At 39.2% G+C, this 69,919-nt stretch overlaps 2 protein-coding genes and 1 non-coding gene across 4 annotated transcripts in view; 2 read left to right on the top strand and 1 right to left on the bottom strand.

Moving 5' to 3' along the window:
• The first annotated feature begins 18,975 nt into the window (after nt 1-18,975).
• Nucleotides 18,976-22,773, top strand: IRS4 (insulin receptor substrate 4). 2 transcript variants are annotated; one of them, XM_049644167.1, is made up of 2 exons: nt 18,976-20,585; nt 20,622-22,773. In XM_049644167.1, the coding sequence occupies exons 1-2, from the start codon at nt 18,992-18,994 to the stop codon at nt 22,745-22,747; spliced, it is 3,720 nt and encodes a 1,239-aa protein (XP_049500124.1). In that variant the 5' UTR covers nt 18,976-18,991; the 3' UTR covers nt 22,748-22,773. The 2 variants fall into 2 exon arrangements, with proteins under 2 accessions (XP_049500124.1, XP_049500123.1); XM_049644166.1 differs by having other exon boundaries at nt 18,976-22,773.
• Nucleotides 22,774-44,408: 21,635 nt separating this feature from the next.
• On the top strand, nt 44,409-44,515 carry LOC125932413 (U6 spliceosomal RNA). The gene has a single exon (XR_007460586.1). It is a non-coding gene; the product is annotated as a U6 spliceosomal RNA (small nuclear RNA).
• Nucleotides 44,516-63,264: 18,749 nt separating this feature from the next.
• Nucleotides 63,265-69,919, bottom strand: part of COL4A5 (collagen type IV alpha 5 chain) — a 237,673-nt gene continuing 231,018 nt past the window's right edge. The window contains exons 48-51 of the mRNA XM_049644165.1: nt 67,923-68,100; nt 65,892-66,006; nt 65,335-65,507; nt 63,265-64,528 (exon numbers count right to left, since the gene is read on the bottom strand). Of these exons, the coding sequence (XP_049500122.1) occupies nt 64,447-64,528; nt 65,335-65,507; nt 65,892-66,006; nt 67,923-68,100 (548 nt within the window). The 3' untranslated portion in view covers nt 63,265-64,446. The remainder of the gene's footprint in view (nt 64,529-65,334; nt 65,508-65,891; nt 66,007-67,922; nt 68,101-69,919) is intronic.

The raw sequence follows: 69,919 nt of genomic DNA, 5'->3' as shown, positions 1-69,919 counted from the left end.
AGAGGATCTGAACCGGGCTCTGTGCTGACAAGCTGACAGCAGTGAGTCCGATGTGGGGCTCGAACCCACAAACCATGAGATCATGACCTGAGCTGAAGTTGGTTGCTCAAGCAACTGAGCCACCCAGGTGCCTCCTTTTGTAGTTTCTAATATACAGATTCTGTGCATATTTTATTAGATTTATAAATAGTATTTCATGGGGATTTTTTGTATCACATGCTTTCGAAACCTTGGTTTGTGGTTTCTTTGGCAATTCATTGCCCTCAAAAACTTACAGGCTTCTGGGGCGCCTGGGTGGCTCAGTGGGTTAAGCATCCAACTTTGGCTCAGGTCATGATCACATTTTTTTTTGTGGGTTCGAGTCCTGCATCAGGCTCTGTGCTGACAGCTCAGAGCCTAGAGCCTGCTCTAATTCTGTGTCTCCCTCTCTCTCTGCCCCTGCCCTGCTCACACTCTGTCTCTCTTTCAAAAATAAATAAACATTAAAAAAAAAACCTTACAGGCTTCTACACAAATAAACTCCCACATGTACAATCAACTAATATTTCACAAGGGACTCAAGAATACACAATGGGGAAAGGATAGTTTTTTCAATAAATGGTTTGGGGAAACCTGGATAAACACAAGCAAAAAAAATGAAATTGGATTCCCATCTTACATGACTCATAAAAATTGACTAGAAATGGATTACAGTTTTAAATATAAGACCTAAAAACATAAAACTCTTAGAGAAAACATAGGGAAAAAATGTTCTGTGACACTGATCTTCGATGTGACATGAAAAGCAGAAGTGGGGCGCCTGGGTGGCTCAGTCGGTTAAGCATCCGACTTCGGCTCAGGTCATGATCTCGCGGTTCGTGAGTTCAAGCCCCACGTTGGGCTCTGTGCTGACAGCTCAGAACCTGGGGCCTGTTTCGGATTCTGTGTCTCCCTCTCTCTCTCTGACCCTCCCCCGTTCATGCTCTGTCTCTCCCTGTCTCAAAAATAAATAAATGTTAAAAAAATTTAAAAAAAAAAGAAAAGCAGAAGCAACAAAAGCAAAAAAAAATTAATAAGTGTGACTACATCAAACTAAAAGCTTCTAAACAACAAAAAATGGTTAACAAAATGAAAAGGCAATTTACAGAATGGGAGAAAATATGGAGTTTTGCAAACCACGTATCTGCTAAGGGGTTAATAAACAAAGTACATAAGAAACTCCTAGAACTCAATAAGAAAAAACCAAATGATCTGATTTTTTAAATGGGCAGAAGAGTTGAGTAGCCAGTTTTTCCAAGAAAACATCCAAATGGACACCAGACACATGAAAAAAATCCTTGACACCACTAATCATCAGGTTAATGCAAATTAAAACCACAATGACAAGATTATACCCCTCTGAGGAGCAATATCAGAGGCTTAATACTGCATAGAGGCAAATAAAATAGACTTCACTAATATATTTCAACTGATCACTAAGCAAATAAGCAAGCAAGAAACAGAAATTGGTCCAGAAAGGGTGGGGGATGGGAGCCAGGGTAGTACTTCGAGCAGATACATTATACGATCTACAATGTTTAGTTTCTAGCAAAATGTTACAAGAAAAGTAAAGCCAGGAAGATGTGACCCCCCCATGCTAAATGAAGAAATGAAAACAGGCAAAATAAACTGGGAATAAAAGCAACCAATATCAGATTTGACAAATATTTCAGTGTAGACAATTTAGATATTTTTTAAACCAGAAGAAATTATGATCAAATCAGTGAGGATGACAATATCACATCAAATAGAGAATACTAATACAAATATAGAAATTATTTTATTATTTTTTGGTCAATTCAACTTATTTTTTTATTTAATTTAATTCAATTTAATTCAATTTAATTCAATTTTATTTTATTTTATTTTATTTTATTTTATTTCATTTCATTTTATTATTTTTTTCTTCTCCAGTTAGTTAACATACAGTGTAGTCTTGACTTTCAGGAGTAGAACCCAGCAATTCATCTCTTACATATGACACCCTATTTTAAAAAGAACTAATGGGAAATTCTGGAGTGAAATTGGACAAGTAAAAAGAAATGTTTAACGAGGGAGCTCAAAATTTTTTAAAAATTAAAAAAATAATAAAACCACAATTAACTATCACCTCACACCTGTTAGAATGGCTAGCATCAAAAAGACAAGAGGTGAGTGTTGGTGAGGTTATAGAGAAAAGGGAACCCTTGTGCACTGTTGGTGAGAATGTAAACTGGTGCAGATACCGTGGAAAATAGTCTGGAAGTTCCTCAAAAAATTAAAAATAGAACTACCATATGATCCCAGCAATCCCACTTCTGGGTATATACCCAAAGGAAACGAAGACAGGATATTGAAAAGATATCTACACTCCCATGTTCACTGAAGCACCAAAATAGCTAACATATGGAAACAACATAAGTATCCATCAGCAGATGAGTGGACACAGAAAATGTGATACACACACACACACACACACACACACACACACACACACACTGGAGTATTATTCAGCTATGAGAAAGAAGGAAATTCTGTCATTTGAGACAACATGGATGGACCTTGAGGGCACTGTGCTAAGTGAAATAAGTCAGGTAGAGAAAGACAAATATTGTATGATATCACTTATACGTGAAATATACAAAATCCAAAGTCATAGAGAGTTGGGGAGGGGGTGTTAGTTAAAGGATACAAACTTCCAGTTAGGAGATGAATAAGTTCTGGAATCTAATATACAGCATGATGAATATACTTAACAATATTATATTAGATACTTAAAAGTTGGTAGGAGAGATCTTAAGTGTTCTCACCATGAAAAAGAAATGGAATTATGTCAATGTAATGGAGGTTCTAGGTAACACCATGGTGGTAATCATACTGTAATATGTAAATGTATCAAATAAACACATCACACACCTTATGCGTACACAATGTTATATACCAACTATATTGCAATAAAGCTGGAAAACAAATAAGAATCAACAAAGAAAACTGACAGTCTTCTAGTCTCATTATTTCCGGTCAGTCCCACAAGGCATAGACTCATACAGAGAGCCTTTCTAGACTTAGTTTTTAATCCTGTCCTTGGTATTTTATTTATTGGCCTCTGTTTTTTTGGCTTGACCCTTTCTTTTTTTTTATTTTTTTTAATATTATTATTTATTTTTGAGACAGAGAGAGACAGAGCATGAGCAGGGGAGGGCAGAGAGAGAGGGAGACACAGAATCCAAAGCAGGCTTCAAGCTCTAAGCTGTCAGCACAGAGCCTGACTCAGGGCTCGAACTCACAGACCTGAGCCGAAGTCAGATGCTTAACCAACTGAGCCACTCAGGCGCCCCCAAATGTTATTTTTAATTATAGTACAGTTGACATATAATATTATATTAGTTTCAGGTGTGCAACATATTGTTTCAACAACTCTATTCATTATGAAATGCTCACCATGGTAAATGTAGCAGGATGGTATTTTAAAATGAACTTTCAAGAATGAAAAGACAGCTCCTGGAAGATGTTTTTGAAATGAAATGAAAAATGGAAAACCCAATAATGACAAAGAGTAAAAAAAATGGAAAATAGGGATGAGCACTGGGTGTTGTATGTAAATGATGAACCACGGGAATCTACCTCAAAAACCAAGACCACACTTTACACACTGTATGTGAGCCAATTTGACAATAAATTATATTAAAAATAAATAATAAATAAATAATAAAAATAAATAATAAATTAAAAATATATGGAAAGTGGGACAGCATAGAAAATGCAAGGATTTCCTGCATCCAGATGAATTAAAAACATATTTGGAAAATAGGTAGAAAATAGATGAGTGAGTTTTTTGTTTTTTTGTTTGTTTGTTTGTTTTTTAGCTCACAGAATTTATTCAGAAACTCATCACTGGGACTACATTATATCCAGCAGAAACCAACTGAAAAGAAAAAGGCAATGGGAGATATGATGCCAATAACACAGACTGCTAATAACATAGAGAATTCAACAACAAAAATAATTACTAATTCCAAGGAAAATATCAAGTTGTAGAGGTAATTGAAAGTATTCTAATGTACTAGCTGGCTCATCTGTTAATTGCTTTTACATCATCAAAACACTAAACACAGTATACTTATTTTTTTAACGTTTATTTTTGAGAGAGAGAGAGAGACAAAGAGTACAAGATAGGAAGAGGCAGAGAGAGAGGTAGATAGAGGATCCAAAGGGGTTCCAGACTGGAAGCAGAAAGCCCGATGTGGGGCTCAAACTCACCAACTATGAGATGGTGACCTGAGCCAAAGTCTGAAGTTTAACTGACTGAGCCACCCAGGAGCCACAACACAGTGTACTTCTAATGGGAAAATGAAGGAGTGGGCAAATCACATGTGTATGCTACGGGTACGACTGTGTATGTGAAGAAAAGCAAAATCCTCATATGCCACGGTGACAGGTTGACAGATGTCAAAAACTGAAAAATCAAGACATAGCAACAGAGACATTTAGTTCAGAAATAACAGGTAAGTATCAAATGATAAAGATATGGGGGTACCTGGGTAGCTCATGCAGTTAAGCCATCCGACTATTGGTTTCAGCTCAGGTCATGATCTCACAGTTGATGAGTTCAAGCCCCACATCCAGCTCTGCGCTGACAATGCAGAGCCTGCTTGGGATTCTCTCTTTCCCTCTCTCTCTGCCCCTCCCCTGCTCACTATCTCTGTCTCTCTCTCAAAAATAAGTAAACTTAAAAAAATTAAAAAAAACTTATTCTCTAAAACAAAAATTAAAGATATAAAGGTTAAATATGGCTGTCTCTGGCAAGGAGAAAATGGGGGATGAGATCGGCTGTGTTTACAAGCTTTGTGGGCATATTTAATTTTTTAAACCATGTGCAATGATAAGAAGAACGTACACACAACTCTGCCAGGATTCCCCACCTAATTCCAGATTAAACAGAAGTGCTAGAATTTGGCACACCATCTTTCTCATAGCTATCAATCACAGACTACTATGGAGAGCCTGATAGCCTTTTGGGCATTCTCATTAGTGTCTTCCAGGAGTCCCACTTAACTTTATTTATTTTTTTTTTCAACGTTTTTTTATTTTTATTTTTGGGACAGAGAGAGACAGAGCATGAACGGGGGAGGGGCAGAGAGAGAGGGAGACACAGAATCGGAAACAGGCTCCAGGCTCCGAGCCATCAGCCCAGAGCCTGACGCGGGGCTCGAACTCACGGACCGCGAGATCGTGACCTGGCTGAAGTCGGACGCTTAACCGACTGCGCCACCCAGGCGCCCCCCCACTTAACTTTAAATGGCAAGATAGAATCTTGGCAAAGTAAATGAGAAAGATGGATGAAAGCAGGCATAGTGATCTTCAGAGAGGAAATAAGGAGAACAGAAGAAGCATTGCAAGGGCATTCTGAATAATAAAAAAAAAAGCTGCAAACAATGTAACATTCTCTGTTCAGCTGAGAAATAACAGCGGCAGAAGGCACATCAGTTTGGTTTATGTAGCTATCAGAGATTGAATGACTGGTTCCAGGATAACACCACTATAATCCAAAAAACAAAAATGGTCATCATAAAGCTGTCAAGGATCTTCTTATGCGTACTGGTTTTGTGCAACAGAGCCTTCTAGTACTAGCCAGACATGAGGACGGCTACAGTTAATTCATATCATGTATGACAGCATTAGTCCTAAAGTGACTTAATACCACATTTGAAACTAAATAGAACAAAACTTCCTCAATGCTCTCAGGTGCTCCGTGCAGCTAACATCTGGCAACCTTGCCTCCAGAGTGGCACATGGTTAAAAAATAAAACATTTTTAAATTAAATGATGTGGTTAGTTACCTGGTAGGTAAAGGTGCTTAATAAATATTTGATAAAGATGAAATATAGGGGAAAGCAATGTAGTATTTGCCCCCAAATTAAGGCGACAGTGTTTGTTTTTTTTAAATAAATGTTAATATTTGGGTAATAACAGGAATAATAACAAGGGCATGTATTAGAATGATATAGTCTTGCTGAAAATGACAAAGATTGCAGATTATGTTGATATATAGATTCATTTGCTTGAAATAATGTTAACTTAAAGATAACATCAAACAGGGTGCCTGGGTGGCTCAGTCGGTTAAGCATCCGACTTTGGCTTAGGTCAAGATCCCAAGGTAACGTGGGTTCAAGCCCTGCATCAGGCTCTGTGCTGACAGCTCAGAGCCTGGAGCCTGCTTCAGATTCTGTGTCTCCATCTCTCTGCCCCTCCCCCACTCATACTGTGTCTCTGTCTCTCAAAAATATATAAACATTAAAAAAATTAACAAAAAAATAACATCAAACAGTTCAAACATTCTGCTTCACTAATTATAGTTATACAAAATCATATAAGCTTATACTAAAAATGGATAAAAAAATTAAGTCACATATAGTTTAATGTTAATGAGTTATATTTTATTTTTTAAAACTGTTTATTTATTTTTTTTGAGAGAAAGAGAGACAGAGGGAATCTCAAGCAGGCTCTGCACTGTCAGCACAAAGCCTGATGTGGGGCTCAATCTCATAAACTGTGAGATCACGACCTGAGAAATGGGTTCTATTTCCGTAAAAATGTTTAACTTCATCATAACTCCACTAAACCTGCCCATGCCAGCCACCTAGGAGTTATCTTTGAATCACTCCTGTCCTTCACACCCTAAATTCAATCCTTCTGCAGCTTCTGTAGGCTTTACTTCCAAAACATACTCCAACTTTGTCCTCATATCTCTAATTACACTACTGTCACTGTTGTCTAAGCCACCTTTATCTGGAGCACTAAGATATTCTCCTAGCCAGTCTTTCAGCTTCTACTTTGGGTCACCATCAATCCAAGTGACAGCTGGAGCATCCTCTTTAAAATGTAAATCAGATCATGACACTCTCCAGCTTAAACTTCTCCAATGGCTGCCCATTGCATCTAGAATAATCTCCACACTCCTTACCTTGACCTACAAACCCTTCCTTGATGTGGCTCCTGACCTCTGACCTCACTGTGCTCCAGTATACTGCCTTCTTTCTGTTCCTCCAACAGTCCCCGCTCATGCCTGCTTTTATGCCTTATACTTTCTGTTCCTCTACATGGCATTCTTCCTTTGACCTTTGCATGGCTAGTGCCTTCTTGGCATTTGCATCTCAGCAAAAATGTCCTCTCCTTTGAGACAGACCTTCTCAGACCACCCAACACACTTATATTCTCTATATCATGCAATTTCATTTTTAAAACCAGACGTTCCATTAGCTGATATTTTCTTCTGCCCTTATTTGGCTACTCCCTACTAGAGTGTAAACTCTATGAAAGACATTGTGTGTCTTATTCACTGTCATATCTGCAATACCTAAAACACTATCTGGAACATATCTGATTTGTGATAAAATTTTTAAATATGTGATTTAAAAAGGGAATAGAGGGACACCTGGCTAGCTAAATCAGAAGAGCATGTGACTTTCATCTCAGGGTCCTGAGTTCAAGCTCCAACCCCTCCCCCACTCCCACCGCTGGGTGTAGAGCTTAAATAAATAAATAAATAAATAAATAATTTTTTTAAAAGAGATGAAAACAAATTTGTGTTTAATAATTTAAGGAGATGTTCAAGTTCAACTGCTAAGATTTTTGTTCTGAGAGCACAATAAAGCTTTCTCTCTGTGTATGATTCAAAATGAGGAACAATCTGCATATACAGAACCTGGAAGGTATGTGTTTGTCCTTTCTCTCTGTTTCCAAAACATTAGAAAACCCTTGCCTGTAACCTCTCATTTTTTAAAAGGGTAAACAAAGATAAATAGGATTAAATGATCATCCTAAGTGGCAGAAATGGGGCTAGAACCCACCTCTCTGGAGCTCCAGTAGAGTGTTCTTTCCACACTTGTCCTATTACTAAAAATCAACATTTTGGTCATTATCAAATACTGGTTCTATAATGGCATACCAAACTTAAAAGGCAATACTAATTAGTAAGGAGAACTGATGAACTGAAGAAAGAAGTTTGACTTAAGACTATGTGGTTTGCTATGGGGGAGTATTTGAAATTGTAAAACAAATATAAACCACACATGTACAAGCCTCACGAAATACTAACACTCAGCCAAAGCGGAATCATGACATATAGAAGTTAGAGATGTATTGCAATACAATTGCTAAAAGTAATTGGTAACATTGCAAAATGTCACAGATGATGATTAAATTTTAACATATTAGACTTTCAATTCACAAAAAGATTGTATATAGCAAATCAGTTTCAACGTCAAATAATAGCAGTTTAAAGAAATATTTCTCAACTGTTGGGCCATGTTTTTGTTTCAGGCATAACAGAGTTCTAGTAAGTTGATAGATCTTTTTTTCTTTTATTATTTAAACTTAGGGTCACAATACCAAAAAGTCAACTTAACCTGATGCCTGAAAACTTTCAAAATTGACTTGCAGAATAATATCTTAAAAGATTTTCAGATCACATCATGCTTTCACATTTATATTTCAATCATTTTAATTGTGCAAACACCTTAAGACACCTTAAAACACCAAACACCTTAAGACAATCAGTGGTTAGAATTGCCACTACACTGTCTCCAGATCATCCACATTACAAGAGAGGCGGCTGTTAGCTTTATATTCTCCAGCACATTCTTTTGGTTATAAAACAGATGAGACAAAGGAGTCACAAGCTATCAGAATGTGACTTGTATGCATTTGCAAATCAAGCGAAAGTATTAGGTGACTGACACACAGGGAGGTCATGCAGGGAACATGAAAAACAATAGATTATCCCTTGTCCTCAAGAAATTTACAACCTGGTTGATGAGAAACAAGTTTACATTAAAAACCACACTGACATTGTACACACATACACACAGAAGGTAAAATCGTAGAAAACAAACTTTAAAAGTTGAGTCTTCCCTGTAAATCAGTTTGTACTATTAGGTACTGCAAATAGGGTTTCTCAGCTTACACAGCTCACTTTTTGGAGTGCACTTAGCTTTGATTCTCTAACACCTCAAAGATTCCACAGAAGTACTGAACCATGTGACAAAAAGTCTTCAGGTGAACCTGGAAGCAATCTTTAAAGAGATATTTTGGGGTAGGCAAAACACTTTATCTTATTTTGTTTTGTTTGGTTTGGTTTTAATTCTGAAAGCACCAATTTTATTTTCCAAGGGACCCCTCTTTTCAGATGCAAATGTAACTATTTCTTAAACACTCTATTCAAATGTTAACATTTTTCCTTTCTGACTGCTAATTAACAAAAGGAAAGAATGATTTATACTTATTTGGTTCTTGATTTTGAATCAAGGTGAAATATTGATGTTTCGCTTGTGGACCACATTTGTCTTCAAGGTATCTTTGATTGTAAAATATATATATACAGAAGAGCGTATAAAAATACAAATGTGCAGTTTAAATAATAACTGCACCCATGTAACCATCACTCAGGGTAAGAAATAAGATCCCAGGTGTTTTCAATGCATTTTCACAGAAGGAAGGGAGTTTACTATGAGTCTGAGTCTAAATTTTCTTGTTGTTCTTTGATCAGAAATGCACGTTTTCCCTCCTTAGTCTCAAATTTGGAAAAAGATCCTGAAATAAATAATCAGAAACATCTTCCTTCCCAACTCCTGAACTCAAATTAAATAATTTACATAATAGTTCATAATTCTCCCTGATGACGTATTTCAGGGGAAGAGGGAACATGTAATTAATTAAGAATGAAATATTTTAAACCTATGCTGCTTCTTTTATAATTATGATGTACTTTCCTGGATTGTTGCTATTTTTACTAAACTCCGTGTGAAAAAGTTTGGTGAGAAGGAATGATTGCTAAGCCTAAACACAATGTGGTCTCTAACAGGACTCTCAAGTGAGAGGCCCTAAATACTGAAGATTGCATTGAATGACTGATGTTTCATCTTTTTCAAAAAGTAATACATTGTCTTCTGGGTTTATCATCTTACGTAGTATTTTGCATTTAGGTAAAATCCTTCATTCAACAAGTCGTTCCTGAGTACAATGCAGTACTAGGCACCATGAAGGGATGAACAAAAGTAGAAAAACATAACCCTGCCTTCAGGGGAGGCCTACAAAACACTGCGGAAGATAAAGCATCCACTAATGAGGCAACTAGAAAGTACTTACAATCCATAAACAATTGTCTGACAGACCGTAAAGCACAGACTGAATGCAAAAACTCATGAAACTAAAAATGGTTACATTTCAAAAGTGGTTTGTAAGGCAGTTGTTTTGAACTTTGAACACATTTTACCCACAGGAGCATTATGAATAAATGTTGCCTGGATTTATAGGTTTGCCCAAAGAAACTCCTTTAATTCACAATACACGGAAATTCTGTCTGTATACCTATTTGCTATGGAAATATAGTACAAAGCAAATGTGTTGTAATATTAAACCATTAGATAAAAATAATTATGAAATACCCTTATAAAATATATCAGGGCATATTTTGAATGATAATGCTTCAGAAAAAGCATGTTTAATTAAAGCAGGTAGATGAAGACTTCTTGGAGATTCTGAAAGGGATCCCTATCAAGAGCACATGTGGTCCATGAGGTATGTCTATTTTAACTTCAAAACATCTATTTTTCATTTTCATTCACTCATTCAATATTTTTAAGGGGGTGCCTGGATGGCTCAGTTGCTTAAGTGGCCGACTCTTGATTTCAGCTCAGGTCATGATCTCACAGTTTTGTGAGTCCGAGCCCCACATTTGGACCCTGTGCTGACAGTGCGGAGCCTGGTTGAGATTCTCTGTCTCCCTCTTTCTTTGCCCCTCCCCCACATATGCTGTCTCTGTCTCTCTCAAAATAAATAAATGTAAAAAAAAATATTTATTGAGGATCTTTGTTATGTGTCAGGCACTGTTCTAGGCACAGGGAATACACAGAGAACACACAGCAACACACGGAGCTGACATTGTAGCGCGGGGGGTGGGATGGAGAAACACAATGGTGTCAAGAAGGGATAAGTACTTTTCCTTGGTAGAGATTTATGATTACCATGTCTCCATGTTTATGCCCAGTATGAACTTTATATGTATCGCCCTACATGATTGGGGTTGGAATTTCCCTTTGTTCCCCAATAGAACTAAAAAACAGAGGTGAAAATATAGAGTACATTTTCTGAGGTTTCTGAGAACAACTGTAAGATGTGAAAGGGATATGTGTGAGCAAAAATTACCTCAGCTACGATGAATGAGAGGGAAAAATGAGCATCATTCCTTTGAGGGGGAAGAGATGTTACATGGGGCAGAAGTCACCAAGACTTTCTCTCACTCATGGAGAGCTTAGGCACTGTTAAAAAGACAGGGCATAACAAGTGTTGGCGATGTTGTGGAGAACACAGAACCCTTGTGAACTGTTGGTGGGAAGGTACATTGGTGCAGCCACTCTGGGAACAGTATGAAGGTTCCTCAAAAAGTTAAAAATGGAACTACCATATGATTCAATAATTCCACTACTGGGTATTTACCCAAAGAAAACTAAAACATCAATTCAAAAAGACGTGTGTACCTCTATGTTTATTGCAGCATGATTTACAATAGCAAAGTTATGGAAGCAGCTTAAGTGTCCATCAATAGATGAATGGATTAATGAGATGTGTCACACTCACACACACACACACACACACACACACACACAGAGGAATATTATGTAGCGATAAAAAGGGATGAGATCTTGCCATTTGTGAGAATGTGAACAGACCTCAAGGGTATAATGCTAAGTAAAATAAGCCATCCAGAGAAAGACAAAAGCTGTATTATTTCATTTATATGTGGGATCTTAAAAACAAATGAGTCAACAGAAAAAAAAGCAGAATCAGACTTATAAATACAGAGAACAAACTGATGGTTGCTACAGGGTGGGGAAAGGTCAAAATGAGTGAAGCAAAGTGGGAGGTACAGGCTTCTAGTTATGGAATGAATAAGTCATGGGAATAAAAAGTCCAGTATAGGGAATATAGTCAATGGAACTGTAAGAATGTAGCATGGTGACAGATGGTAGCTGCCATGGTAGTGAACATAGCATAATGTATAGAGTTTTTGAATTGCTATTTTGTACACCTGAAACTAATGTAACATAATGTGTCAAACTAAAAATAAAAAGTATTCTGGAAGAGGAAGTAGTCTGCATTGGCCATTTTTTAAATGTTTGTTTATTTATTTTTAAGGGTGGGGGAGAGAGGCAGAGAGAGAGAAAGCGAGAGGGAGAGAGAGCATCCTCAGCAGGCTCCTTGCTGTCAGTGCAGAACACAACTCGGGGCTTAATCTCACGGTGAGATCATGACCTGACCCGAAATCAAGAGTGGAAGATTTAAGGAGGTTTAACCTACAGAGCCACACAGGCACCCCTACATGGGCCACTTAAACCTATCCTAGATATTTCTTTTCTTCTTTCCCTCCCTTTCCACCTTCCCTTCCACCATGCTTCCTCTCCCCTCTCTGTCCTTCCTTCCTTCGTCCCTTTTCTTCCTCCCTTTTCCTGCCTTCATTCTTTCCTTGAGGCAAACATGTATTGGAGGCTTGCTGGCACCATACTAAGCATTAAGGATACAAAGATGAATATGACACAGTCCCTGTCCTGTTCCTCAAGGAGTTTATAGTCTAGAACAGCGTTCCTAACTTAGGGATTAGTTATATCTGGGGGTAGTACTTTTAACTACTTAAGAGCCTGATTGGTATCACAAGCATACCAATCAGAAGGTATGCCAGTTCAAAGCTCTAGAGTAGGGTCTTGGGAATCTACCACTGTGCCTCCAGTTGACTTTGTAGTGGCTAGATATTGGAGAGGTTGGAGGTCCTGAAGGAAGGGCTGAAGCAGCCAGGACAATTGGGTGGGTAAGAGCACTTGGGAAGGGAAGGTAGTCCCAGGGTAGTAGCTATTGACCAACAATACTAAATCCTTAGCTCTACTTAACATCCAATGCTTATGAAAAGTTAGGAGTGACTGCAGTAAGATTATGTGATTATGTGAGTGAGGGAAGCTTTCCTGAGTGAGTCTTGAGCTTAGTCTTGAGGAAGGTGGTTGGCATAAATTGGCAATTAGAAAGGGTAAGACATTTAGACATGAGAGATATCCTAATAGTGGAAATGGATAAATATACGCAATGCCATAAAGAGATCAATCTAACTGTTGGTGTGGGCAGGGAGAATGTATTGTATTAGATGAGGACTGACTTTGGAAGCATGGGTTGTGTGCAGCAAGGGGATGAGAAAGGGGGTTGGCTGTGGTGTCAATTGGGAAAAGGGGAATTTATAGGTTAGAGCTAGGAGTTTAGTTCTGACACAGCAGAAGAAACAAGGGGGGTGTTCTGTACTTCCTTAAGCAATGAATGGTATGATGAAAGGGACATAGGACAGAAAATATTCTGTTGACCATAGGGATACTGAAGAAGGGTAAATCCAGCTGAAGAGGCTACTTCAGCAATACTGGTAGAGTTGACTAGGGCCTGGACCAGAACCGTAGCTATGAAAACAAAAGGAAGGGTTCAATCTGATAGAAACTGCAGGCCCGTGTGAGGACTAGAGAAAGGAGAATCTGTGATAAGTGTAATACAAATCACATGTTATAAGATAAAATGGGATGTAGAAACATCCAAAGGAAAATGTCTCTAATAATAAGCCTTTTAAAACAGCAAATTCAGTCATGCCATGATGCTCTTTAATTTACAAAATAAAGATTCTAACTTTTGAAGTCAAGGCAATAGAAACCAATAGTCTTTTTGACACTAAGAACGAGGTTGCTGTACAATACCAACGAGGAACAGCATTAAGCAAAAATTTATATTGGTCACTTATGTTTACATTACAAAAGTATGTGGTGTAAAATCCTTGAAATTCACGTGAAATATGCTAGATTTCATTGTTCTGATGTTTAGTTTACTTACTCCAAGTCATTTCCAAATGAGTTTTATGTTTCAAAGGTGGGGAGAAATGCTTGATTTTTAATGGAGTTAATTTTCAGTTGACTCCTAAGATAACAGGCAGGCTTTAGGAGCCTAATTAAACCATGTATTTGCTCTAATTACTCTAGCTGCAGAGTATGAGGAAACAAAAGCAGCAAACAGACCTGTTCTGTGTGCAGCAGTCAGGCATTTGATGGTTGTTTGCTCCGGCAGAGGTTCTGAGTAGCACAGAAGTAAAGAAGCTGAGACCAAAGCCATCATCTGCAAGCGGTGGCCGCAGCCACAAATCACAGGGCAGCCCTTATCCCTGCATAGTGTAGAAAGCATCATTCATTGTGCATAATTTCATTTATGTCCAAACACAGAGACAGCAATCATCATCACTAGCACCCATTTTTAATAGCAAGAGCAGCACATTTTTATCAACATACATATTAGCTCACAAAGACTATAGAGTTAATACTTAAAAATTTATACATGGGCAAAAATAATAGTGCTTTTATAATGCTTTTTTACTTTTGCCTCTTAGGCTTCATTCTCTTGAACGATGCCCACATTTAAGGCAAAAGTTTAATTTTTAAGCTAAGTAAATCCACATTTCTATTATCCATTTTGATTTTAGCACAAGTAGAGTTTAGAATAGTGATGATCATTTATGTGAGGGAAAAGCCTGATGAGTTTTTATTAGCAGTGACTGCTCAATTCAGTCAAACGACTGCTTTCTTAAAACAGGATTCACAGGAAATTTCTTCTAAAGGCAAAGCCCATTAAAGGCATATTTCTTCATTAGTCAGAAACTGTTTTAAAGGCACTGTGGCTGTGTTTATCCATTTACCTTAGCATCTAGGTGTAAAATACCAGCTGAATGCTTGTGTTTCCCCCTCCTCAGCTAAACTGGCAAACAAGAACTACTGGAGGTTTTATTACATCTTATTCTGTTGTTTTAAATATCTGTATTTGAGACTCTTGGTTCAGAGTCCAGCCTTCACAGAAATCATACCTGGAAATGGAAAACAATTTCTTTCTGGGGTAACTTGTCATAAATATAAAAAGAAAAAGAAAAAATATATAAGAGGCAGGAATCTAGAACCAAAGAAAAGCAGAGCATTAAAGTGACCATCTGGTGAATTCAAACCAAATACAAAGTCTCTACTTTTTGCGTTAACCATCTAGATGTCTGTACCACTCCTCTGCTTTATTTTGCCTATGGAAACCTGACCTAAACTAAACAACTATCCTATATCATTAAGTTGTCCAGGAAGATGAAAGTTTAAATACATGTCAGACAAGCTGCAGCATCTGGTACAATTCAGTAATGACGGTCTCCCCTAGAGAGCTTCAGTGTTGGAACAACTTTTAGAAGTGAGGATATCTGGTTGACCTGTGTAAAGAAAATAATGTTCTTCTAGCCACACTTTCTCCCTGTTCACAAGCACAATTATGTGCCCCATCTTCTCTCACTGTAGGAAACTTACAAAGTAAAATCCCTCTCTGAAATATCTTATGATATCTGTAACTCCATTTTGATGCAGCCAATAATACACTTTGGATACAAATGATCAGAATTGTTCATCTTTTCACTGTAATTGTTTAAACATTCTTTTCATACTTTTTTCTTGATACATTGATTCTTAGTCCTAGGGGTTTTCCCCAGAGTGGAGATTAATGCATTACAAAGTATCATTTAAGAGTACTACATAAAATGTAACAAGTTTAGATGCTCTCTTATAGTCTGTTGGTATAAGAACAAACTTAGTTGTCTCTTTAAAAGACCATATAAGCTTAGATACAGAAGATCTTTTAAAAGAAGAAATGATCATGGTGATATTTGTGTGTGTCAATCGCTCCCTTCTAAACTGCACTAGAAACCTCACTGTACAAGTTCACACACCTCTCAAAATAGAATATAATCAAGTTTGAATGCACTGTTTTTCACTAATAGACTGGGGGAAAAACTTGCAACAAATATGATAAAGTTTTAATATCTTTATTATATAAGCAAGTTGCACACAATAAGGAAAAAATACTGAGAATCCAAGAGATAAAGCAAAGGGCACTTTACAGAAGATAATCTATTGTCAGCAAAGATATATAAAAGTTTTTTTTATCTTACTAGTAAACAAAAATGCAAATTAAAAGAACAGTCGAATACCATTTCACCCATCTTATCAGTGATTTTTTTAAAAATAAGAATGTCCAATTGTGCCAAACTGTATGGTGACATGGTAAACTGATATATTATTTCTGAAAAATAATGCATAGTGTGTTCATACATTTCACCCAGTAATTCTACTCCTTGGTTTCCACCCCAGGGGACTAATTGCAAACATTAAAAAAAAAGCTGCAGGAACAACATGTTCGTTGCAGCATTATTTATAATATTACAAAATAGAAACAATCTAAATGGCTCAAAGCAGAGAGATTATTAAGTACATTAATACACAGCTCCCTAGAATACTCTGCAGCATTTTAAATGATGTTTAGGCTGATCCATAACAATACAGGAAACTGTTAGTATCCAATGTTAAGGGAAAAGAACAAGATACAAAATTATATACATTATAAGCCTACTACTCTGTGACAAGAATCTATAAGGACATGAGGATTTAAAAATCTAGTATTTCCACTATTCTCCAAATTTGATTCAGGATGTCATTTCATGTGTTTCAATACATTTTTAAAGTGCCATGTTTTTACTCACAGTACTTTGAAATGCACTGCCTTATTTTCAGAACACTTCTATCAAAAGCAAAACCTTATGCTTGGAAAACTTATGAAACATCATAATACCTACCATAAAAATCTCAAATCATTTTATTCATCGTCATTTTGGTTGTAAGTGTGGGGAACTGTCTACATGTCTGAGCAGGCAGCTGAAACATATAGGGAGCAGCTCCAGAGTCAGGACTCTCTGATCATCCACACTCATTCTGTCTCTGAGAGCCTGTTTCAGAAACCACGGATGTTCCGAGCACCTGTGAATATGCTGTGCTTATAAACCGGCGGCAGCGGAGGGAAGGTTAAGGTTTCTAATATTTTGGAGACAGCCAAAACCAATTTATTTTTTCCCCAAGTGGGAGCATCGAAAAGTAGCCCTTCATCCAAATATGTTTATTATGCTTCTAACAGAGAACAAATTCTTAAGAGGGCAGAGATGTGGCTTATTTTTATGATGTATACATTGCCTGGTTTACTGTTAGATTTTATAAATTAATACCCTTTTGCAGCATCCACCCTAAGGCAAAGGTGAACCCACATTCCATTCTTTCAGATAGAAATACCATAGGTCTCCCCTATTTTTGCTCCCAAATCCCTCTTTGCAACTGCGGTCACTCCTTTGACATTTTAATGTAATATTGACTCATCTCTACACTTAGTAAGCTGCAATACTAGTAAAAGACAAACTGAGAGAGAGGAGGTGGGGGAGGACAGGGCCAGAGGAAAGAGAGAGACTTGAAGAGGTTGAACTTACACTCCAGCAGTTTCTCCAGAAACAAGGGAGGCAGTAGTTCTTATCTTTGTAGCCTCCAATTGTAGACTTAAATTCAGCAAAAATCTTTTCTTGACGCGAGGGATGTGAACTATATTCTAGGATATGTATTCGGTGTGATCCTTTGTTCTAGGTACAAGCTTTTCTTTTTCTAAAGTTTTTCAGTCTCGCTCAAGGAAAGGGAAACAATATTATTCTGAAATTCCCTTAGAGGCGCCTTTCGATCCATCTCTCACGGGAAAATATCATGACAGCTCAACGCTGGCTTATTTCAGTGAGAATCGAGTCCGAGTTTTTTGTTTTGTTTTGTTTTTTGTTTCAACATGGCTGTATACTTTACAGGCCCCCAAATTCGTGCTTTCACGGACATCGCTCACTAATCAAAATGCCAGAAACCGCATCTTTAGCCAACCTGCGTTTCGTGGACTAGAAATGCGCTCTGATTAAAGATCGTGTTCGTTTTAAAGGCGTAGCAGTTACTGGGTGCCTTAGAGTCGCGGGCTTTTGTCAAGGCTGAGGCCGGCTCGGGAGCGCCTGCAAGCGCGGTGGGAAGCAGGTCTGAGGGCCCTGGTCTTTAACACGTTTCCAGGGGGTGCCCACACTTTCTCCCGAGACGCTCAGCTCCCGGCGCGCGGCAGCAGCGAGTACACCCGACTGTGACAGGAATAGAGAATTTCTGTGAGGGCCGGGAGAAGAAACGGAGGGAGCCTGGCTCGGTCCCCGGGTCTCGGGGGCTCAGGGATTTGCACGAGTTTGATCACTGCCATTAGCAGCTACTCGAGGAGGGTTGTTTACCGCTTGCGTGCGCGACAACCAGACTGCGGGGCCCACTCTGGGATTCAAGCCCCGCCCCCCTCACCCCTCAGTTCCCCTTCTGCTCCCCAAACTAATTAATTCAAAGCCGCCTGCCTGCCGGACACTCCCATTGGCTCCTATCCCGTCCAATGAGAACCTTGCAACAGTTTCACCTGGCTCCCGCTTCCCAAATAAACAAACAAACCGTCCTGCCGCTGGGCCAGCTCTCCTCCGCTGAGCGGCCCCAGACGGCTGTGCTCCGCCTCCGCCACCTCCTCTCGCCCCCTCCAGCCAATCGAGCCCGGGCTGTGGCGCCCCCGCCCGGCGCCGGCCGCGGGCCGCTCTCTCCTCCGCCCCTCCCGCCTTCTCCCGCCCCCTCGTGCCTTCGTGGACTCCTGGTTGGGACCAGCGTGGCCGGAGAGCCCCGCCTCCTCCCGTCGGTCCTCCCGAGGCCCACAGGCCCGAAGATTCACCAAGCATCTAGGCCGGGGAGGAGGCGGCCCCGCCTCTCGGGCCCGGCGCCCCCTCCCCTGTACACCTTTGCTGGCGCAGCTCGCGCCCCTCCGCTGCGCGGGTAGCTGGAGCCGCAGCGGCCGCCGCGTGAGGCTGTGGTCACGTGTTGTTTGCCCGCCGCCGCGCGCTTTGAGTGGTGTGGGCGGGGGCGGGGCCGAAGCGGGAGGGGGCTGGGGCGGGCGGTCGGGCTAGACGGCCTCTTCCCCCAACCCTCCCTTCCCGGAGTCCCCCTCCCCCGCGCTCACCTTAAAACCATCGTGCATCACCATGGCGAGTTGCTCCTTCGCTCGCGACCAGGCGACAAGGAGGCTGAGAGCTGCAGCAGCGGCAACAGCTGCAGCGCTAGCTGCGGTGGCGACCACCCCGCTTCCTTCCTCGGGCACCCCGACCGCACTCATTGGGACCGGGTCGTCTTGTCCGGGAGCCATGTGGCTCTCCACGGCCACTGGCTCCCGGTCAGACTCCGAGTCCGATGAGGAGGACCTCCCCGTCGGGGACGAAGTCTGCAAACGCGGCTACCTGCGGAAGCAGAAGCATGGGCATAGGCGCTACTTCGTGCTCAAACTCGAGACCGCGGACGCCCCAGCTCGGCTGGAATACTACGAAAATGCCAGGAAGTTCCGGCACAGTGTGCGCGCCGCGGCGGCTGCAGCGGCGGCGGCCGCCTCCGGCGCCACGGTCCCCGCGCTCATCCCACCGCGGCGCGTGATCACCCTGTACCAGTGCTTCTCGGTGAGCCAGCGGGCCGACGCAAGGTACCGACACCTCATCGCCCTCTTTACCCAGGACGAGTACTTCGCGATGGTGGCCGAGAACGAGTCGGAGCAAGAGAGCTGGTACTTGCTGCTCAGCCGCCTCATCCTCGAGAGCAAGCGCCGCCGCTGCGGCACGCCCGGCGCGCAGCCGGATGGAGTGCCGGCCGCGCTGGCGGCTGCAGCGGCGGCGGAGCCACCCTTCTATAAAGATGTGTGGCAGGTAATAGTCAAACCCAGGGGGCTGGGGCACAGAAAAGAGCTGAGCGGCGTGTTCCGGCTCTGTCTTACCGACGAGGAGGTTGTCTTTGTGAGGTTGAACACCGAAGTGGCCAGCGTGGTAGTCCAGCTCCTGAGCATCCGTCGCTGCGGGCACTCAGAGCAGTATTTCTTCTTGGAAGTCGGTAGGTCCACCGTCATCGGTCCGGGGGAACTCTGGATGCAGGTCGATGACTGCGTGGTGGCCCAAAACATGCACGAGCTGTTTCTGGAGAAGATGAGAGCCCTGTGTGCAGACGAATACAGAGCCCGCTGCCGCAGCTACAGCATCAGCATCGGCGCCCACCTGTTAACCCTGCTGTCCGCTAGGAGGCACCTGGACACGCTCCCACTGGAGCCCGGTGGCTGGCTGAGAAGGTCCCGCTTTGAGCAGTTTTGCCACCTCAGGGCCATCGGTGACGGGGAAGACGAGATGCTCCTCACCAGGCGCTACCTAACACCCAGCGAGCCCGTGCTCCCCTCCAGGCGAGGAAGACTGCACCTGCCCAGAGCGCGCAGGTCCAAGAGAGCGATTTCAGTGCCAGCCAGCTTTTTTCGCCGCTTAACACCCAGTCCGGTGCGTGTCCCGCATCCTGTAGAAGCCCCCAACCACGGATCTTGCCTGTCCTCTGAAGCATCTCGCCCTGGCAACTCTGGGGAAGAAGACAGTCCTCAGGGCAAAGAGGATCAGGAAGGAAACGAAGGTGACTACATGCCCATGAACAACTGGGGCTCAGGAAATGGCCGGGGTTCCGGAGGTGGCCAGGGCTCAAGTGGCCAAGGCTCCAGTAGCCAGAGTTCAGGAGGAAGTCAGTGCTCAGGCGGAGGGCAGGGCTCTGGAGGTGGCCAGGGTTCAAGTGGTGGCCAGGGCTCAAGCGGTGGCCAAGGCTCAGGGGGCCAGGGGGCAGGAGGAAACCAGCGTGCAGGAGATGGCCAGGGCACTGCGGGTGGGCACGGTTCAGGCAGTGGCCAGGGAGCCGGTGGTGGACACGGCTCAGGCAGTGGGCAGGGATCTGGAGATGGTCATGGCTCAGGTGGTGGCAAGAACTATGGAGGGGGCAAAGGCCCAGGAGGTGGGAAGACCCCCGATGGCAGTGGTGAACGTGGAAAATCTCTGAAGAAAAGATCCTACTTTGGCAAATTAACTCAAAGCAAGCAGCAGCAAATGCCACCACCTCCACCTCCTCCACCTCCACCCCCTCCACCTGGAGCAACTGGTGGTAAAGGGAAGTCTGGGGGAAGGTTCCGACTCTACTTTTGTGCCGACAGAGGAGCCACAAAAGAACGCAAAGAAGCCAAAGAAGTCAAAGAGGCAGATACCCCAGAAGGTGCAGCTCGGGGGCCCCACAGAGCCAGAGCTTTTGATGAAGATGAAGATGACCCATATGTGCCAATGAGGCCAGGGGTGGCCGCCCCTCTGGCAAGCTCCAGCGATTATATGCTGATGGCTCCTCAAAACTTCTCTGCTTCAAAACGCCACTCTCGATCACCTTTTGAAGATTCAAGAGGGTACATGATGATGTTTCCCAGAGTGAGCCCACCACCTGCCCCAAGTTCTCCAAAAGAGCCTGATCCTGATAAGGACGACGAGGCAAGGGACAATGACAGTGACAGTGACTATATGTTTATGGCTCCCGGAGCCGGCGCAATTCCAAAAAATCCCCCAAACCCTCAGGGTGGTTCTTCCTCTAAAAGTTGGAGCTCTTACTTTTCTCTGCCAAATCCCTTTCAGGGCTCCCCATTGGGACAGAGTGACCACAGTGAGTATGTACCAATGTTACCTGGAAAATTCCTGGGGAAGGGCCTAGACAAAGAATCTGCATCTAACAGGGGCCCCAAAGACGCAGTTTCAAAGCCTTCAGTTGAGGGGTCGTTCTCAAAGCCTGGAGATAACGGCCCCCCCAAGAACAAGGCTAAGAGACCTAACCGCCTTTCTTTTATTACAAAAGGAAATAAAATCAAGCCCAAATCACAAAAACCCACACGTGAGCAGAGAGAAGCTGACAGTTCTGGTGACTACGTCAACATTGACTTCACTAAGAGAGATACTAATATGCCAGCCCCCTTTATTCAAGGACTGCCAGGTTCGTGGAGTATCATTGCTGGCCCCAGACCGTCAGCCTTTTCTAATTATGTGAATGTTGAGTTCAGAGTGCCATTTCCGAACCCAGCACACAGCCTCTCGAATCTGTTAAGAGCTTTTCCAGGTGCCAACCCCCTCTTTCTGGAAGGTGCTAGGTGGCCATTTGTGCCTCTTCCTCCCAGTGCTACAGGTGGCAATGCTAATGAGGAAGAGGGTGACTACATCGAAGTGATTTTCAATCCAGCAATGACACCAGCCGTGCCTTTTGCTGACAGTGCCATTCGCTATGATGCTGAAACAGGTCGAATCTATGTGGTCGACCCATTTTCTGAGTGCTGTATGGACATTTCTCTTTCCCCCAGCCGCTGCTCTGAACCACCACCTGTGGCTAGGCTGCTGCAGGAAGACGGGCTGGAGCGCAGACGCCCGCAGAGCCGTTCTCAAAGTTTCTTTGCCTCCGCTAGAGCCGCTGTCTCGGCTTTCCCCACCGACAGCCTTGAGAGAGACCTCTCCGCCTCCTTAGCCTCCGTAGCTGCGCCAGCCTTAGCCGTGGGCCGGGCTTTGGCCGCCGCCTCCGCCCTCGCCGCGGCCCCGGGCATCGGGGCGGCCGCCAGAGGCTTGGAGGCCTCCGCTGGACTTGACTCCGCCTCAGTCCGCCGGTTCCAACCTGTTGCTAGCGCTGCTGCCGCCGAAGCGGTAAGGGGGGCCCCAGGCGTTGCCCGTGGCTCGAACCCGAGGGCCCCAAACCCAGATGCAGACCTGGCCCGAGGTGAGAACGGGGCTGCAGCGGCCGCCCCCCCACCGCCACCACCCCGCCGCCGGGTGCCGATTCCCCGGGAGCGAGAGGATTCCGACGACGACGACGACGACACATACGTGAGAATGGACTTTGCCAGACCTGACAACAAGAAGTTCGACTCTCCCCACTGAGGTTGGTAACTTTAGAATTCATTTCCCCACGTTAATGGTTATTGCCTAATGAATCGATGTCTCTGGTGTTAGGAAAAAGGGAGTTAATATTTCATTAACTGGTGCCTACTTAGCAGGAGAAGTAGAATGCAGTTTTCAGTATTCGTGCAGTGCCTTGTGATCTTTGCAAAAACTTTTAAGTTTTAATCCAATCATACATTTCTTTATTTGGAAAAGAACCGATTGTCATTTAAACATGGGTTCCATCCTTTTAGGAGTAATTAAAAGCTTAAGGATATATATAGCATGAGGATGCTTTCAAAATCCTTCCCTAACAATGATTTTTTGCAAACAGGATACCATAAATTGGATCCCATCAACTCATTTTCAAATCAACAAGTAAAAGCTACTTTTCTACAAATGCCCGTATTTGATTACAAGTTTAATAAGACCAAGAATATTCAGCAGTGATGATCAACTGTGACATTTGGGGGAGGGAGACCTCCTTTGAAAGTCACTTTAAAAAAATCAGTCATTGTTACTTTTTAAAAGCGGTCATTGTTACTAAGCTAGTTTGCTGTGATTTACCAAGAAGGTTAAATCTCCACTGTTAGCATAAATGTCTGGAGGGAACAAAACAGAAATAATCTGAAACAGGTGATTAAAAGAAGACAGTATTTGGCTCTGGAATGTGTTTTTGTGTTGATTTGTTTTGTTTTTACACAGGATACATTGCCAACAACCTTGAGTGTTCCTTTCCTGTCACTCGTAGTGACAGGCAAGCCACCTTCGCTGTGCCTCATTTTCTTCATATAACTCCCCCAAAAGAGGGATTTGTGACAACTTGATAATGGGTATGAATATTGTTTGAAAGGTTTAAAAAGCACGGAAAACATCTAATTGGTATGTCTTCTGGGAAATCCAGTAAAGCAAGATAATAAGGCTGGAGGAAGACCTGACCCCAGGGGCAGTCTACCCTGGAACAGTGGAAGTTTTTTAAAGGGTTACTTTTCCAAAGGAAGAAATAAGGAAGAGTAGGAGCTGTCACATTTGAGAAGCAGACCTTGAGTAATCTCGTGTACATTATGCAATGTTGTTATCAGCGTGTTTAGACACACGCTCAAGAAATGATTTCGGAAGATGATGTCTCCATAGCATGTGCCTTCCCTCTTCAGTAGAATGTGCTTCTCTTCCAGTGAAGGGAAGAGATGCACCCCAGCAGTTTCCATTCCAGTAGTCAGTTTAGTGAAGATTTTTGCTTTGCTTGCTTTGTGGAATTCTTTTGTTATTGGATCTCTGCCCACTGTGCTTGATCAGGCAGAACAAGTTGGGGACTGATCACAACAGTCACCTAACAAGCTCCCTGTTTAGTGCAGGTGTAACCCCTCCCCTTTCTTCCCCTGCTTTGGAAAACTTGCCGTTCAAAAACTCACATTTGTGGCATGGACATATTAAACAGCAATCATTAAAACGACAAAAGGATGCTTTGGCTTCCCAGAGGATTCAGTTCAGATCTCCTTTAAATTGTGACCCCCACCTCCCAATACACACACACACACACACACACACACACACACACACACGGTACCCGCTACTACCAGACCCACTCATTTAAAATAGAGAATTCTATTTCCAAGAATTTAATCCATAACCAGCTTTTCAGGAACAGGTCTATTTTATTCTGTAAAATATATCCGGAAATTGGTCTCAAGCTATGGCTTTAACCTCGCTGCTGAAGTTACCGTTTGTGATGTTAATGTAGGTGTGCCTAGCTGCCTGTTTCCCTGTGGTTCTTTGGCTGGACAACTTTTCATAGAGGTTTGTCTATACTTTTAAATACTCTTTGTTTAAACAAAGGTCACAGTTAGTGAAAACTTGTTCCTGAAATAAACCCTGACTTCCCAAGGATTATCTACATCCAATTGTCATCATTTTAGGTTAAGTTATTGATTTATAAATAGCTTCAAATGACTTTATGGCTGTTTTGGAGATTTGCTATTCTCTAAATGTGTTGTCCATTGAGGACATTCCTGACTTTATTGAGTGACTACAGAGAGGAGGCTGCATCTTGCAGGGAGGAGGGTGCTTAGGTTAAAAAAAGAGAATGAATGTGGAAGCATCGGGGACTTTAAAGCAGTTTACAAATATAGTTTTATTTTGTGATTGGATTAACACTGAAGTTTCAGCTGTTTAAACTGCTGATTTAGATTCTTGCAAAAGTAAATTGGTCCTGAGAGTGAATCAGGCACATAAGTTGCTGGGATATAGATATAGATATAGATATAGATATAGATATAGATATAGATATAGATACAGATATAGATATAGGTATAGATATCTCCCATATATATATATATATATATATATATATATATGGAAAGACATATAGAGAGAAAGTATTGCAGGAAACAACTTTTGTTACCATTTTAATGTAAATTGATATGGTAGAATGTTGTCTGTGAAGTGGTAAGAACTGTGGATAATTCTGATAGGTTTGTTTTTTTTTTTACTATAAACCTATAGAATAATTTTCACCCATTTTTTAAAAAATTTTTTTAACGTTTTATTTATTTTTGAGAGAGAGAGAGACAGAGCATGAATGGGGGAGGGTCAGAGAGAGAGGGAGACACAGAATCCGAAACAGGCTCCAGGCTCTGAGCTGTCAGCACAGAGCCTGACGCGGGGCTCGAACTCACGGACCGTGAGATCATGACCTGAGCCGAAGTCGGACGCTTAACCGACTGAGCCACCCAGGTGCCCCAATTTTCACCCATTTTTTATCTCTCTCCACCGTTGTATCTACATTAAATATATGTGTGTATATGTATCATATATATGCATCATGTTAGAAGAGAAAAAATCTTCTTTCACAAAGGAACAAAGTCATAGTCTTTACTAGGAGTTATGTATCTCAAAGGGTAATTTTAATTTATGGCAAGTGCTTAGAGCAGTGCCTGGCACATAGTAAGTGTTGTACATGAATTATTAGATAACTAATATCATTGTTGTCATTGCTGTTACACTGTTATTATTACCTTTAGAGGCACAAAGCTAAATTAAAGTTCTCTGTCCTCAAATCCCAATTTTCAGTTAGTCTTTACTTTCATTTAAAATGGTTTACATGGTTGTTCAGGGCTGGGATCCTTACAGTTTGGGTCTGTTTATAACAAAATGAAGTGAGACTATAAAGCCGTGTGACACCTTTGTTCATGTAACACAAAATTAATAGATAATCTCATTTACCCATAGTTACATTGCATATAAGTAAGTGTGTTAAAGCTATCCATTCAAGACAATTAGAAACACGCAGAAAAATAACCTGGGTTTGACTTTTTTTATCAATTAAATAATTTTTAAAGGGCAGAGAGTCTTCACATTTTAAACACATGGGCTATCAGCATTAGCATTTGGGAGGAGAATGTAGTTTCTTATTTGGCTTAGTCTGACTCTTGACTCATATATGCATTTTTGCCTCTTCTCCTGTATCTGAGGTAGAATCCATAGTTTGAAATGACTTAAGGTGAAAAACTCAGATTTTTCCATTCCAGAGATAGGAGGAATAAGGACAGCTCTATAAGGGGCAATAGAATTGATCAGCCAAATTAGTAATGTTATGATACCACTTGCTATTAGAAAGCAAAAAGAAAGAAAAAATCTGTAGTAACTACCTTTTGAAATGTTATACACTGTTATTAGCATGAAGGAAGGGTAAGCTTCTTTTCAGTGTACTACTGCCAAATCCTCTTGCTCTAAACTATAGGTGCTGAAAGCAAATTCCTTTTGTTGTATTGGAGTTATTTATTATAAATTACTAGAATAAAATCTTCAGGATAGCGGAGATTTTCAGTCACCATTGGCAGGTCACTTATTTTAGACAACATCTACCCCCATCCCCTGAAAAAAAAAATTGGACAGTTGTTTGGAGTAGAGGTATTTGACCTATAACAATTAAAGAGGACCTCATTCAATTAAAGTTCACTAAAGTTGTTGGCAGTCATTACGCATTTACATTCATTCTAACAGTGATGCTCCCAGGGTAAAAATTTCGGCCACTAGCAAAACATCTTTAAACAAGGACTAGGACTTTAATTGAGCACCACATAATATCACACGTGCCTAAAAACACAAACAAGACCTCTTGCTTCCCTTTCCTCTCCCAGATCACCAAACATGAACTAAGATACTTCAGAGTCATTGGCAGGCAGCTGTTTGGGGATCAAACTCGGGCTTCCTTAGAATGACACAAAAATCTTCACATTGGATTAGATAAGAGTGACCAGTATAAAGGAGAAATAAATACTGCATGTGAGTTAAAAAGGGCTGTTATTAAACTGTCAACTTGCTGGCTGAGGGAATGTTTAACAGTTGCATATGGCCTTATAATTTGCAAAACTCATTCACATTCATTATTTTACTGGGGGACAGTAGGTACTGGAACTGAAGCTGCTGTTAAGAATTTTCTCATGGTCAAAGAGGTAAGTGACAGAGCTGAAAACCAAACCCATGCATCTGATTTCAAGTCCCTTTCATCATATGCCCAATCTGTTCTTTTCCTATTGATGAAAGATCATTATACAGATACACTAGACTGGTTATAGAATAAATAAGACATCGGAGAAACTGTATTTCTGGATTAATAATGTAACATACAACCTTGTGAACATGTTTTCCTTCCTTGGACCAATTTGAAAGATTAAATATCAAGAAAAATGAGAAAAAAAACCCAGATTATTATATAGGCAAGGATTGAAAAAAAATACAAGTTTTCTTGAATTTGATAGTAGGAATTTGGGGGGAAGTAATTCATTTAGAGTGTTACAGCTGTGAACCATCTGCCAGAGCTTGGGTAATTTTCATTACGTTGAACTGTTTGTCATGGCTCTTAGAATAAAAGACTTTGACCTGTACTGGAATTGCATCTTTAAATCTGGTTTGGGTAGGCGTTTGCTAATCTTTGCCTCCTCCACACAAATGGTGTATCTAGTTGGATGCCAGGGACACACTGAAAGGAATGGAAGCGAGATGAGAGTGCATTCAGTAAACTTCCATTAATGGTCATTTCCTTACCAGAGGTTAGACATCTTTGGTTTTCCCAATAATCCATCGGCATTTGCCAGTTACAGCAAAAAGCCCTTTTAATTTCATTTTTCCGTGTGTATCAAATCTGATATTCGAATCTCAACTGTCACAGTGAGAAAATAGGAAAAAGCGAGACAGGTGGAAGAAAAGGGGTGGTAGAAATAGATGCTCTTCATTTGTTTAAAAAACGAACTTTGTTTTGGCAGTCAGGCAAGTAGATTTTAGAAGTCTTGAAAATCAAATCCTCTCCTTGGGACGTAAAAATCCTTGTTTAAAATTAAATTCATTTTCTTTAGCACCTTTTTTTTAAATGCTTTAAGACTATATAAAAATATCCCAGGCATTTTATTGGCAGTATTGGAAAATAGCTTTTGTGAAATGCTTAATTAAAGCCTGCAGTATGTTTTGTCTAAGAGGTGTGGCCAGGCTCTTAGATGGTTAGGATCATTCACTGGAAAATATCACTTAGTCCTGACTGAGGACTGAGAGATGAAAAAGGGTACCTTTTTATAACAATAAAATGAATACATGACAACACATTCCATTTTCACCACACCTACCAGCTTGCTAATTTAAAAGCTGTTGATAAAATTGCCAAGATAATGTGCTTGGCTCTCTGAACTTAAGATGTGTCCTCTAGCCATTCTGCCTTGATTACTGGTTGTGCAGCTATAGGTCTTACATTTCCATCTTCTTTTGGGAAGGTATGCTGAACACTTGAGAAACAGGAATTTTTCAAGATTTTTTCAAATGTAGATGTACATTCTATTATAGATTTGCGTTCTTTTAGAAGGTACTTTGTAATTTCTGCTTGAGAGCTTAATTCCTTGTGGAATTAATGGAAAACATGTACTTATATGTTTTTTAGTGAAATGAAAAAGTTACTATTTTTCCCCCTCGCTTCCTGACACCCCTTTCACATGGTTTAGGGGTGCATTGGTTGGGTTATGAGAGTCTTAGCCTCATGTGCCTTTTGCCAAATTTGTGTCCCTAAGTTTAGGAAACCATGTCCTTTCCTGGTATCTCTCTGGCTGAAAAGATGAGGAGTACTCTGGGAGTCCTTCGGGAGCTCCGGGAGGAGTCATTCCCCAGGTGTTGCTTGTTCCTGTTTCACAGTAGTTTGGGCTTAGCTTGCAGGAAGGGCCCTTCTCAAAGGGCTCCTTGCTCTGCAGGCCCAAGGCTGCACTGCCCGCTGTCCTATCACTTGTTGCCACAGAGGTGGCTTTGCCAGTGTTTAAAGCTATTTTCATGGTTGGATTGGCCACAGTACATCTGATGCTAGCCAGACCTTCTTGGTTTACTGAATATCCGATTCCCCATAAACTGTAGTCATTTTAGCTAGTTTTCACAATTTATATAATTTGCCTTTCTACAGTTACTCATTTTCTACTTGTAGACTTGAACCTTAGAGTATCAATGAAGTCTATCTCTACATTCATCTCGGAAGTTATTCCCAGTGCGCCTGGGTGGCTCAGGCAGTTGAGCGTCCAGCTTCGGCTCAGATCATGATCTTGCGGTTCACGAGTTCAAGCCCCGTGTTGGGCTCTGTGCTGACAGCTCAGAGCCTGGAGTCTGCTTTGGATTCTCTGTCTCCCTCTCTCTCTGCCCCGCCCCTGCTAGCACTCTGTCTCTCTCTCTGTCTCTCAAAAATAAATAAACATTAAAAAAAATGAAAAAAAAAGAAAGTTATTCCCATGTGCACCAATGGTATCCTTGAAAGTCTGACCAATAAATGTGACTTTTCACTCCTGCTTTTTCATCAGTTGTACCTACAGCTTCAGAGGCATACCAACACAGTCCTCACCCCCAGAGCCCACCCGCTCCCACCCCATGAAGGACACCCTATTGTGGCTGAAGCTCTTACCATAGTTTCCTTTCTACTGCCACACCACCCCAGTTATTCCAGCCATTTGAGTTTAGAGGGGACACTCTTCTCATTGCCTTGGTTAAAAGAGCTACCTCCCTGGAGTCTTAAATCAAAGCCTCAAGTACATCTTCCGATAGAAATGAGGTCGTAATTTTAAGTGACGGTTGGGTAGAGTCAAAGCAGTTCCTCTATTAGGTTAAGAACTGCATAGATTAATATAGGCTCATGTAGATGGACCTCCGAACCTACCCACCATTTATTTACAACATTGCTTCTCTGGGGATAATTTATTCAGAGTTTCAACTAGACAATGAGCCTTGAAATATGTCTCTTTTGTAAATCAGAGACTGCCTGTACTAGAATTCTAGTAACTTGGATTCTTTAAGTCTGCAGTAACTAGGCAGCAGAGCGAAGTGGCCCAAGTGTGTGTTGGGAAGTAGGGAAAAGCTAACCTGGGGTAAGAATCCTGTAGCTGATCCCTGAATATTTTGTATCCAGATAATCAAGGCTGGAATGAACATACATAAGTCGTCTGGGGCCCGCTGGCAAAGGGCAGGTGTGCAACAATTGAGCTGACCTTTGAGGAGATGGAGGTTTACAAGTGTCATCAATTTCCCTTAGGGATTCTTTCGACACTTCTGTACCCAAACCATTGCCACCATGGGGAGAAGTGTTTGCTCTTCTGATCTAGGAAGGAGACAATAGTGGGGTACGATTGGTGTTGTAAAGACTAGCATAAATTATAGCTAGTTTTCACCCTTGAGGGACAGCACTTAGATTTTTACCAGTTCCTAGAGAATCACCCTCCTGTTATGTTCACAGGGTACAGTGAGGTGTGATGGTCTGTTCTTATTGAAAAAAAAAAAAAGAGCTATATATAAGCCAGAGGCACCACTAAGCTGAATAATATAATTGTGTTACTGTGCATTCATCGTTGTGGTATATGCTTCTATTTCTCTTCGTTTCCTTGCATCTGTTTGGCTTCAACACTTGTCTTGGTTGCTCCAGTCTGATCACCAGTTGATTGCAGGGGTAGTGTACTGACTAATAAGTGGAATGAGGAATTTTCAGAAGAACTTGAAAAACTTTTTTTTTTTGAGTTATAGGAAAATTGGAGTTGAAAGATAACTAAGGCATTGAGATTGGGACGAATGGAAAGAGAAAGAGAGAATAACTGGATATCTTGTTATAGCTTTGGCTTTCGCTGGGCAAGGGAACTATTGCTGCTTTGGACTTCAAACTGCAATAGAGGCATGTTTATGATTGGTATAAAGAGGTCTGGAACGCCCTAGAGGAACTGCTTTCTTGGCTCGCCGTACAAATTTCCAGGGATATTGAAGTCATGTGTGCTTTATTAGTATATTAAAGATTAATGTTCAGGCTTATAGCATTATACAAATTGAAACAGAAAAGTTTACTTCATTTGTTTTGAGAAGAAAATAATACTTGCCAGGTTTTTTTTTGGGGGGGGGGGCAGGAGGAGTAGGAAAATGTTTTGATCCATCAGAGTCCAATGAGTTTTTTTAGAGAAAAAAGAACTTGAAGAGTATACCTCCCACTTAAATGGGTGGAATTAACTCATCACTCAAAAGATCTTTGATTAATTAGAAAGTAAGAATATCCAATAACGCAGTCAGTTATAACCTGTCAGTATCGAGTGGCAATAACATGTCAAAAACTCGCCACATTTTTAAAAATCACCATTTACGCTTCTGGTGGTGGAATGACATCAAAATGAACAAGGGACAAAAAATAAATAAACAAGACACAGAACTAAGATGTGATTATCAGCCCTTTGATACTCATTGCACAGAGCAGAGTGCAGAGCAGAGCATTGTTGTGGAGTTTTAATCCTGAATTGCTTTCCTTTGCCACCTAGCAAGCTCCTGAGTTACTTCCTTCTCCTGTCCTTTGGAATGTGCTCAGAAAATGTAAACTCATTTTAATATTGGCCTAAGTAAAACAGGATTATAAAGGTAAATATGTGGTTCGAATTCTCACAATGCATTTCAAAAGTATATTAAATGATTTTTGGATTATCTTGTTTGGGATGGTGGTATTCATTTCTCCTAGCATTGAGTTGACAAATATATTTTGTAATGTAAACTTGGAATCCCACCATCATATTCTAGGGTTTAGTAGGTTATCAAGCATTCATTTCATGCAGGTATAATTGTTATAGGGAAGCAATTGAAATATGAATCCAAGGGGCACCTGTATGGCTCATTTAAGCATCCGACTTCAGCTCAGGTCATGATCTCACAGCTTGTGAATTCAAGTCCTGCATCAGGCTTGTGCTGACAGCTCAGAGCCTGGAGTCTGCTTTGTATTCTGTGTCTCCCTCTCTCTCTGCCCGTCCCCTGCTCGCACTCTGTCTCTCTCTCAAAAATAAATAAGCATTTAAAAAAAGAAATAAGAATCCAATTTTTAGTAGAGTCTCATTTAAACACAAGTGAAGAAGAAAGTAAAGCAGCTCAAATAGTAACAAATGCTCCTAATTTCAGATGTAGTATAATGTTGAGGCAGTAGTCATATGAGGCTTAATTTGTATGTTTTTAGAAAAGATGTGGAATGTGGTGTATTACTTAGGTTAGTAAGAAATCATTTTTAAAGTACATGCAGTGTGCTATATATGAACATGTTTGGTTTTCATATTAAAACAAAGCAGCAATCCTTAGTTTCTTCTCTGTATTTAAGAGTGTCTTATGGTTTGCCTCCCTCTCGGTTTTTATCTTATTTTTCCTTCCCTTCCCATATGTTCATCTATTTTGTTTCTTAAATTTCACATATGAGTGAAATCACATGATACTTGTCTTTTCTCTGACTGACTTATTTCCTTAGCATAATATAGGAGGTGGAAGGGATGGGCTACATGGGGGAGGGGCATTAAGGAGGGCACTTGTCAGGATGAGCACTGGATATATATGTAAGTGATTAATCACTAAATTCTTCTCCTGAAACCAATACTATACTATATGTTAATTAACTTGAATTTTAAAAAAAAAGAACAAAGCAGCAACGTAAATTAGGTGAGATGCCTTTCTAACCTTACATTTCTGTTAAAAATATCTAGCTGATGGTTGGTGCAAAATTCAATGATGCTCATTTTGCAGCAGATAATTGAGCTGCTCGTATGCACTCGCACGGATAACTCTCACAGACACCTTCCATCCTTGGTGTAAACCTGATAGATCAATAGAACTTAAAATTTCCTAAGCGCACTGCTGACACAAAAACTTAATGTCTTTACTAACTGGGGTTGTATTTTTTTTTAAATAAACCTTTTAATGTGGAGGAATAGCCCTATATAATGAGTTAGGACTAATAGCCACAAATGGGTGGACGTGGGGCATGGAGACCTTTGATGCTTCATCCACCTGCAAGTTGGTTACATTTTTAAAATCTCTGTGGAAAGAACAAGTAGTTATAATGTGTACTGACTGCTGGTTTAATACAAGATGTTATACTTTGACGGGAGCCTGGGTGGCTCAGTCCGTTGAGCCTCTGACTTTGGCTCAGGTCATGATCTTGTGGTCTGTGAGTTCGAGCCCCACGTCGGGCTCTGTGCTGACAGCTCAGAGCCTGGAGCCTGCTTCAGATTCTGTGTCTCCCTCCCTCTGCCCCTTTCCCACTCATGTTCTGTCTCTGTCTCTCAAAAATGAATAAATGTTAAAAAAATTATTTAAAAAAATTAAATTAGAAAAAAGATGTTATACTTTGAAACCTCCTTTGAGGGATGCTTACCATGTATTCCTTTAGATTGGTTATAATGAAACAGAATGTGTGGTACTTTGCAATGACCTGATCTTAAAGGAACACTAGCATGCCATAATCAATTTCCTAACCATTTATCCCCATCCATCCCCCTCCAGTCTAGTATGTTCTTCAATGTACCAGACCTCCTTCCTCTTGTCCCACTCCTGGTCACCCATCCTCTCAAGAAGCAAAAGTCCAAGACAGTAATACCAGAGCTTCTTTTTATTAGACAGATGAGGATTGAATTGATAGCCAAATCTCCTTTACAGGTATCATTTTGCTCTTTTAGGAAAAATGTCAGTGACCAAGTCTGGAGACTGTCACGAAGGCTGTACTTAAATCCTTTTTTTTTTTTCCAGTGTTTTTTTTTTTTTTAAGTTCATGTATTTATTTTGAGAGAGACAGAGAGAACGCAAGCAGTGGAGGGGCAGAGAGAGGGGAACAAAGCAGGCTCTGGGCTGACAGCACAGAGCCCAATGCCAGGCTCAAACTCATGAACCGTGAGATCATGACCTGAGCCGAAGTCAGACGCTTAACCAACTGAGCCACCCAGGCACTCCTGTGCTTAAATCCATTGACTTGTGCCACGTCATCTGTTGAGGGCATAATCAAGCATGTAGGAGAAGAAAAAATTTCTCTTTGCCCAATGCCTGGCTCACTTGACAGCCCCACTGGGAAGAGGTAGAACAGTGCATGCAAATACAAAGTTGCCTTCCACCAGAAATGTCAGAGGGACAGCCTGGGGGCAAAAGGAAGAACTGCCCTTGCATTTTTGCCAGGCTTGCACTAGTGTTTGTCACAGGCGGCAATAGTTTGCCATGCCTATGCCAAGGAAATCTCCTCAGCGTGGCTCACAAAAACTACTAGTTCGATTTTGGTTTACTTTAGAACAGGGTGGGGGTGAAAGCACTTCATGTTTTAATTTTGAAAGTAACTGTTTTGTCGTCTTGTTTTTCTAGAGTGATTACATTGCCACAAAAACACATTCTAGAAGAAAAGTGATGCTTATGGAGTTTCATCTTTGTCTACTCCAGATCTCCCTAAAAGAAAGAGAATTCAGAGGCTTCTGAATAGAAAGCAGCTTGAATTTCTATAAAAGCCGACAAGTGGATACAGGCAGGTGAATGATCCTAATACAGGTCATTCGTACTGCTGCCTTATGGATCAAGTAATTTTGAATTAAGAAATTCACACTGTACTTTGTTTTTGTCTTTTGGTTTCCCTCCCCACCCCTAATCTATCTCTTTGAAAAGAAACAAGTACTATAAAAGCAGGCCTCTCTTGTAACTCTTTCCTTTCCCTCTTTAAAAAAATGTTATTTACAGATGTGTAAATGTGGCCAACACCAATTTTACCGATGTATAATACTTAGATTTAGTTTTGAAGTTGAAAATCCTTCAAACAAGAGCAGAAAAAAAAAGTTACGTTAATGAGAAGGTAGGTATGATCTGGAATCTTTTTCTTCTGAGTATTACATACATAAATCATTTCTTGATCAAGGAGTTACACATTAACTGAACTGATAATCCTGATGAGACATTTCTAATATTTTAAAGGCAGGACCAAAGGACAGATCATGTCAGTTTTTGCTCAGTAACAAAACTGCAGCATTCTGTCCACATTCAACGTCAACTAAACTTCTGTCTTGAATGAACATTTCCAACATTTTTAAAGGCAGAACTGAGAAACAGATTATTTGTTCATACAGCACTGTGATGTTCTGCTCACAAATCAATTGAGAGTTTCCAAAACTGCTTTTAAAAAATTTTGAAACCTACATCTTTCCCCTCGAAGAAGCAAAGTTACCTAGAGCCTCCTCACAAAGCCCCTCTCTGCCTCTCTAGGCCTCTCCTGCGCCCTTCACCACCCCCCTTCCCACTGTTCCTCTCTTTCTGGCTCTCTCCGGGACACACACTCTCCCTCCTATGCCCAGGGCTCCTATAAAGATATCAGTTTCCCATATTTAAGAAACTAGTGTGTACGTATCAATCAGTATTCGAACTAAAACTCAAGCCAAAAGGAACCTCTTACAAGGTCTTGTTTTCCTTTGGATGACGAACCTAGGTAAGATGTATCAAATTTGAAAAAATCAGAGCAAGCTTCCTCCTCCTGTTTTTGCTTGCCTCTGATGGAAACTGAATTAAGATTTTAGGAACCTGGACCTTTGAGAACATGACACTAACAGGTGGTGATCACAGAGGATAGGTACAAAGGTCTTGAAGCTTGCTTAGAGCTTTGTTACGTGGTGGCACACCAGCCGTGACTTGTGCCATCACTGGCAAACCTCATCATATCACAGATGGGTGTAAGTGTCTGTCTAACTGTGTGAGTGCTAGTGTGTGTGTGCACATGTATACGCACACCTTCGTGTACCTGTGTACATGTGATTGTAGATGTACCTGTTGTGCGTAACTGTTTAAAAAAAAATTGCTTCGCAGTTAATGTGCAACTTTGAAGTAGTGTAACATTCACCTCAAGTTTTTTGCCGCTCGGTTTTGATGTCTTTGAGTGTGTACTTCTATTTTCAAGCAGGCTTCCAGTACATGTTGCTATACTAACTTTGCTGAAGAACTGAGTTGACTTGTGTTTTTTCCTTGCCTACCAACCAGAGGGATGGGGGGGGCTCTGTTTTTCCCTTGTGAATGGTGCTGAGGTGAGGATGTGACCGCAGTCCCAACCCCTCCTTCAGTTCCTTCAGACTCTTCTCTTTTCCCCACCTAATCAAATAGTGCAGTGTGGCTTTTGTTCATCCTGGTAACAGTGCACTCTTCAGGCAGCCTTTCTTCACGCCTTCTGTCACCACTTTATTTTCAAGTAAGTTTCCAGTCACAATCGTTCAGAATCGTGGAAAGAAAAAATGCTTTGAGGGGGAAAAGGCTATATTGCTTTATTTGGATATTAGGTTCTGGGGCTGCCAGCAGACAGGGTACAGCACGGATGTTAACACTTTGCTGAATAAATGAACAGGAGACCTCATACACAACAGTACATCCAAATAGTAACAGGTACAAATAGTCACAGGTACAGCATAACAAATATGCAATCTTCTTGACACTACTTCTTAGTTTACAGACACAACTAATTTATTCAGTATTGTGCTGGGAGGATCCTTGTAGAATATGCGTACCAACATATCACTTACCTTCCAGCTACCAGTTTATGCTGCTGTTAAGAAAAACCAATGATGGAACGATTTGTGTGTGTGTGTGTGTGTGTGTGTGTGTGTGTGTCTTCTGTATGTGTGTGTGTCTTCTGTATGTGTGTGTTTGTGTGGTGTGTGTGTGTGACCTCTGCATTTAATTTGGTATCAGACGTACTCATTTGGTCAGTAACAACTAACACATTTGCTATTTCTGCTTCACAGATCTACTTTCAGTTGCTCTGGCTTTGTCTTCCTCTGTAAATACTCTTATACTCTCCTTTCTTTGTAAACATCTCATTTGCCGTTTTGGGAGACAACCTTGCAACTTTGTATAGTGTTTATATATATATCTGACTTGCCTTTCCATAGAGCTACTCGCAATAAATGTGTTCATGGAAGTTGCGTGTACGGAGACTCATTTCTGTTAATAGTCTTGTCTCTACTCTGTTATAAATAGGTTTTTCTGCTCCATGGAAGTGCTGACTGCATTTTTTCAGAAAAAGCTGTTGGGATAATTTAGGGTTTGGAGAGAAGTTACTATGCTTAGAAACGTGAGGCTTTTCAGCGGTGTCAGCACACGAACTCTTGATTCTCCAAATGTGGAGAACACCTGAGTTTTCATGTCAACTGTGATGTGTGAAATATATATTGAATTGACTACTCACTGAGGTTAAGGTAATCATTTACAGTCTTCATTTGTCTCCTTCCTTTGCCACTTACTCTTGCCTTTTAATTGACTCCCTTTTCATTTACAGTTGACCCTTGAACAACACAGGGCTTAGGGGCACCGACCCCTGCACAGTCTAAAATTCACATCCGACTTTGACTTCCCGAAAGCTAAACGATTAATAGCCTACTATTGACTGAAAGCCTTGCTGATAACATAAACAGTCCACTAGTACGCATTTTGTATATGTATTATATACTGTATTCTTACAATAAAGAAAGCTAGAGAAAAGAAAATATTAAGAAAATAATAAAGAAGAGGGGCGCCTGGGTGGGTCAGTCAGTTAAGCATCTGACTTCGGCTCAGGTCATGATCTCACCGATTTTGAGTTCAAGCCCCATGTGGGGCCTGTGCTGACAGCTCAGAGCTTTGAGCCTGCTTCCGATTCTGTCTCTGTCTCTCTCTGCCCCTCTGTCACTCATGCTCTGTCTCTCTCTCAAAAAATAAACATTAAAAAGTTTTTTTTTTAATTGTGAAGAAGAGAAAATACATTATGGTACTGTAGTGTATTTACATTTAAAAAGAATCCATGTATAAGCAGACGTGCACAATTCAAACCTATGTTGTTCAAGGGTCAAATGTACTTATTTTTAACCACTGGGAAGGCAACTATGAATATATTAAAAAAAAACACCAATGAACAGACAGAAAACATTTTTGCATTGACGGCAGATAGAAGGATGGATGGGTTGAATATCAAGAATATATTAGTAAATCATATTGTCAGCCTTATCAGAAACCAAAGATTTAAAGGAACACTAGAAAAATAATCGCCTCCCTGATTCTTTTCTCTACCAAATCACCCTTGTCACACAGAAGGGCAGTGAAAGTAAGACTTTGGGACCAATGCTTGACCAAGGATCAATGGGCAGTGGGGACGGATCTGTGGAGTCAGATGGGGAACAGGGTAGGGAGTCAGTTCTCACATTATGTGCATAATCCACAAGCTATATTGTATATTTGCAGACAATTGAGTTCATTGTGCAACTTGACCTTACTTATGTACCTGAGTTGTGTATAAAGAACATCACAATGGGAAGGTATAATTAGACTGCCTTCATCATTTGAAACTAATAATCAAGGGGTATACATATATATATTCATTCAACATCATAGATTATATATGAACTCTAGTCCTAGTCCTCACTGTAAGAGAGGCAATCTGTATTTGTCAGAACACAGCCCAAATATAGTTTGTTCATCTTAACACAGCCCCTCAAAGACATGGGCACATCTGTGCTTACCAAGACTATGTGATCTCTGTATATTCATTTGGTGATTCACATCTTAATGAGACTTGAACTCCTGGAACAGTGGACAGAGTCAGTGAGGCTTCTTCAACCATCAGCAGAACTCACTACCTAGAAAGATCTACATTGTGGAGTGTCTGAGCAGAACTCTGCTGCTCCACTTCCCTGTTCTACATCTTAACCACATGCTCACTAGAGAATGTGAAATGGTACTGTTTCTTTAAAGCATAAAACCTATTCGGAAGACTTAGGTTAAACATGCCTAAGTACACACTAGTTAAGCACCTCCAGTGACTTAGAAAAATATTACTAGGTGCTAATTGAACCCAAAAGGCATCTTGGAAATGCACCTAATTTTTTTTTAATATTTTGAAAACAAAACTGCCCAAAGGCAGAACCTGGAAAATGTGAGCATGGGAATTTGTGTGGGTAAGCCAGAGATCAGAACCCCTAATTTATAAAATGTGCAAAAGAGAAATATGCAAAATGCACAGAATGAAGTTGAACTGTATTCTGTTTTAGAAAAACCAATTCATTTCCTCTCCAAGACATGCATGTTAATGGATGCTGGTTTTCAGGCAGCTACCTTAAGTCCCAGTTTGCTGCTTAAGTGTACTTCAGAGATAAGAAATGCAACTGAGCTGTACAAAATGAGACAACTTTCCTCCTGTCTCTTGTGCATGATAAATGCTAAAGCAATTAGGAACCACTGTTGCATGTTACATTGAAATTTGTCAGGAACATCAGTGCTGTGCTATATAAATGGAGGAAACTTATTTAGAATGAAGTCCTAAGAACCTAAGAGGAGACTACTGGTCTAACTTAATATTAAACATTTAGGGCCATAGAACTGAACTAGAAGCAATCCCCTCCTTGATTTTTCAATCTCAGAATATCCATCACAGTGTTGTCTATTTCACTGGCAGTGATCTGAATTAGCATTTCAATAACAAAAGGAGCAAAAAAAATACTGGAATGGAAAGCAGATTTTTAAATGTCTACAGAGAAAAAAAATGTGAAACTTATAGTTCCTTCTGTAAGTCCAAGAAGCTTTTCAAAATTTTTTGCACTTTCTGCCTCATTTTCAGGGAATTGAATACATGTAGGCCTATATTCATGCTCATATTTTTGTTATTGTTTCTTTTCACTTTCTCAGAAGGAGTTTAGGAACAATCTGTCTGACCTTACTTTTTTATTCTTTTTTTTTCTTCTTTATATTAGGATAATGCTCATTCTAGGAAGACAGGCAGTATTGGTGGTGGTGCTTTAGAATTATAGTTAAATATATCACATTCATTACACAGTAGATATAACCCATGTAAGATAACAATACTGCACAAAACCTCTTTTGCAAGACTACTGTGTCTTTTTGTGGGAGTGTGACAGTGACACTTGGTGAACACTGGAGTTGTCAAGGGTTCTCATCTGGTTCCTTAACACCTTAGAAAACTATAGTTGTCATTCTGGAATTGGGTTTAGAACTACAAGGGATCTTAGGCATGGTGTAGACCAAGCTTTATCACCCTTCCAACCATTTCTCCATTCACCCAGTTCTTTCCCATGGAGAAATTATTTTAATCACCTTTCCTAGCGACTAAAGTCCTGATAGGAAGTCTGGTAGGAGGACAGGATAAAATGATTAGAAATAATTCTTCCTAGTCTAGAGTTTATGACCCTTGATACTCCATGGAAAGTGAGAGTTCGCCACATAGGACTTGACAAGGGGATATTTTCTTCTGCCTCCTTGCCCACCTCCGCCAAGAAATGCTCACTACACCAATAGTGATCATAATATTTCACTTTCTGGATTCAGAAACTTAAACCCATTTCCTACTTCCCCCAGTTATTATAAAGTAAAACTTTATCTTGCCAGAATTAGTGAGAAAAAATATTACCCAAAATTCTAATTGCTAAATCACAACTGAGACAAAAGACCAGCCTCTCCTTATAGAAATAGTCATATTACAAAAGACACACCCGATGACCCTACACTAGAATCCCTATGTACCACATAGTAAACAAAATCCTCTAGGATGATTTTGATGTACTCTTGTAATGAATAATTACCCTATTCTGGCACCAAATTACTGTAAGTAATGAGAGATAAGACCTCCACTTCTGCTCAAGATAAACCAGATTTACTTTCCCACCTGAACAAACACAAAATAAAAACGCTTCGAAATATGAAACAAGGGTTTTCAAGCCACCAAGTATCAACTAACAAAAGGCAGTAATCCCTATAAGGTGAGAACAAACTTGGTAAGCCCTACAATTGCCTTGTCTTACTACCTTGAGAGCAGTTTCAGGCAATGGTGTATGGTTGGGAAACCCAAACCAACACCTTGAATTAATGAGATAGACCTTTAAGAACAAGGAAGTCAAGATGGCTACAATTCATGACATACAGTCCCCTAGAGGAAGGAGCTTCACAGAGAACTCCAGAGACCTGTAGATGGTTGTCCTTGAGTAGTCAACAGTATACTGATCACACCAGACATGAGAGGAAATTATCTGAGCCCATAGAAAGAACCACCTGAAAGGATTAGAGGTAACAGTGCTTGGTTCTCACACAGGTTCAGAAGTAGGACATGTGTCCTATCAGCCAGAATGGAAAAAACTCAAGAATTGGATATGGGATATTGGATAGAATACTCAGAAGGATCTTGCCTCAGTATCGGGGAAAGTTAGTCTTATACTGAGCAGTGCTCCAGACTTACCTAAGAAATCTTACAAACAAATTTGAAAGGAACAGCTTTCAAATAATTTAAGTGTTTTCCAAGAAAAAAAAAAAGAAAACCTTAAAGAATAAAATTACAAAATATCCAATAAAGAATAAAATTACAAAATATCCAACATTCAACAAGATAAAATCACAATTTCTGGCACCAAATAAAAAATTAGTAGGCATGCAAAAAACAACAATAACAACAGAGAAATATGACCCATAATGAAGAGTAAAATCAATGGAAACCTATCCAAAAAATAACACAGATGATAGAATTAGTATACATGACCATTAAACAGTTATTATAACATACATTAAAACATTATATAAAAATATATAAAAATATATAAAAATAACAAATATTAATTATAACAAGGAAGGATGTATAAGTGACATAAATTGAAGAGCTAGACATGAAAACTACAATTTTGGAGATGAAAAAATGTACTAGATGGCATGAATGGCAAATAAGATATTGTAGAAGAAAAGATTGTTCAACTTGAAGTCATAGCAATAAAGTCAATTCAACATAAAACAAATAGAAAAGAGAAGCAACAAAAAATTAACAGGGTAGGAACATCTGGGTGGCTCAATTGAGTGTCCAACTCTTGATTTTGGCTCAGGTCATGATCTCATGGTTTGTGAGATTGAGCCCCGCATCAGGCTCTGCACTGACAGCGCAAAGCCTACTTGGGATTCTCTCTCTCTCTCTCTCTGCCCCTACCCTGCTCTCTCTCTCTCTCTCTCTCTCTGTCTCTCTCTCTCTCTCAAATAAATAAATAAACTTAAAAAAAACAACAGGGCAATAGTGAATAGTGAACTGTGGGACAATTTCAAGTGTGCTAGTATATGTGAGTGAAGTCTGTGCAGGAGAGGTGGAATATCAGAAAAAAATATTTTAAGTAATAAGGGACAAAATTTTTCCAAATTTGATGAAAACTATAAATCCACAGGCCCAAGAGGCTTTATAAATACAAAACACAAGAACATGAAGAAACTACACCAAAACACATCGTGATCACATTATGGGCAGAGGAACAAAGATAAAGATCACAGAAGCTTTCTCATTAGAAATTGTGCAAGTTAGGGGAGCCTGGGTAGCTCAGTTGGTGAAGCGTCCGACTTCAGCTCAGGTCATGATCTCATGGTTCATGGGCTTGAGCCCCACATCAGGCTCTGTGCTGACAGCTCAGAGCCTGGAGCTTGCTTCAGATTCTGTGTCTGCCCCTCTATCTGCCCCTCCTCCATTCATTATCTGTCTCTCCCTCAAAAATAAATAAACATTAAAATAAAAAAAAAAGAAATTGTGCAATTGAGAAGACATTACATCAATATCTTTAAAGTTCCAGTAGGATTTTTTTAAAAAAAAAAAGTCTACTAGATTTCTATATCCAATGAAAAGAGCTTTCAAAATCAGTAGTGAAATAAATATTTTTTTTCAGATATAGAACAGCTAAAGGAATTTGTCAGCAGCAGCCTGCTCTTTTAAGAAAGGGAGTTTCTTATGCATGGAAACTTAAACAAGATGGAAATATAGATCTACACAAAAGAATGAGGTGACTGAAAATGGAAACTATATGGGTAAATTTGTGAACTATTTGTCTTATTACTTAAATGTCTTTAAAGGATACTTGAGGACATCAGTGGGAATATAAGGACCTATGAAAATTCTTTCTCCCCAAGGCAGCAGACTGACAAAAATGGTCAGAATCAACTTTTTTAGAACTCTGGAAATTAACCAAAGACTTGCAGCAATGCAGGAATGGTTTCCTCAGGAACAAACAAAAACCAGTTGAATCTTGGTAAGAACAATGACCTTTGCAGTGTTTTGACTTGCCCTATTGCCATCTCCTCATACCCAGCTATGTGGTAGCCTGGAATACTAATAGCCCTCAATCATTGTGAAAACCAACCAGCTATTGGAATGGGCAGAAAAGGGTAGGAGCTCCTTCAAAAACTCATTCCCAAATGACTGCCACCATTGACCTGTTTGGTGGTTCCCAGGATGAAAATACTCACAAAAACTTGTCTGTGTTAAACCTAACACAGAGGTGTGCCAGTGACAACAAACTTTTCCCCGGGAGCATTTGGTAAAACCAATCACTATTAGTTGTTTAATATTGCAATGCTGTGGAGAACAGTTGAGATAAATAATAAGCTTACTAAAAATCTTAAGAAGAAAATCCAGAAGATATGATGTCCATAGGAGGCTCTGAGAAACTCTGAAATGTTTTTCTAGAGGGAAAAGAACAGGTGTAGTGATGAGGGGATGCCCAGGGTTGTGCACATGCTCATGTGAGATCTGAGAAGACTCAAAAGTTCTCACCACTGCCTAACCTGTAGGATTCTATACAAGCAGGAGGAAAAGGATAAAAGACGGTTGTAAGCTGCCTGGCTGAATGTTGAAGATGTACCCCAGCGAGCTCATAGAGCCACTCAGCAATGACTGGGAGATTTAATGGCTCCAGGCATTTAAATAAATCTCTGTAAAGTAATTATCTGGACACTAATGTAAGTGGGCAGAAACTTTAGTGGCCACACATGACAAAGAATACACATTTTTACAGAATTAGTACAGAAATATCATTAAACAAACAAGCAACAACAACAAATCATTTATTGGGGGACATTTGATATATAGAGTCCTCACATTATTATTTTAAATTTACAATTTTCTTTTTTCGAATGTTTATTTTGAGACACAGAGAGAGAGAGAGAGAGGGCACACATGTGCAAGCAGGAGAGGGGCAGAGGGAGAGAGAGAATCCCAGGCAGGCTCTAGAATCAGTGTGGAGCTCAACATGGGGCTGGATCTAATGACTATGAGATCATGACTTAAGCCAGAATCAAGAGTCAGATATTTAACTGACTGAGCCCCCCAGGTGCCCCTAAATTTCAAGTAAAATTTATGAGACATTCAAAGAAGCAAGACAATATGGCCCATGTATAGGAAAAATAGTCAACAGAAACAGAGCCTGAGGAAGTCTTGACTTTGGACTTAACTAGACAATCACTTTAAATCAGCAATTTCAGTTTTCTTAAAAGTAAAGGAAATCATGAAAATACAAAAATTATGTCCCACTAAATAGTAAATGTTAATCCAAAGATAGAAATTATTTTAAAACAACCGATAAGAGTGTTCACTTTGGCAGCACATGTAATAAGATTGGAAGGGTACAGAGAAGGTTAGCATGGCCCCTGTGCAAGGCTGACACGCAAATTCATGAAGCTTCCATATTTTTAGTCAGAATTTAAATAAAAACTAGAAAAAGAAGAAGAAAAAAGTAAACACTTTCCAAAAAAAACAATAAGAAATTCTGGAGTTAAAATGTAGAAAGACTGGTATGAAAAATTCATTAGTGGGGCTCAACAATATATCTGAAGAATCAGCATATGTGACAGTTGGTCAAATGAGATGATCCAGTATGAAGAAGAGAAAGAAAAAAGAAGGAAGAAAACTGAACAGAACCATCTGAGACCTATGGAGAATGGTCAAGTGAACCAATATACATGATAACAGGAATCCCAGAAGGAAAAGAGGGAGACAAAAGGGCAGAAAGAACATTTGAAGAAATGAAATGATAACCAAAAGCTACCAAAATTTGATGTGATAGATTAATCTGCACATGCAAAGAATTCAACGAACTCCAAATAGAAATAACTCAATAAGAATCTCACCAACATACGTTAGAATCAAACTGTCAAAAGTCAAAAACAGAGAGAATCTTCAAAGCAGCAAGGCAGAAGCAACTTGTCATGTACAAGGGATCCTTTATAATATTACTAGCCAATTTCTCATCAGAAACCAAGGAGGCTAGAATTATTGGGATAATATATTCTAAGTGCTAAAAGAAAATAACCCTATCAACAAAGTATCCTATTCTGGTAGAACTACCCTTCGAAAATGAAGATATCTTTTTTTAAACTTTATTTATTTTGAGAGAGAGAAAGAGAGAGAGAGAGCATGAGCAGGAGAGGGGCAGAGAGAGAGAGAGAGAGAAAATCCCAAGCAGGCTCTGTACTATCAGTGCATAGCCCAATGTGGGGCTTGAACCCATGAACAGTGAGATCATCACCTGAGCTGAAATCAGGAGTTGGACACTTAACTGACTGAGCCACCCAGGTACCCTAACTATCCTTCAAAAGTGAATGAGAAAGTAAGACATCACCAGATCCACAATCACTGAAAGAATTCATCATTAGCAGACTGTCATATAGGAAATACTAAAAGGAGTACTTTTGGTTGCAATGAAAGGACAGTAGACAGTAACTCAAATCCGCATGAAAAACTAAAGAATAATAGTACAGGTAATTATATGGGTGAATAAAAGAAACAGTGTATGTATATATATATATATATATATGTGTGTATATATGTATATATATATATACATATATATGTGTATATATATATACATATATATGTACATATATACATATATACATATAAGTATATATGTATATATACACATATATACATATATACACATACATACATACATATATACATATATGTATATATATGCATATACATATATGTACGTATATATACATATATACATATATACATATATGTATATATATATACATTTGTTTGTAACTCTTCTTTCATCTAATTTAAAGGACAGTTGCATAAAGCAATAATTATAAATCTGTGTTGATGGACATGCAATATGTAAAGATGTAATTTGTATTATAATAAAAACATAAAGAGGGACAGATAATGGAGTTATATAAGAGCAAACTTCCATATACTCTTGAAATTGAGTTGCCAATATCTTAACTACATCATTATAAATTAAGATGTTAATTGTAATCCACAAGCAAGCAATAATAACTCCAAATAAATAGAATTTTAAAAATGTCAAGCGAATGAAAATGGTATTTAACACAAAAGAAGGGAGTTATGAAGAAATATAGGAACAAAAAAGACATAGGATATAAAAAACAAGGAGCAACATAGCAGTCACAAATCCTACGTTATCAGTAATTACATTAAATATGAAGGCATTAAGCAATACAACCAAAAGGAAGAGATTGGCAGAATAGATATAAAAATTATAGTCTATCTATGTGCTGTCCACAAGAGATACACTTTAGATTCAAAGACACAAATAGATTGAATGTCAATAGGTACAAAAAAATACACCATGTAAAGAGTAAGAAAAAGAGAGATGGACTGGCTATAATAATATCAAACAAAATAGACATGTAAGACAAAACTTTTTACTAGAGACAAAGACATTTTATAAGAATAAAAGGATCTATATATATAAGGATATATACATATCCCATCAGAGTCCCAAAATATATGAAGCAAAATATGACAGAATTGATTAATAGACAATCCAACAATAATATCTGGATATTTGAATACCCTAATTTCAATAATGATAGGACAACTAGGCAGAAGATCAACTAGAAAATAGAAGACTTGCACTACACTATAAATCAACTACATCTCATAAACTTCTATAGAATACTCCACCCAGCATAATACACATTGTTCTAAAGAGCACATGGAACATTATCCAGGATAGACCATATGTTAACCTATAAAAAAGTCTTAATAAATTTTAAAGGACTGAAGTCATACAAAGTCTGTTATCTGATCACATCAGAATGAAGTTAGCAGCAGGAAATTTGGGAAATTCATAAATGTATGGAATTAAATAATACATCCTTAAATAACCAATGGTAAGTGAAGACATAACAAAGTAAATTGGAAAATACTTTAAAATGAATGAAAACAAAACCAAAACACTTCATAACTTATGTGGTATGGCTAAAGCAGTGTTTAGAGAAATATTTATTGCTATAAATGTCTACAGTTTAAAAACCCAAAAGATCTCAAATCAATACCTAACCTACTATACTACACAAAGGGCACCTGGCTGGCTCAGTTGGTGAAGCATGTGACTCTTGATCTCTGGGTCATGAGTTCAAGCCTCACACTGGGTGTAGACATTAATTTAAAAAAAAAAAAGAGTACACAAAGAACAAACTGAATCAAAAGCAAGCAGAAGGAAGGAAATAATAAAGATTAGAGAGTAAACCAATCAAGTTGAGAATAGAAAAACAATAGAAAAAATAACAAAATCAAAAGTTGGTTCTTTGAAAAAAAATTAACAGAATTGACAAACTTTTAGCTAGACAGACCAAGACAAAAAGAGAGAGAGAAGACTCAAATTATTAAGATTGGTATAAAACAAGGAACATTACTATTGATGTTACATAAATGAAAATAACTATAAAAGAATACTATCAACAACTGTTTATAGATAAATTAGACATACTGGATGGAATAGACAGATCTCTAGAAGGACACAAACCACCAAAACTGACAAGAAGAAATTGAAAAATTGAATAGATATAACAAATTAAGAGATTGAATAATTATTTAAAATTTTCCCACAAATAAAAGCCTAGGACCAAATAACTGATGAATTCTAGCAAGTGTTCAGAGAAGAACTGATGCGATCATGTACAAAATTTTCCCAAAAATGGAAGAGGAGGCAAAACATCCCAACTTATTCAATGAGGCTAATACTTCATAGATACCAAAACCTTGATACCAAAGCCAGACATCACAAGAAAAGGAAACTACAGACCAATATTACTTATGAATATAGATGCAAAATCTTTAAAACTCAACAATGAACCACTAGCAAATCCAATTAAGCAACATATAAAAGCACAGGACCATACCAACCATGAAGCAACAGAAAGAGAAATCAAGGAATTGATCCCATTTACAGTTGCACCAAAAAACATAAAATACCTAGGAATAAATCTAACCAAAGAGGTGAAAAATCTATACACTGAAAACTATAGAAAGCTTATGAAAGAAATTGAAGAAGACACAAAACAATGGAAAAAGATTCCATGCTCCTGGATAGGAAGAACAAATATTGTTAAAATGTTGATACTACCCAAAGCAATCTACATATTCAATGCAATCCCTATCAAAGTAACACCAACATTCTTCACAGAGTTAGAACAAATAATCCTAAAATTTGTATGGAACCAGAAAAGACCCCGAATAGCCAAAGCGATCTTGAAAAAGAAAACCAAAGCAGGAGGCATCACAATCCCAGACTTCAAGCTATACTACAAAGCTGTAATCATCAAGACAGTATGGTACTGGCACAAGAACAGACGCTCAGATCAATGGAACAGAGTAGAGAACCCAGAAATGGACCCACAAATGTATGGCCAACTAATCTTTGACAAGGCAGGAAAAAATACCCAGTGGAATAAAGACAGTCTCTTCAGCAAGTGGTGCTGGGAAAACTGGACAGCGACATGCAGAAGAATGCACCTGGACCACTTTCTTACACCATACACAAAAATAAACTCAAAATGGGTGAAAGACCTACATGTAAGACAGGAAGCCATCAAAATCCTCGAGGAGAAAGCAGGCAAAAACCTCTTTGATCTTGGCCGCAGCAACTTCTTACTCAACACGTCTCCGGAGACAAGGGAAACAAGGGCAAAAATGAATTAATGGGATCTCATCAAAATAAAAAGCTTCTGCACAGAGAAGGAAACAATCAGCAAAACTAAAAGGCAACCGACAGAATGGGAGAAGATATTTGCAAATGACATATCAGATAAAGGGTTAGTATCCAAAATCTATAAAGAACTTACCAAACTCAACACCTAAAGAACAAATAATCCAGTGAAGAAATGGGCCAAAGACATGAATAGACACTTCTCCAAAGAAGACATCCAGATGGCCAACCGACACATGAAAAAATGTTCAACATCACTCATCATCAGGGAAATACAAATCGAAACCACAATGAGATACTACCTTACATGTGTCAGAATGGTTAACATGAACAACTCAGGCAACAACAGATGTTGGCGAGGATGTGGAGAAAGAGGATCTCTTTTGCATTGTTGGTGGGAATGCAAGTTGGTGCAGCCACTCTGGATAACAGTATGGAGGTTCCTCAAAAAACTAAAAATAGAACTACCCTATGCCCCAGCAATTGCACTACTAGGCATGGGATACAGGTGTGCACTACTAGGCACGGGATACAGGTGTGCTGTTTTGAAGGGACACATGCATCCCCATGTTTATAGTAGCACTATCAACAATAACCAAAGTATGGAAAGAGCCCAAATGTCCATTGATGGATGAATGTATAAAGAAGATGTGGTACACACACACACACACACACACACACACACACACACACAATGGAGTATTACTCGGCAATCAAAAAGAATGAAATCTTGCCATTTGCAACTATGCGGATGGAACTGGAAGGTATTATGCTAAGTGAAATTAGTCAGTCAGAGAAAGACAAAGATCATATGACTTCACTCATATGAGGACTTTAAGAGACAAAACAGATGAACATAAGGGAAGGGAAACAAAAATAGTATAAAAACAGGGAGGGGGACAAAACAGAAGATACTCATAAATATGGAGAACTGACGGTTACGGGAGGGGTTGTGGGAGGGGGGATGGGCTAAATGGGTAAGGGGCACTAAGGAATCTACTCCTGAAATCATTGTTGCACAATATGCTAACTAACTGGGATGTAAATTTTAAAAAAATAAAAAATAAAAAAAGCACAGGACCAGATAACATCACTGGTGAATTCTACCAAACATTTATTGAATGAACACCAATCCTGCTCAAACTCTTCCAAACAATTGAAGATGAAGGAACACTTCTCAAGTCATTCTATGAGGCCAGTAATATGCTGATACTAAAGCCAAAGACACCATGAGAAAACTACAGATCCATATCTTATATGAGTATCAATGCAAAAAATCCTTAGCAAAATACTAGCAAAACAAATTCAAAAGTACATTAAAAGGATTATACACCACAATTAAGTGGTATTTATACCAGAATGTGAGGTTCATTCAACATGTTAAAATCAGTGTAATACATTTAATTAATAGAATGAAGAAAAAAAAAACACATGATTTTTTTTAATTAAAAAAAATTTTTAATGCTTATTTTTGAGAGAGACAGAGACAGAACACGAGTGGGTTAGGGGCAGAGAGATAGGGAGACACAGAATTGGAAGCAGGCTCCAGGCTCCGAGCTGTCAGCACAGAGCCTGACATGGGGCTCGTACTCACGAGCTGTGAAATCATGACCTGAGCCAAAGTCAGACACTCAACTGACTAACCCACCCAGGCGTTCCAACCACATGATTATTTTGATGCATAAAAATCATTTGGCAATATCAAACAACCCTTCATGATAAAAACACTCAACAACTAGGAATAGAAGGAAAATTCCTCAACCTGATAAAGGGCATCTATGAAAAAAATCATAGCTAACATCATACTTAAGGGTGAACGCCTGGAACTTTCCCCTTGGATTAGAAACAAGAAAAAGATGTCCACTCTCATCATCTCTATTAAATATTGAGCTGGGATATCTATCCTGACAAATTAGGCAAATAAAAGCGATAAAGAGCATGAAGATTGAAAAGAAAGAAGTAAAACTATTTCTATTTGTAGATGACATGACTTTACATATAGAAAATCCTTAAAAAATCCACTAAAAACCATTAAAACTAACAAATGCATTCAGCATAGTTGTAGGATATAAGATCAACATAAAAAGTTATATTGCTATACATTAGCAATGAACAATTTTTTTTCATAGTTTTATTCTTTATTTTCACATTTAGATCTTCAGTCCACCCAATACAGAATTTTTTTTTCTGTGAAGTGTGACAAAGGGGTCAAATTGCATTTTTTCCTCTATGTATAGTCAGTTGATCTTGCATAATTTTTCTTGAAAAGTTAGTCATTTTACCCACTGCTATAAATATTCCATTTGGTATCATTCAAGTGTCCACAGATATATGGATCTATTTTAGTATTCTACTTTGTATTCCTTTTTCTATTGTATCCTGTTCTATTCTGTTCTATATATGTCTATACTTGTACCAATTCTACCCTGTCTTAATTAGTATAGCTTTACAATAAGTTATATATGCCATCTGGTAGACTAAGTTTTCCCATGTCAAGAGTTTTTTTTGGTTACATTGGCCATTTTTATTTCCATATGATTTTAAAATCAACTTATCATTTTCCACAAAATAAAGTGTTAGGATTTTGAATGGGGTTTTACTGAACCTGTGGATGAATTTTGGGAGAAATGACATTCTAACAATATTGATTTTGAACATAGTATATTAGTCAATTTACTTGGAGTTTCTTTAATTTATCCCAATATAATTTAGTTTTTTTGTTTATAGGTCTTATTTTATCTTTTGTTAAATTGATTCCTAGGCACTTTTTTTGGTATTATTGCAAATAGTGTCTTAAAAAAATTCATATACTGCTTGTAATTAATATATATAAAAATCATTGATTTTTGTATATTTACTTTGTATCTGGCAATCTTATTTATGCAAATTCTATAATTCATCGGTAGATTGTATGTTTTAATGTGCGCAACTGTATTGTTTGTGAATAATGATTTTTTTAATAATTCCATTTTCATTCATGATTTTATCTATTTGGGTCATCTCCCTTTTCTTTTTGAGAAGCCTGGCTAGAGGTTTGTCAATTTTGTTTATTTTTTCAAAAAACCAACTCTTGGTTTCATTGATCTGCTCTACAGTTTTTTTAGATTCTATATTGTTTATTTCTGCTCTGATCCTTATTATTTCTCTTCTTCTGCTGGGTTTAGGCTGCCTTTGCTATTCTGCTTCTATTTCCTTTAGGTGTGCTGTTAGATTTTGTATTTGGGATTTTTCTTGTTTCTTGAGATAGGCCTGGATTGCAATGTATTTTCCTCTCAGGACTGCCTTCGCTGCGTCCCAAAGCGTTTGGATTGTTGTATTTTCATTTTCATTTGTTTCCATATATTTTTTAATTTCTTCTCTAATTGCCTGGTTGACCCACTCATTCTTTAGTAGGGTGTTCTTTAACCTCCATGCTTTTGGAGGTTTTCCAGACTTTTTCCTGTGGTCGATTTCAAGCTTCATAGCATTGTGGTCTGAAAGTATGCATGGTATAATTTCAATTCTTGTAAACTTATGAAGGGCTGTTTTGTGACCCAGTATATGATCTATCTTGGAGAATGTTCCATGTGCACTCGAGAAGAAAGTATATTCTGTTGCTTTGGGATGCAGAGTTCTAAATATATCTGTCAAGTCCATCTGATCCAATGTATCATTCAGGGCCCTTGTTTCTTTATTGACCATGTGTCTAGATGATCTATCCATTTCTGTAAGTGGGGTGCTAAAGTCCCCTGCAATTACCACATTCTTATCAATAAGGTTGCTTATGTTTATGAGTAATTGTTTTATATATTTGGGGGCTCTGGTATTTGGCGCATAGACATTTATAATTGTTAGCTCTTCCTGATGGATAGACCCTGTAATTATTATATAATGCCCTTCTTCATCTCTTGTTACAGCCTTTAATTTAAAGTCTAGTTTGTCTGATATAAGTATGGTTACTCCAGCTTTCTTTTGGCTTCCAGTAGCATGATAAATAGTTCTCCATCCCCTCACTCTCAATCTAAAGGTGTCCTCAGATCTCAAATGAGTCTCTTGTAGACAGCAAATAGATGGGTCTTGTTTTTTTATCCATTCTGATACCCTATGTCTTTTGGTTGGCGCATTTAATCCATATACATTCAGTGTTATTATAGAAAGATACAGGTTTAGAGTCATTGTGATGTCTGTATGTTTTATGCTTGTAGCGATGTCTCTGGTACTTTGTCTCACAGGATCCCCCTTAGGATCCCTTGTAGGGCTGGTTTAGTGGTGATAAATTCCTTCAGTTTTTGTTTGTTTGGGAAGACCTTTATCTCTCCTTCTATTCTAAATGACAGACTTGCTGGATAAAGGATTCTCGGCTGCATATTTTTTCTGTTTAGCACACTGAAGGTATCGTGTCAATCCTTTCTGGCCTGCCAAGTTTCAAAAGAGAGATCAGTCACGAGTCTTATAGGTCTCCCTTTATATGTGAGGGCACGTTTATCCCTTGCTGCTTTCAGAATTTTCTCTTTATCCTTGTATTTTGCCAGTTTCACTATGATATGTCGTGCAGAAGATCGATTCAAGTGACGTCTGAAGGGAGTTCTCTGTGCCTCTTGGATTTCAATGCCTTTTTCCTTCCCCAGTTCAGGGAAGTTCTCAGCTATAATTTCTTCAAGTACCCCTTCAGCACCTTTCCCTCTCTCTTCCTCCTCTGGGATACCAATTATGCGTATATTATTTCTTTTTAGTGTATCACTTAGTTCTCTAATTTTCCCCTCATACTCCTGGATTTTTTTGTCTCTCTTTCTCTCAGCTTCCTCTTTTTCCAATAACTTTATCTTCTAGTTCACCTATTCTCTCCTCTGCCTCTTCAATCCGAGCTGTCGTCGTTTCCATTTTGTTTTGCATTTCGTTTAAAGCGCTTTTCAGCTCCTCGTGACTGTTCCTTAGTCCCTTGATCTCTGTGGCAAGAGATTCTCTGCTGTCCTCTATACTGTTTTCAAGCCCAGCGATTAATTTTATGACTATTATTCTAAATTCACTTTCTGTTATATTATTTAAATCCTTTTTGATCAGTTCATTAGCTGTTGTTATTTCCTGGAGATTCTTCTGAGGGGAATTCTTCCGTTTGGTCATTTTGGATAGTCCCTGGAGTGGTGAGGACCTGCAGGGCACTTCCCCTGTGCTGTGGTGTATAACTGGAGTTGGTGGGCGGGGCCGCAGTCCGACCTGATGTCTGTCCCCAGCCCACTGCTGGGGCCACAGTCAGACTGGTGTGTGCCTTCTCTTCCCCTCTCCTAGGGGCAGGATTCACTGTGGGGTGGCGTGGCCCGTCTGGGCTACTTGCACACTGCCAGGCTTGTGGTGCTGGGGATCTGGCGTATTAGCTTTGGTGGGTAGGCAAGGTGCACGGGGGCAGGAGGGGCAGGCTTAGCTCACTTCTCCTTAGGTGATCCACTTCAGGAGGGGCCCTGTGGCCACGGGAGGGAGTCAGATCCGCTGCCGGAGGTTTGGCTCCGCAGAAGCACAGAGTTGGGTGTTTGCACAGAGCAAGCAAGTTCCCTGGCAGGAACTGGTTCCCTTTGGGATTTTGGCTGGGGGATGGGCGGGGGAGATGGCGCTGGCGCCTTTGTTCCCCACCAAACTGAGCTCTGTTGTCCGGGGGCTCAGCAGCTCTCCCTCCCTTTGTCCTCCAGCCTTCCCGCTTTCTGAGCAGAGCTGTTAACTTATGACCTCCCAGACGCTAAGTCGCGCTTGCCGTCGGAACACACTCCGTCCGGCCCCTCCGCTTTTGCCAGCCAGACTCGGGGGCTCTGCTTGGCCGGCGAGCCGCCCCTCCGCCCCGGCTCCCTCCCCCCAGTCTGTGGAGCGCGCACCGCCTCGCCGCCCTTCCTACCCTCTTCCGTGGGCCTCTCGTCTGGGCTTGGCTCCGGAGACTCCGTTCTGCTAATCCTCTAGCGGTTTTCTGGGTTATTTAGGCAGGTGTAGGTGGAATCTAAGTGATCAGCAGGACGCGAGGTGAGCCCAGCGTCCTCCTACGCCGCCATCTTCTTCCTCTGTCCAGCAATGAACAATTTGAAAAGAGAATTAAGGTAATAATTTTATTTCAGTAGCATTAAAAAGAATAAAAATGCTTAGGAATAAATTAAACAAAAGAAGTACAAGACTTGTACACTGAAAGCTATAATACATCATTGAAAAAAATTAAAGAAGACCTATATAAGTGGAAAGACAGCCAGTGTTTATGGGTTTGAAGGTTTAATATTGTTAAAATACAACATCACCCTGGTAATGCACAGATTCAATGCAATCTATCAAAGTCCCAGCTGACATTTTTCTTGAAGTGACAAGCTGATCCTAAAATTCATATGGAATCACAATAGGGACCCTTTTTCAATCATGAAAAAGAAGAAAGCTGGAAGACTCACTCTTGATGATTTCAAAACTTACTAAAAACTTACAGTAATCAAGATTTTGTGGTACTGTCATAAAGACAGACATATAGATCAATACAATGGGATTGAGAGTCCAAAAATAGGTCTAGACATCTATAGTCAGTTGATTTTTCAAAGAATGCCAAGACAATGCAATGGGGGAAAAGAATAGTCTTTCCAACAAATGGTTCTGAAAAATCTGGATAGCCACAAACAAAAGAATGAAGTTGGGGCCTTACCTCACACCATGTATAAAAATTAATTTGAGTGAATTAAAGAATTGAATGTAAGAGCTACAACTATACAGCTCTTAGAAAAAAACAGGGGCAGATCTTCATGACCTTGGTTTAGGCAATGGTTTCTTAGCTATCACAACAACAGCAAGAACAACAAAAGGAAAAACAGATAAGTGAAATTCCATCAAAATTAAAGTCTTTTTGTACTTTAAAACACACCAACAAGAAATTTGTAAGACAACTCTCAGAATGGGAAAACATATTTAGAAATCAATATCTAATAAGGGACTAATATTCAGAATATATAAAAGTACACTTGTAGTTCAACAATAAAACAAAAAATAACCCAATTTAAAAATTGGCCAAGTATGTGAATAGACATTTCTCTAAAGAAGATATGCAAGTGGCCAGCAAACACACAAAGATATTCAGCATCATTAACCATTAGGGAAATGAAAATCAAGTCCACAATGAAATATTACTTCATACGCACTGGGATGGTTGTAGTTTAAAAATGGAAAAATAAGTTTTGAAAGGGATGTGGAAAAATTAGAACCTCTATGCATTTCTGGTGGGAATGTAAATGGTGCATCTGCTGTTGGAAAACAGTCCGACAAATCCTTCAAGAAATTAACCATAAACTTACTATATGACCAAGCAAATATATTCCCTGGTATATACTCAAGGAATTTAAAACAGGTATTGAAACAAATACTCGTATATGACTGTTCATAACAGCATGATTCACAATCACCAAAAGATGGAAGCAACCAAATGTCAATGGACAAATCGATAAACAAAATGTGGTATATCCATGCAATAAATTATTATTAAACATAAAAAAGACTGAAGTACTCATACGTGGTATAATGTGGATGAATCTTGAAAACACACTGCTAAATGAAAGAAACCAGACTTAAAAGGCCACATATTGTGTGATTCCATTTATATGAGACATCCAGAATAAGTAAATTCACAGAGACAGAAAGTAGATGTGTGACTGCCAGGGTCTTTGGGGAGCGGGAAGCGAATGCTTTCTTTTGGGATAATGAAAATGTTGTGGAACCAGATAGAGGCAGTCATTGCACACATCATGAATGTACTAAATGCCACTTGAATTGTTTGCTTTAAAATTGTTAGCTTAATGTTACGTGAATTTCACCGCAACTAAAAAAAATAAAGGGATGAAAGATTGATACGTTACATGAATGAGCCTTGAAAACATTATGCCAAGTGAAGAAAAAAACAGGCACAAAAGGCCCATATATTATGTGATTCTATTTATATGAAATGTCCAGAGTAGGTAAATCTTTATTTTGTTCTATTTTCATTGAAGTATAGTTGAAACACAATATTATATTAGTGTCAGGTGTACAACATGGTGATTCAATAACTCTACATTGTGCTGTGCTTACCACAAGTGTGGCTGCCGTCTGTCACCACACGATGCTATAACAATATCATTGACTATATTTCCTGTGTTGTGCCTTTTATTCCCATGACTTAATCATTCCAAAATTGGAAGCCTGTACTTCCCATTCCCTTCCACCAATTTTGCCCATCTCCCACCCACCTCCCCTCTGGCAACCATTAGTTTGTTCAGAGTAGGCAAATCTTTAGAGAGTAGATTAGTGGTTGCCTGGGGATGGAGAGGGAGGGATCAATGGAGTGGCGGGGGTGGTGGTAGTGGGGAGGGGTGAGGGTGGTTGGGGAGAATAAGGAGTCACTACTAATGGGTATGGGGTATGGGGTTTTTTTTCTTGGGATGATGAAAATGTTCTGGAATTAGTGATGATTGCACAGCTTTGTGAATATACTAAAAACCATTTAATTGTGTACTTTAAGAGGGTAAATTTCATGGTAGGTAAGTTATATCAAATATAAAAGAGGATGAACTGTTTAAACAAAAATAACATGGATGTAGTATGGGGTTTATAACATATTAAAACTACAGTGTATGAAAATAGTAGCACAAAGCTCAGGAGGGGAGAAATTGCCAAGAATACTATTGTAACATTCTTAATGCATATGTGAGGTGGTATTATACAACTTGAATGTAGATTGTGATCAACCTTAAGGCAGTCACTAAATTAATCAAACAGAATGCCATAGTTACTATACCAGAAAGAAGATAAAATGGAATCAGAAAAAAACACTCCATTTGTCCAAAATAACGCATTAAAAAGTGAGCAAAATACAAAATGATACAAATAGAAAAGAAATAGCAAGATGATAGATTTAAACCTAACCATATCAATAACATTACATGTGATCTACTAAAGGGCAACGATTTTTAGATTGCATAAAAAAGCAAGATCCAACTATATATTTGCTGCCTAGAAGAAGTGTACTTCAAATATACAGACAGAAAAAGATTAAAAGTAAAGTGATTGGGGGGTGCCTGGGTGGCTCAGTTGGTTAAGCGTCCAACTTCAGCTCAGGTCATGATTTCATGGTTTGTGAGTTTGAGCCCCACGTCGGGTTCTATGCTGACAGCTCGGAGCCTGAAGCCTGCTTCAGATTCTGTGTCTCCCTCTCTCTCTGCCCCTTCCAAGCTTGTGTGTGCACGTGTGCGTACATGCACCCTCTCTCTCTCCCTGTCTCTCTCTCTCTCTCAAAAATAAAGAAATGAACATTGTCTTAAAAGTTTAAAGAAAATTAGAAAAATAAAATATATATTTTTAAAAAGTAAAGTGGTTGGGAAAAATATACATGCTAACACTAACACAAAGAAAGCTGGATGGCTATATTGCTATCATTGTAGATTTCAGAGCAAGGAGCACTAATGTTTTCTTTACCATATTATCATTACCATAAGGATAAAAGGATCATTTCATCAAAAGGGCATAACGATCATAAATATTTATGCACCTAATAACAGATCTTCGAAACAGATGTAGCAAAAACTGATAGTAGCTAGGAAAAAGTTCTTAGCACGTTGTCTTGTGCCCATGGCTGCTTCTGCTTGCTCGGAGAAGTCAGAAAAAAATATACTGGTTTCTCAGACCAGAAGGATGTGTTTGTGCAAATGGCTTTAGGCTGTTATCTCTTTCCACTCCATAGGGGGAATTTTCTGTGCTGCTGGCCTTAAGGTAGGCAACAGCTGCACATCGAAAAGTACATAGTCAACTTAAGAACATATTTAAACCCAGTAATCTCAAAGCCTGGCTTTCTGCTATACTGATTACTATAAACTAAGTAGGGCCCTATTTTAGCCTAGATGTTTTCCAACTTGTCTTTAACTTTTCCTGCCTCTCTAATCTGATAAATAACCACATACTGCTTGGCCCAGTTGGCTTGATGTTTGTTCATCTGATTCCCAGCCTAAATTTCCGCTGAAGGGAGCCAAATAAAGAAAGCTACTACATGTGAAACATGACCAATGGAGTTTACAGTTAGTGAACTCGAGTTGTTTCTGTGTGTTTATGTGTATTAATGTAAATAAAATATAACCAACTTTCCTGTTGGAACTAAAGAAATCTTCCCCTCCGCAGAGTACGTACTGCAGCTTCTAGAACAGATGATAGATGGCATCTGCATAGTCTCAGATTTACATAACAATCAAGACACTCTGGTCCTTACCTGAATAGCAGTAGCACTGGAGAGTGTGTAGACTAGGGCATGCAAATTCCAGGAGCTTGTCTGGATTCAAGAGCCCTGAAGACACTCAAGTGAGGTGGGTGCCAGGCCAGCCTCACAAGGTTTTCTTTAGCTACAGAGGTTTAGACCAGACAGACGAGAGTATCCTGAAGTGCAGTGAACTCACTGTAAGTCCCCTGTGTCCAAGGGCTAATTCTAAAGGGCCTCAGGTGCTGTGAGAAGCACTCATCCCTAACTGGGAACTGAGGTTTCCAAAACATGCAGCTCATTACTTCTCATGCGACCGAGATCTCTGTAGTGCCGAGGATCTCCACCACACAGATTTCTGATTTTTTTTTTTACAGGCATATTCATGACTAAAAGGTGATGATTAGATTTTGAGTGTGAAAGACCTTAGTAACTTGTTCTGCGACCTTGGGATAGTTACTTAACTTTTGTAAGGCTCACTTTCGGCATCTGTAAACAGAGACCAATCCTTGCACTGTTTGAATACATCAGGGGTGTTGAGGCTCAGACGAAATAACGTGTGATGAATGACATTTTAATGACAATTATATAAATGTAAGGTGTTACTTTTTGTTGTTACTGAGGCATCAGGAATAGTCTTTCTTAGAGTTTAAGCAAGGGTCAAATTATTATGTCGGAGAAAGACAAGGATCGGACATCTGGCTTACTGTTGTGGCTTGTGATAGACTTGCAATTGCAAGCACTTTACTGGCCCCGAAGAAATCAACCAGAAAACTGTTTTACTTCAAAAGAAAGTATCACCTTTAAAGTCACCTGTTGGTAGGTTCCATGTGACCCTGGTTGGAAATCAGCAAGTAGTCTCAGACTGCCTTTAGCTTTAGAGCCTGTCCCATTTTCTGCAATCTCTAGTGTTAAGTATTCACTCTTTCACCCCTGATAAACAGAAGGGAAATAGGTCTGAAGTGCTTCTGCAGGCTCACCTTTCACGGAGGCTCTTGAGGCCAGAAAACCGCTTATTTTAGGACATTTAAATTGTTTATTTCTTGGCCTAGTAACACGTTGGGGCATTTTTTTTTTTTTATTGACTGCAGGCATGTACAACTGACTTGGCAAGTTTCTCTGGTGGAAGTAGAACTACCAGGAATTTTCTTTCTGGAGCTTTCAAAGATTATTAGTGCTTAGGATCTAGTCTGTCATTGAGGCAACTGAGATTCTCCATTTGGAGTAGGATGGGGCAAGGCAAATGACCACACAGGGGTAAGTCAAAATGTATTTTCTTTTAGAGATCCAGTGGGACAAGATTTGGAAAAAGTAGAATAATTTAGGACCATGATGAACATATTTTGCCTCATTTCACCCTAAGAGCCTTAGAATACAGCTTCCCATAAAGCATGGTAAGCTAGGTCTTAGATGAAGTAATGTTCATGCACATTTCTGCTGGTCTATCCCTCAGTTCAAAGTGGAAGATGCTAATTATGCCTGTCCATCTTATCAATTCACCCTCATTTTTCCACATGTAGGATAAAGCACCTCCGCTAGATCTTGGAAACTAGAAGCAGTTGTGCATTTGTCAGGGTGTCAATAGCAAAAAGACAAGACACTAAATTATGATCATCTGAGGAGGGTTTAATTAGAAAGATATAGGTGCTGTGTAGGGGAACCACAAAAGGTAATGCAGAAAATCAGGGCTAGCAGCATGGCAGCAGCAGACTTGTCACCATAAATATAGATTTGGAGAGATGAGAAGAAACGGGTTACTTAAATATGGTAAATAAGTTAAAAGAACAGATCATCTTGAGGGGAGCAGGAACATTCAATGGAGGCGCATAAGCCAACCCGAGTTCACTACATGTGCCCCCATGAAAATAAATTACCCTAACGTCAGTCTTGCCTTTCACTCTTCTATCCTGCTGAGGGTATCCCATTGGTTGAACTCAACCAGAGGCCAGAGGGCACAGGGTCCCGCTGGGGCAGAGAAGAGGGCAAAGAATGCCATGAGAATCTGGAAGAGGAAAACAAAAAAGAGATCTGACATAAAATGGTATCATGTCAGCAATCTGTCATCCTGTTAGGCCATGTGTTGGGCATGCTATGCACTCATTGAGAAAGAGAGTCAAGGTTACATAAATGTGATTTTAGCTTTCCATGTTTTAGGGAACAGTTTGGTAAGCCAGCTTCTTCTGGACAGCTAATGCTGCAAAAAGCTTCATGATATATCCTAGTCTAACCTAGAATTAGTAAGATTTGGTAGTCAAGATAGAAAAGCATACCTCTTCATAGAAGTATATATTATAGTGACTACGTATCTTTCTGGTTGAGTTGGTTTTGGATTGTTATCTGTCATGGTGCTCTACAGCTAGTGAACATCTAATGAATGTTTGTCGTTGTGGAACTTGGGAGACAGGATTGTCTGGATTTATTCTTTCAGTGTCCCAATTTATGAGTACTTTCAGTACAGAAGCCTTCCAAACATCCTGAATATACTCTAGAAACCACTGCTTTAAAATAAATGATGTATGACTTATAAATATTATTCAATTTATTTTGGAGCTGCCTAGGGATCAAGGTGTTTGTATAGTCCAGCATGAAAACAAGAGCTGCTCTGCTAAAGAAGCCTACTGAAGTGTTGACCAAATGAACATAATTGCTCTTTGCTTCTGTGTTGAGAGGCATGGGAAGTACTATCACAGCCAATTCCTAATCAGGCTCTTAAGAAAATCTTTGACAGCAAAGCTGTCCTTTATTTTGGATGCAGACATTGGGAAACTGGGCCACCTCTTAAAATACTTGCTGTCGATCTTTATGAGGAAGAAAGAATGCATGAAGCTTAAAACAGGGAATCTGGAGGCAGAGCTTCAGACAACTTCACCACCACCATCAAAGATGAGCTCAACAAATTATTACACACGCTTGTTTATTTTTAGATGCAATAGTGCCCTCTTGTGATTAACGTATGAATACACTTCTGATGGCTTGGTATAACCAGGGAGTTTTCAATTAACCATGCCAATTGAGGCAAAGAACTTCACTGACACAAGAAATAGAAAGGGTTCTTCAAATTTGGCCAAATGGGAAAATACACTGTACAATCACAGAGTGTCCAGCAGAACTTCTTTTAGAAGCTCGGAAGTGATGAGTGACACCAACAAAATATATATATATATATATATATATATATTACTTGGTTTGTAGACGTAGAAACTACTTGTATCTGATTAAGCAAGAACAGCTCATTCATTGCTTGCTCCCATGGGAAAACCATTAAACATGTATGACTACAAAACTCACTATAGGTAACAATTAGAGCAGTTACATCAGAATAATCTCTGAATGTTCAATGGTAAGGGGGGGGGTCAACAACATCAAGGTCCTGCAGTGGATTGAATTCATGTACTTTAAACAACGAAGCAGGACTGGCGAGAGCTGGGTGTGAGGTGGTGGTTAAGAAACACATAGACTAGCTGCACATGCAACTATTAAAATGTTAGGTTCTTTTGGAGGCAAGGTTTTCAACCATATACAAATGAGACAGAAAGCTGCAAAGAGCAAGATCTCTGGACGATAACTCAAGGAGTAACCTTCATGTGCACTGCATGGAGAAAAATCTACATGATGTAATGTGGTGTTTTCATTTACAATTACCCATTAGTGTTTTCACTCATGTGGCTACATGGAAAAATAAGGCTTGAATTTGCACTTGGCTAGCTTGCCATCAACAGTATTATTAAGTAGGTATCATTGTTTAGAATCTACCTTCTACAACAATAGACTCTGAGCTGTAGCTTTTGCATGGGTTCATATTAGGGTCTATACTTCTGAAAATTGTTTTGGTTGCTTCATATTTTAATTGAACTAAAAATTTTCTTATAGAGGCTTTCAATGCCTCTTACTTTTAGCAAGTTCTCAACTGGAGAGCTACATGTGTTCATTTTTAATCATCAGGAATATTAACTCACTATCTGCTTTAAACATTATTAATGAATTCTCCCCTAAATAGAAAGTAGTTCTGCTTCCTTTCTCAGCCAGCAACACAATATTGTTAATAAATGTATTATCTCGAAAATACTTTCCAATGGGTTGTTTTGTTTATTAGAAAAAAAGTTTACATTCCTCTACGTTTTCTATCAGCCATGAGAGTAATCAAAGTCTGCAGAAACTTCTATGGGAGCTGCTCAAAGTGATTCTTTGAGAAAAGACTGCTTGCTGATGTGCAGATATGTAGTCTATCTGGAAATGCACAAGTTTTTACACATAGCCTGAAGAGATACACAACAATGCATTCTTATGACATATGATATCTTTAATTAAGTTGATATTGGTAAGTTAAAAAACATGAAGTGAAAAGAGGACAGCTAGGGAAATAAGGTACTCTATGACTATTTATAATAAAATGTTTAAAATAAAAAAGAGGAAGGAACATCAATTGGCTTCGTAATTGAAGAGAGACTAACCAAGTATGGTCTTCCCAGTTCTCGTACAAGCAGAGACCATAGGAGAATAATTCTTACAGAAGAAGCACAGGGAACAAATCATCATTTTTTTTGCATATTTTTGTTTCTGAAAATAATTTGGGAGAACTTTGCCTAGTAAGGGATGAGCAAAAACAAGATGCAAGAAACATTAAAAAGTGGGGGGCATCCGGTATTAAGAGTCTTAAAGAATACAGCAAAAGAGAAATTGCTCTATTAGATATTATACTTTGGCATGTAACATGAACATTTAAAATTCTGATTAAAGTGATGAAAATGAACTATTTTTTTTTTCAAAAAGTCAAATACGAACTTAGGGAATAGAAATCAAAATAAATTTACTCTTGGTAGTAACTTGATGCAAGAATATAAGTCCTCTCACTTTGATAAACATGGATACAAACCTTTGTCTATATTGTAGGTTTTCCTAGATTGTCTGGAAAGAGTGCTTCGTGTCAGGCCACATCTACATGACTCGACATTTTGAGCTAAAAGGCTGTTTACACAATATACACATTCTTTACTTACAGAGCAAAATAAGCTTAACACTTTTATATTAAACACCTGGGATACAGTAGGATTAGTAGCACCATGAAAAATAATTCTTCCCCCAAACTGCAGTCTTTTATTTTACTCAGTGTGATTCTTCTCTTAATTGAATTTTTAATATGCTGTTTTAGTTACTGGGCAAAATATATAATCTTCATCTTACAATCCTTGGGAAAAGTCATTCTGGACCCAAAAAGTAAATTCATTTCCTTATTTCATTCATATAAAGATAATAGAGACCTTGCTCTGGCACATTGTTGAGGTACATCTGAATCTTCATGGTTACTAGTCAGCATGTCCTCTTGGTCATATATATAGTAGCACCATTGGTGGCAGCACTGGTAAAGTTGGGAAGAGTGAGACGTTGCATCCTGGGAATTTTATATGTATATATATGTATATATATCACATTTAAAAACACACAAGGAATTCTGCAAAATGTTATGTCCTCTTCATGCACACTTGACATCGGCTAATTCGTGTCCTCAAGTCTCCTGCTTTCAGTGTTTCTGACTGAGGTTTGCTGGAAAACAAGAAACAAGACGATCAAATTAGCCTTTCCAGATATTTCACTTCTATTACTGGTTCAAATTCACACTCAGACATTCTATTTGTGCTTAAGTAGCTCTCCTTCTGACTCAATGATTAAATTCTGAGCAATGTGACTCTTCTCTCTACCACTATTATCTTTATTTGTCTCACCCTCTTCTTCTCTTATACATTTCTCTAATAGCCCTAGAATGAGGCAGATCTGGGCAACTGGTGGTAAATAAATGATAAAACAATAATACATATGAAATGCATAATGATAATTGTAACAAAAATATCAAGTAATGATAACTCAAAAGAAGTAATATATAAAAATTAATTTAAACTGAAAAAAATCTAATAGATTGAACTATCCTGAAGCAAATATACCATATGTGGTCTTATTCAAACACTGAGATGACAGCCTTGAAAACATCCTGGGAAAAGAGATCACTGGACTGGGGCAAGGATCATATTACAGCTTCAATTCTTGGGGTGGCCTCAGTAGAGTTTGAGCAGCTCAGTTATTGAGCAGGTCACATGACCTTTCCTTGCTTTGTCTATTTTGTTACTGAAGGATTAATACCAAGCCATCTGAAACCGCACATACTGAATATTAGCCACGTTTGTTTTTCTGACCTGAGTCAGGTGTATGAAAAGAACAAGTGAAAATAAAAAACACAGTCCACTAAATCCTTAACATTTGTTGGGTATAAACCATCCATGAATTGCTTCTCTCTTCCCCAGTATCTCTGAAGGAAGCTTAGGACCTAAACTAAACTAAAGCCATAAGTAACTTACCTGAACATGTCTGACACATCTACAGTTGCTAGCCAAAAGCTGTAGGAGTTGGCATAGTAATTGCAGGTACCCCGGCCGTGACATTCAATGAAAGGAGCTGAACGAAACTCTTCTAAGCAGGAACCAGGGGAGGCCAGGGCTTGACCTGAGCCCTCTGCTCCTGCGCTTGTGTGCTAGAAAGATAAGGGAAAATGTCCCACAATACCCATGTGCTATAATACCTGAGTGCATACCCAAAGACATGTGCTGAATTTGGCCAAACATTCAAATCCAGTGAAGGAATTAGGGCAAGAGGTAAGAGTATATGTGCTGCCAAAGCGAGCACTGGGCAAGAGGCAAGAGAATGGCACCCACACTAAGGGTATTCAACAAAAGTAACAGGCGGATTATGAAAATATGTTCCAGAAAATATGTGAAGGGGAACACAATACTTGGACAGAAGCTATTTGAGACTCAAGCTTACTATGAAAACGGCAGGGATTCCTCATATTGGTAAGATACACAGATATGATGGACAGTCAGCTGTGATGACAAAGACAAGAAAGAGTATTTCATACCATCATGAAGGAATAGCCAATCCAGAGAGAATCCCATCCCTGAGGACAGTGGGGAATCTGGATGGTCTGACTGTGAACTGCAATCACCATGGCGGGAGCTTCACATACTGCACATCTGGTAAGGGAAAGGGAGGGGAACACATCTAAATAGTGAGTACGTGGGAAACCGCAGTCCCTCTTCTTTGGAAGCCTTCCTGGTACAGAAACCCATTAAGGTGTCTTCAGTGCTCACAAAAGCAGGATTAAAATGCACTTTGAGAACTGCTTTTGCATATGCTCTGTCTCCAAATGTACACAATAAAGTTATAAACGAAAACTGTAAGCTTTTTTCAAGAAACTACACAACCCCTGTTAGAGCACTTTCATTTTCCATTCTGCCCTAAATTTGTATTCATACTTGCTACACTCAATGCCGTAATTGCTGTAAGACTTTGGCTTAGTGTACTGCACACACTACTTGCTGTCAAAGTGCCCAACTGAGGGTAGACATTTAGTAATGCTGAAACTGGTAAGAACAATGCCTGGTGAGCTGGAAAAGACAAGAAACAGACACTTTCTCAATCCCCACCCATTATTCTTGTTCCAAAAGATATTTATTAACCATTTGGCAATATTGAGAGAAAAACAGCATTTCCAGAATGCTGGGCAGCTACCCAGGCACGTGGAAACATGGCTTAAAATCTATAAAATCAAGTAAAGCAGCAACAAAGTAAATATAGCTGAGTCTACCAAATCTTTAATAAAAAGCATGAAGGGACCTTCTGACATATGACTGAACCAATTTGGTGAAGTTTATCTACAAAATAGGGTACACCTTTAAAGGACTTTTTACTCCCAAGAGTTGGGGCTGACAAAAATCACAAAGAATAAATTCCTCTGCAAATCTGGGCAACTGTATTAAAAAGAGCACTGTGAATTTGCTACTAAGAGAAGCTGAACTAGGTTTAACCTTTATATTCAATGTCAAAGAAACTATACTTTGCAAGGATTCATTCTAGAAACTAGACTAGTCATGTGCACTAATGATGGTTAGTGGACACCTAAGTCAGTTGGGTCATGATCAGAATAAAAAAAATGGCAATATCTCATAAGCCTAGAAGATCGAGTTAAACTAGAGTTCTATTGTGGCAAAACTCTAGAAAAATTTCTATTAATGGTACCACTCTCCTGTTAGTTATTCATGCTCTAAACCTCACCTATCACTTCCTCCCTCCCATAACTAATCAACTGCCAAAACCTATCTATTCTATTAAAGTGATACATATTCCCCACTGACAGTTCCACTCCATTCCTACCAGGACTATAGCAATACCTTCAATCTAACTGGTCTGTTTTAGGACTATCCCCTTTGTAATCCATGTTACATTTCCAATGGCTCTGTAATTTTCCATGAAATGTACCTCAAAAGCTTTTAGGCTCCCCATTATATACCAGATAAAGTCCAAAATAAAATCAGATGTTTCATGAAAGTCTTCTGCAATCTGGGTCCACGCTAACTTTCCAATCTCTTCTTCCTATGCAGCCTTTACAAACTATATTCTAGATACATCAATCTACTACCCATTCCCATGTTCTCTGCCTAGTATGCCCCTCCCCCTTATAACTACCTGTGTCTCAAGTCCTTCCCATCCTTCTTCAAGTACTAACCAGGTTAAAATACATTTCTTCCATATAGTCATCCTAGATTTATTCAGTTAAAATTAAACATTCTTTTCCTTATGCTTTCATAACATTTTATTAGATCTACTGTAGCACTTAGCCAAGCCTGATATATATTAAATTAATTTACATATATTTGACTAATGATTAGTCTGATTTCATTGTATATTACACTATTTCTATCATAGGGTTTGGTCAAAAGTGAACCCCCAATTACTATGGCTTAAACTAAATACCAAATTGAATATTATAAAGGCACTTTGTCTTACCTAACTTGGGAAGAATATGATGAAATTCTTAGCTTTAGATTCATTTCTGACTAGTTACATTAACTGGGGATTGGTAAAAGTCAAAGCTATACCAGTATCTCACCGACTAATGAATGGCTGGATTCTCTGGCCCTTCAGGGGTTCCATGCTCATTGGCATGGGCTCTGGGGTGGACAGCCAGTAAGAATAGTCATTTCTTGAAGCAAAGTTGCAAACATTATTGATGTTGCAGAACATGAAAGGCATGGTACTAAAGCGACGAAGGCAGCTGCCAGCCGTCCCTAGGAAGAATTGGGGAGAAAAGGATGAAGGACTATATTATGATGATACTTTAGTTTCTTTTGAAACCCAAACAAGCAACCTTTCAAAGAGAAACTTGCTCACACTTCTTAGATAATAAATATACTTTAGTTCTTCAATTATAGGATGCACACTTACTTACATTTGTAACATTTCTAAAATCAGGAGATATCTTATAACTTATATAGGTATTTATTGTTGCAATTCATTATATATTCCTCAACGCCATTTTTATGCTGGAGATACATTTATAACAATGATGTCTCATGGAGAATATTGACTAATCTATTGCAAACAAATGAAGAACACACTGATTTCCTATAATATCTTATTAGTACTTCCTCTCCAGGACACCCTCTCTCCCTCCAAGACATCCCCAGTATGTTATCTTGTTTGTTTTTGCAATCTCTCTCATCCTAGGGACAACTGTAGTGCTGACCTATATGAACCATGAACAGGTTTGGAGGTGAATAATAAAAAGGAAAAAAAATAAAAGAGAAAGGAAGGATGTGAGCGGGAAAAAATTTCAGAACTGGTAAGGGCAATAGAGGTTACTTCTACCAGTGATTAGACCATTTTTCTTTTATTCACCAAAGAATGATGAAAAACTATGTATCCCCTCATGCATTTTTAAGTTTAAATATAAATTTTTTCATAAGAATTTTAAATTGATACTATGCCAGTTATTAAGATATTGGTTATTGTCTCTTGGCTCCAAAACCACTTTTTTATACTCTACTTTATGATCTGGAGTCTGGGACTTTGCAAACCATATTTCAAATGTTACCAGCTGTCATGTATAGTGTTTTGTGAATATTTATATTTAAAAACAGACTTCTTATCATGCTTTTAACTGTATCCAATATAATGTTTTGAAACCAAACAATAACCATTTTTTAAAGTATATAAACTTTTTTCCCAATTAAATATGCTTTATTATTTTTTATTTATTTAAATCCAAGTTAATTAACATACAATGTAGTGTTGGCTTCAGGAGTAGAACCCAGTGACTCATCTCTTCCATATGATACTCTATTTTTGCATATAAAATAGAAGAAAATGATACTTGTCCTATATCTTTCTTGATCATAATTGTGAAAATCAAATTGAAGAATGGAAATTCAAGTGCTTTTTATTTATAAAGTATTTAAAAAATAAAACTCATATTACTGCTTAATTGAGGACAGAACTGGAAATATCCCTGGTCTTAGAAAGAAATGAAAAGGAAGAGGTACATAAAAGGAAGGCCCACAATGATGAGACAGGGATATTCGGTTGCATTTGTGCTTTAGGCTGCCCAAAATGATGCAGAATTCTGTGTAGTTTCCAAATTTTCAAAGAAAATTTTGAAGAAAAATCTCATGAATTCTCAGTGCCTCCATATTCTTACAATTATAAGGCTTTAATACACTAATGGTTCTTAGTATTTGTTTGCTTCCATACAGAACAGTTTTAGTATTCAATCTGTTACCTCCACCATCTATTTTTACACACCATAATCCCTTCACTAATCCAACATAGACTGTATTTATGTGATCATGTGATTGTTTCTTTAAATCAAACCTACAGCTGCCTCCACTCTTTGGATCAAGCTTTCTTCAGTTTGATCCTTGTGCGAGCCATGGAAGAGACTCTGCAATATGGGATCACCCTTAGCATCTTGGGCCTTATATCATGGCCTTCCCACATCTGAGGGCTAAACTGTACTTGAGCCAGGGCCAGTCTGTAGTCTCCAAGTCTGAATGCATATCATGACAGCCCTTGCTTGACCAAATACATGCATTTTGAAAAGTTACAATG

This window comes from Panthera uncia, chromosome X (assembly GCF_023721935.1).
Source record: "Panthera uncia isolate 11264 chromosome X, Puncia_PCG_1.0, whole genome shotgun sequence".
Taxonomy (NCBI): Eukaryota; Metazoa; Chordata; class Mammalia; order Carnivora; family Felidae; genus Panthera; species Panthera uncia.
Note: the sequence above shows the minus strand (reverse complement) of the source record. Positions and strands in the feature narration are given on the sequence as shown.

What these genes read in the sequence shown, in the direction of transcription:
- IRS4 (XM_049644166.1), top strand. Translation starts at nt 18,992, where the DNA reads ATGGCGAGTTGCTCCTTCGCTCGCGACCAGGCGACAAGGAGGCTGAGA.